Below are 68,251 nucleotides of genomic sequence, written 5' to 3'. Positions count from 1 at the left end.
ACAAAACAAAATTTATGACCTTTGCCCCTAAGCTTTCCACTCAGCCAGATGAATCATTTCAAATAAAAGCTCACAAATGTTTAACACGCTCACTGCGAAACCATTTTTCGTAGACTTTCAGCCAGTGCGTATGAGGTCTTTTCGAGTCAATATTGAACTTCTTTACAGTGCGTATGAGACCTTTTCTGCCTCACAAAATATTGTTTCTAAAAATACTTTAAATACAGGGTGGAAACGATAAGTGATCTCACTCCATTATTTCTAAACTATACAAGATATCGAAAAACTGGTTACTGGTTCTGAAAGTGCTTCATAAACTCTTTNATTATACAGGGTGTTTCTCCGGGTAGGGATGGTCGAGTGAGATTGGTCGAGGTTAAAACTAAAGCAGGTATCTTTAAAAGATCTGCCGCGCGCGTCGCACGTATTCCTATTGTTGATGAGTGCTGAGCCAGCACTGGGGTGGGGCGTGTTGACGACGCGCACTTTATAACGTTAATTTTAAAATAACTGGTATTTCGATATGCATATCGTTATTTCGTTATTTTGTATCGGTATGGTTTGAATATTTTTATTGTACCAAATGTGGGTATCCGCGAGCGATGTTGCTCCGTACGCGTTGAAATTTGAAAATCAGTCTGCTACCATCCGAGCGCGACATCGCACGCGACTACTATAGTTTTTTATCCGTGTCCGTGTAACTTTTCGAATCGCAATAAATTACGTTGTTCCATCTTCGGGCGTTTTCCTTCGAACTACTACACCACATCTTACAACCTGTGAGCACTCGGATAGCCAAACGTATTAATTACCAGGCTTGCCACATGGAACTAGCAAAAATAGATTTTTCAGATATAATCAATAGCGATGATGCTGAAAATGCTGCGGATATTTTAGTTAAAAAAGTCTCATCGCTAATCATCTCGAACACTATAACCGCACATGTACCGAGTAGTAAGCGCATTATGAAGCCCTGGATAACACCTGGTTTGCTTCGTTGTATACGGCATAGAGACAAACTATACCGCAGGGCAAAAAGGCAGCCGGATAATGATGTCGTGAAAGTCTCATATAAACGTTACAAAACTTTTTGTAACAAATTACTGAAAAAAGTTAAGACTGACTATGAGCGTTCGGAATTTCAAAAACACAAAAATAAGCCTAAAGAAGTATGGAATCTTATTAAGAACCTTTCTAACTTAAAAAAGAGGACTCCTTCGTCAGATGAGCTTCTTTCTACATGTAATGATCCACAAGCATCAGTTAATTACATTAATAAATTCTTTGCTAGCGTAGGGTCAAAATTAGCAACTTATTGTGAGTTCTCCAAATACATCTATTGTTTATTCCCCCAAGGAACCAGATGTTTTGTTGAAGGACTCCATGGCACTTCTTGGCACAGATGAAACAGAATTAGAAGAAATCATCTTGAGTCTGAAGCGGGATTGTGCTACGGGCTGGGATTCCATTCCTACTTCTTTTATCATTGATGCAAGACACGTCCTAATTCCAGTCTTGAAAAAAGTTTTTAACCTTTGTCTCTCATCTGGCATTTTCCCATCCGCCTTTAAGAGGGCATTAGTTCACCCAATTTATAAGAGTGGGGACAGATGCAGTGCCACTAATTACCGTCCTATTTCTGTATTGTCTATATTCTCCAAAATTTTAGAAAAAATCTTAAACAGAAGACTTATTGATTACTTAGATTCTAAAAGTTTACTTGCTCCAAATCAATTCGGGTTCAGAAATGGTAAGTCCACTGAGGACGCTGTTCTAGAAGTAATAGATACTGTTGTTAGCAATATTAACCATAAACAAACATCACTATGCATTTTTATTGACCTTACCAAGGCATTTGACACTGTATCTGTTCCTATTCTAATCACAAAACTCTACGACATTGGTATCCGCGGTATCGTGCTTGATATATTTAGGAGTTACCTGAGTGGACGAAGTCAGTGCATCAAAATAGGCAACAACACAAGTTGTGATGAGCCTATTAATTACGGTGTCCCTCAAGGAAGCGTCCTGGGCCCCACACTATTCCTCATATACCTAAATGACCTATGCCAATTACAGCTTCCTAATAGTAAAATTGTTGCTTATGCTGATGATACAGCAATTATTACCCATGGATCGAACTGGGAAAGTGCTCGCTCAAATGCTGAGACTGCTTTAAAATCAGTGATGAGTTGGTTGACTGGCAATCTACTTACCCTAAATTTAACCAAAACAAAATTTATGACCTTTGCCCCTAAGCTTTCCACTCAGCCAGATGAATCATTTCAAATAAAAGCTCACAAATGTTTAACTAACCCTGAATTTGACCCATGTCATTGTGAGACGATATCACGTACTCATAGCATAAAGTACCTTGGAGTGTTACTTGATAGCGTCTTATCATGGAACGAACACCTTAGGGTCGTTACTGCGCGGGTTAGAAAACTTATTTTCGTTTTTAGTAGATTGAGGGCTAGTGCTGATCCACTTACTCTAAGAACTGCTTATTTTGCCCTTGCACAGTCCATTATTAACTACTGCATCACAGTATGGGGTTCCACCGGTAAAACTAAGTTATTACCACTTGAGAGGGCCCAACGTGCCGTCCTGAAGGTTATGGCTTCTAAACCAATCAGATACCCTACTAAGATGATTTACGAATTCTGGGAAGTTCTATCAGTGCGAAAACTGTTCATTCTCAATGCTACTCTACGCAAACATAGGACTGTCAATTATAACCCTAATATAGTAATAAACAAAAGGAGGAAAGATAGGGTGTGTCAGACGGTTCATTGTAGATTGGAACTTGTAAAGCACCAGTACAATTATATAGCTCCACTCCTTTATAATAAAATAAATAAAGAATTAAATATTTATTCCTTAAATAGTTATCACTGTAAGAAAAAAATAACAGAGTGGCTTCTCAAGCTTGAATACGATATGGTTGAGTCTTTGATTAAATAATACTAAAAAAAAAATATATACATCAGCCTGATTCCTTCCTTACATTGAACATAAACACACACACACACACACACACACACACACACACACACACACACACACACACACACATGTTGGTTTTCTTTTGTTATTGTAAGTTCATCTCATATTCAATTCATGTAGGTATTCAGTTAAAGCTAAATAAGTATTAAGTTATTTATTAGTAACCTAAATTGTTTATTTATAGCGTCTGTATTAGAGGAAGGCGCTAATGACTGCGACACAGTCTTTGACTACTGCAGTCATTAACGTTTCATTTTGTCTATGCACAATTGTAATTGGCTACAAATAAAGTTTTTATTATTTATTTATTATTTATTTATTATTTACTCAGATCTTGCGTATCGGCTTTAAGACTATATAATTCATACATTTTATTTCTACTCTTGTGAATGCCAAATGCCTTGTGAATAATTTAATTCAGTTTCCATTTTGCCGAATAGGCGTGATTGACAATATGCGTGACAGTTGTGGTGACAGTGACAACCTTCACGCGCAGTGATCGCCATCGCGGTCGCGGCAGTGTGAAACAACTTTTGCACGCGCAGTGGTCGCCATCGCCATCGCCATCGCTGCACGCGTTGGTTTGTCCGAACCTTAATTAGTAACATACATAGGTATTTAAGAGTTTAGTATTTGCAAGTAAACATGGCATACAAAAGCCAGAATAATTCAATAATGTTTCAACATGTTTATTTAGTCGAAGACTTGGGCATGATATTATGTTTTATTCAAAGTTGGAAGACAAATCATAGACTAAGTAATGAATGACTACTAATATCACAAAGGTAACTAAGTTTTCTCGGTTACTTCTTCTCAACATCAGCTCATATAATAAAAAGGTTGTAGGCACGCTAAATCAGGAACGTGTTAGTAAATGTCCTTATAAGGGCTTACATACAAGGTCTAGCATTTGACTCAGTCGGTACCTGAGGTATGGCCGCGGCACGGCAGGGGTGACATTGACATAATATGACGTGACAAAGTATACAAATCCGAAGCATATTTGAAGTCTCGCTGACGTTTGAGGTATTATGTATATACTAACTGTGTTGTCTTATCTGTGCCGTTGTGTTTGTCTGTTTTAGGTGTGTACGCTAGACTGTACCTAATAGCACTCAACCCCAAGGTTTATAACTTCATATACCGTGTAATGGCTATGCTCACGTGACATTGGCAAACGTGGAAACACAGGGGACACAGTGGGAGTCTTTAAGGCCACCTTCTATCAACGGGAGCGCGTAGTAAGTAACTTGCTTCTGAATGTATTGTAACTTCCTACTTTTTTATATTTTTAAACCGGCATACAGTGGTGACTGAGTTTGTTGCGGCGCTTCTTCTCAGCACTTGCCAAATGTTTGTCTCGAAGCGCTGGTAGGGCAAAAAAATAATGAGACATGACGTATAGGCTCCTTAAGAGCATTTGACGATTTGCAAGTACTAATTTAATTAGTCTAAACAAATAAAGATAATTTTGATTTGATTGATTGATTCCCAATAGCCCTAGAGGAGAAGAAGAAGTCTCGGTGACGTTTGAGGTCCCAAAAACACCCTCTCGTGCTGCTCCCATAACCTCAGGCACTCACTAAGTAAGCGTTAGATCTATAAATAAGTAATTGGTAATTGAGTATCGTCTGGCATATGTCGCGGGGCATTCATCTCTCGTGAATACGGTGCCTAAGTGACCACGACGCTCCTCAGCCATTCTTGCCAACCGCTGCCAACAATTAAGCATATACTTTGTCACATCCGGCTCAAAGTCACATTCCGCTGCGTTGCCAAGTGCCAGTGCAATAAAGTCATTTCCAATTCTTTGCTTGCAAGAAATTATACTCGTATTGCTCCTTGAGTTACTTTAAATTAGTTAGTCATTTTGATAGTGATATGCATTCCTACGATCCCTTTTTCTACAGGGTGTTAGGTAAATGGGTATATGAGCCGACACTCTCAGAATACAGAACAAACCAGAAGGAGTGTTCGATAACATTTCTACGCGGCAACTTGTGTCCAAAATACTTCCCCTCCCGCGCCCCTCTACCCCCTTTAGTGTTACTAGCGCCGTGTGACACCGTGTGTTAAACAAGTAAAAAATAAGTAAGTGAAATAAGTACACACGGCCACAGTGTTAACTATCCATTTCCGTTTTTGCTCTCGCTCTTATCAAATGGTGATTCTTTGCGATAGAACGAGACGACATGACTGGCCATAGGCATAAATAGTACCTACCTACCTATGAATTTAATTTTTACTCCGAAGTAACTAAGTGTAGATGATTATTTATTTCTATTAAATAGTGTAATATACTATATGTAGGTATAATATGTTATTTAAAAGTCAATTACAAAAGTCGAATATAAATTTTAGAATGCCAAGTAAAACAAAAAAGAAACTTAAGGTTCTTTATTATGTAAACATATCGACAACAAAACATTTGTTTACGGCGCAGTAGTGCTTTTAGTTTAACTTTTCTTGGAGTCAAAAACAGAATCCAAATCAAAAACATCACCAATACTTGAATTTGATTGCGAGGCAACTCTGGCTGTGTATCCTGAAAACAGAGCAATAAATAACCTCACTTTTTGAATGTCTCCGTTTGACAGATCAATGCGTTGCGTTCCATTCTTTTAGTATAGAAGAAGTGTATAATGAAATTAAATATTCAACACTAAATTTTTATAAAACTTAATATTTAGGCTCTTTAATTTAAATTCTAGCTGTTTCTAGTATTTTCCTCAATGTTTATATTAAAATAACATTGTAATGTATCTTGATCGATCATGGGTTCGGAACGTTCTAGAAATTTGACATATTCTGAGCGAAACGAAACGCGCGGGAGACGGTCCGAATACTGTGAGTGACGTTTCTTCTGTTTCTAAAAGTTAAATAAATTAATTAAATTTAAATCGGAGGAGCAGTTTTGTGAGTTCTCATATCAAAATTATTCAATAAGAGGCTGGTTGACTCAAATAGAACTTATTAGAAATAGAAATAAAAAATAAAAATGAAGAAACATTTTTATTGTTTGTTATTGTTGGGTTTGATTCGGACCACAAGTCACAGGTGATGACCGGCGCTTTTTGGAGTGTCCTTTCCTTTTGCTTGGTTGTCCGTGCTCGCGAGTGGAAGTTCCGTTGTGCGTGGTGTCCTAGTGTCCCGATTCCAAGAGGTCTGAACCGTGCCGATTCCCAAATAAACGGGCAGGGCACGCATCGTCATCCTCAGCGAAAATAAGGGAATTCAGAAATAAATCCGAAAGCCCCGTAATTTTGCGGACCCACTGCCACGTGCTACGCTTAGACCCACACTTAATCGAGGTAAGCAGGTGCTATCCCAAGGATCACCTAGGATTTCTCCTTGTTATTTTCTTGTTTGCATTAGCGGCATTGTTAACCAATGCGCGTGGTTGTTATTCACAGATTTTGGTTGGGCAGTGCTCGGTGGCGAGCTCTGCGCTGTGTCCTGCTTTAGCGGCTGTCGCCGGATTTTTTCCTCCGTTGAAGGTATGTTGTAATTTCTTTCTCGACCTCATTCACCTCTCCGCTGAGTTAGGATGAATTAATAGAAACGTCCACCACGGTCCTGGGCTACCCTACTTCATAGGTTGGTTCCATTTTCTATTGAGCTTGTCAATTATTTTAGTTTACTTTGAAAAAGTAGATTACCCACGTAATGATTACATTTTACCAAAATGATAATTCCTAAATAAATTTACCATTGTGATGTATTATCGATGGATTTTGTTGTGTTAACTATTTTTAGTTCGCTTTGTGAAGGTAGATGATGTAATAATTACGATGATTACATTTTACCAAAATGTTACTTTCTAAATAGATTTACCATGGTAATGAATTACCGTTGGATTTTGCTGTGTTCACATTTGCTCCATCCTTGAGAGCGATGGATTGTTTTTTTGTGTGTCGTAGTAATTTAACTAAGCGAACACAAGTAAATTAATTTCTTTGTATTAATATGCCTATTACTACCTGTTTAAGCTGTAGGGTATTAATGCACCAGTGGTGCACTTACTGTAACGATATTTTTATAATATATTTTTTTTGTACACTAGGAGGTGTTTGGCACCGGCTGTCCCGCAGTGCCAGACGCTTGCTGCGCCCGACAGGTGCGGAGGGGGTTGAGCCGAGTGGTGGTGACTAGCGCGCTAATCCCGTATTATTAAGTATTTTTAATCCATACCAACCAAACGGCCCAACGACCCATCCCTTTTTTTTTCTTTTTTAAAATTTTTGTGTCTCACCCACAATAAATTGTTGTCAATTTAAATATCTATTTTTTTATTTTGCTCCGGCAAAAATTTCTTATTTACAACTAGCCCATGTTAACATGGTCATATAAATGGTATGGTGAAGTCAGAAAATTGATATCTTCATTTTAATTATTTTAATTTTCATACAAATCGGATATTATAAAATTTATTTTGTATGAAAATTAAAAATAATAAAATGATGATATCAAATTTCTGACTTCATCATACCATTTATATGACCATGTTAACATGGGCTAGTGTCGGCTCATATACCCATTTACCTAACACCCTGTATATGCTTCAAAAGTTTTCCAGGCTTAGGTAAGTACGTCCAGCAGTGGAACTGCTACAGGCAATGAGGAAGTATACTCTAATTCTTAGACAATAATGATGTTTTGAGAGAACATGGCAGGTATTTCATATTGGTTACGCGGGATGCAGTCTAGGGACACAACATGCCTAGGAAATGCCGTTTCACCTCGCCTTCAAGATCAGGAAAGACACCAGCAGCAATGTTATTGATATGTCAAAATCAAATGAATGTTTATCCATTTGCACGTCCAGAAATATCAGCACAAAGTATAGAAAAGCCCTGTATTTCTTAATGAATGGTAATCAACCGTCGTTGCTGGCGTTCGACGCTCGAGCCCCCTCAAACCACTCGATTGCCGCGGCCCTGGCAACTACTCCGTCAAAGGTCGAGTGGTTACTGCAAGTATGAAAGGAGACGAGTCAAGCGAAGTGATCGCACAACTTGTACAGATCTTGCAATGCATTAGATTTTTTCACAAAGGAGGTTTATACATGCTGTTAAGTTTCAACATATTTTATGGAAATCATACACATTATTCAGCTCTCCCCGACGCCAGCACATTTCACAAATACAAAAGCTATAAATTTTCAACAAAAACTCCCTCAAAAATCCGATCCCGACCGTCGACTCATTTTTAAACACGTTTCATATTCGCAGTGAAGGGTATCATTCGCAAAAACAATATATCAAGCGAACTTCAGCACCAGATGCGAGCGCTCCCACCGGTGTACCTTAACATCTGATGAACAGACGAACAAACGGAAGTGTCGCCAATTGAAATTCAACTGTAATTTGTTCGCTTAAGTTTGAATTTCGTGAAGCGACCGAGACAAAAGTTGTCAACTAAACAATATGGGGTGGCACCCTTCTAAAAGAAATCGTAATGGCTCTGATTATCGGCCGCTCCTAAATAATAAATGTTGGACAATGTGTGAACTGCCATTTGTACGCGGCCTTTGCCTGTCGACGCTTTTATTTACGAAGAGCTTTATCTTATAGTTTTTATTGTGCGCTTTTACGAGTACCTACTTGAATTCTATAATGTAAATAAATGCAGCAGGCTGAATTTATTTAAACAATATCGTTTAGATTATTTTAGCTATTAAGTTAATTTTATTGATATTTTATAATACCGTAGTTAAAAAAAATTGGTTGTCACAAATATCACTAAATACGACAAATTCGGCACACATGGTGACTATTTGTAAAATTTATTTCAGAAAGTACTTTACAACCTGACATTAGATACAAAAATATAGTATAGATAGACCCGAAAAAACTTAAGGACTTTGGAGAAAAAGCTATGGAAAGTAATTTTCTAAAGTAGAGTTTTTATATTCATGAATGTTATGAAAAAATATTTATTTTGTTTCAAGAACCGTCTCATGCAGGCTAGTACTTGCTACTAGTTCAGGTAACATTTCTGCTGCCCTCTACATTAGGACACCATAAGAGACAAAAGAAGTAGGTGTGTTAAATGTCCCGAAAATGTATTCCGTGTGCAATTTATGTACGGGCCATGTAAATAATGCACCGGGACGGCCAGCGCGGCGCACCTACATAATAATAATTTTCGCACCAAAAACGTTTCGTTTCGCTCTACGGCGGAATAAGTTTAGCGTGCAAGGAATAGCGCCATGTTTAATGTATGCGTGTAAACTTGTTTCTACCCACACAAAGCTTGGTTTGTTTTCTCCATTTATTAAGTTTATGATCAACTTTATTCGCTGTAAATCTAATACTGATCTTAACTTGCTAATGATTTTATGTAGTGATTTTTAGGAAACTTTTCAATTATGACTGAAAATGGCGTTCCGAACTCAATCTGCATTATTTCTCTTACTATTCCTATACACCACACATTAAACGTAATATGTACGATTGAAGAATTATAATCATACTATTCAAAAGTTCTATTCATTAAATAGAAGAAAACGTAGGTACCTAGCTTTAAATAGAGCTTGAGCTAGGACTTAACAAAATAGTTTGCCCAAATTAATCAAGGCTTAGCTGTTCATTAAAGGCAGCTGCAGCGACCGCGATCAAAGCCCTGCCGCCGACACGCCGGCTGATGGCCCTTTGATGTGCCGCTCACACCTTTGTTTCAGCCGCGGGTACTCGTACTTTTCCCTAAAAAGTTGCAGGAGACGAGATGTTGTGTAGGCACCTGTTTTTAAATTTTTTTGAGAACAAAAAATGAACTGAAACGAAAAAAAAAGGATTTTTCTTTTGTTTTATACAGGATTATTTGTAAACACTACAGGGAGTTAATTTCATTCTAATAGTTAATTCTGTCTAAAATTTGCCTTTGATTACATTTAAAGGTAGGTTTTTCATTGCAATCAAGTCAATGACTTAAATCATCCTCAAGCAAGGTATTTGACATAAGATTAACATAAATCTCGTCGTCTCAATCCATAAAGAATATTTTAAAATACCGTCATGCCTAAAACATCGTTTGCAACTTAAAATCCATTTGGAAAACAAATAGCCGTAAAAAATATCAAACGGAGCATTTGCAAACCGTTCGGAAACATCGCGTAAGCAAGACAAACGATTGAACGGGGTCAGGGTACACGCTCGCGTTGCTGTCTACGGCTTAGATGCTCTTAAATGTAATATTAGGTTCTACGAAATAAATATATTGGAATAGGTCTATTTCTTGTGCTATAGTTGCCTCACGCTGTGAGGTTTCAGTATTCATACTATTATAAAGTAGCATTATAATTATTAAGCTCGTAGTGGCTTCTGTCTTTGGTTGGTGGCATACCTACATTTAGGATTTCTACTGCCACAAAGCTTGCACTAGCCAAAAAACTTAAAAATTAACCAAAAGGAACAATGATTAAACTTTCAGTTTTACGATCGATACAACGCGATTTCATTCTCGGACTTATTTTTAGTAATTTTATTTTGCTTCTTTAGAAAAAGTAATTTGTTTTGAGAGGCAACCTAAAATGTAACTAGATTGCCACTGTAAAAAGCGTTATATCTTCCAACCGTAACGAGAAGAGAAATCGTAGCAAAACCGGCGACCGGCGCCGGCGGCTGATAGTGACGCCCGCCGGCACAAACAGCGCCGGTTTTTGTCGCCTCGTGTCAGCCTTTGTGGCAATGGCCGAATACCCAATATTGGGTACATTCACAATTGAATGCAAGTTTAGTTTTTATCTAGTCAAAATGGTAAGTTAAATATGAGTAAGTTATGTGAAATGTATTAGATAAAGTATGAAGTACCTATTCGTGATACCTTAATAATTCTGTTAATATTAAAAAATCTAGCAATAAATATACGAGTACATGTAGGAAGTGGGAGTTCTACAGTAAATAACACTGGAGTAAATGTGATAACTGGATATATTTCTCTTCAATAGAATAGTATTACACGTCTTTTACTATAATAATTACACATTTCGTTCGTCTTCCGTCTTACGTCTTTCGTCTTACGACGTCCACCACACACTCTCTGCCTAACAACAGACTCCTCATTTAAACTACTATTCTCACTCTCAATTCTCGTTCCTCATTCATCCCTTCCATTCCCTCCATAGACCAATCATTCCTCATCATTCAGCGTTCAAATCATAAACTATCTTTCATACGTCATCCTACTATTCCGTTACACACAAAACTCGTTAAGCCTACATACATAGGTAATGTTTTACGTAAGTACTTCATCTAAAACACTGGTCAGTAGGACGTAGGTATCTTTCTACGAAAATAGACCCGAAAATTAATAATATAGCAGTGTGGCTATCGCATATCAACACAGTAATTGTACCTAACTCTAGGCTGTGTTTTCATTAGTATCCAGCACGCCTCTACTTGAAGGATTTCTTTTCAATTAATCATCGCTCGAGAACCAGGCCCATTTTGTTGCCACTTCGGCCTCGTTTTCCATTTTCCTATCTCACCTTGTTTTTCGTTACCTTGTAAACCTAAAGCTTCAAAGCTGTTATTTATTTAATTTGTTACTAACTCAGTTTGCGTAAATTTACGCCCGCATTCACAAACATTACTGAGGTCTCAGAGTGTGCGTGGACGCCAATCACAGAGCTCTATTCAACGCTGTGCGTTCGACTTCCTGCTTCACTTAAGCAAGCATCTTTTGTGAATACAGACGTTAGTTTTAGTATGCATGTTTGTATACTGTTACTTATTATGTAAGGAGGATTCCACACATCGGTCTGACGCGCTCATTCCTTTCGTTCGTCCATTAATCTTGCGAGATGCGCTCGCACTCACACTCTCGTAATTAATTATCCTTCGATCTAACACCGCTCATGCATTTTTTATTTTAGTTTCCGTTACTGATTGAAGAGCTTGCTACAGCAAGTTTACCTACTTCAAAAATGACGTGAGACCTCGCTGCCGTCGATAGTGTCACACACAAACAAACGATGCTTAAGTGAAGCAGCAACGCTATGCGAAGTCGAACGCTCAGCGATGATAGAGCTTTGTGATTGGTTCGTGTGTGTCACTCCGCCACTCAAGTACGTCCACTGTGCGTCCACGCGCACTGTGAGATCTCATAGTAATGTTTTTGAATACGGGTGATAGTTTTGTATGCAAGCTGCAAGCAAGCGTTTAGTGTACACCAAGGGTTTAGAGACGAATACGAGTATACAGGGTGGAATTTTGTAATGCCACCTGGAGGGAAAGTACTCTTAATACAGTAGATAGAAAATTTTACTCAAAGGAAACATTCGTTTATTTCTGAAAAGAAATAGAACTGCATTCAAAGATTTTCAAAAATTTGCTTGCCATACCCAGGAATCGAACCAACTAAAATCTGTTAAAAATTACAGCCTGTATTTTTATTGCATCGATCGTTAGGGTGAGGTTTAAGGATGAAATCTCTCTAACAAACTTGATTATTCAAGTGAAAGGAAAACCATGAAATCTTACATTATTTTAACTATTTACAGAAAATTGTATGGCATGGTAGAGAATTTTCGAAAAATTTTCGGAAATCTTTGAATGCAGTTCTATTTCTTTTAAAAAATAAAGGAATGTTTTCTTTGAGTAGAATTTTCTATCTGCATTATTAAGAGTACTTTTCCTCCAGGTCACATTACAAAATTCCACTCTGTATAAAGCAATAACACCGTGGATATTATGCCTCATTCGTAGTTATTACTAGTAGGAAGTTAAGTATGGTTTATTATTTCATCGCAAATGTTGAAACTTCATTAACTTTTAAAGGCTGTTTTCCCCAAGCGCAGTCTGCGAACCGTCAGCCATTTATAACTCCCGCTAAACAATCATCGACTTTCAATGGGAAAAATAAACCAGTCGCCCATGAGACTCCGATGTCAACACTTGTTTTCGACGCTTAATTAACTCCGAACACTACATTCCTCTCCATTAGACAGCGGGATGAGGTGTGTGGGGGAAAAGGACAGGCTTACACGAAAACAACAAGCGCGAGAGAAAGGGAAGAGTTGATATTTATCGTGGGTCAAACGTTCAGCAGACAATATTGTCTTATTCGCATTCCCCTTGCGCCCCGATTGGTCACAGAGTAATGGTTATCCGTATGACCACTCCGTCGAAACCAATTTATTGGATTTAGAAAGGAAGTTAAATGAACTATCACCACCCCAAAAAGTATAATTATAATATTCAGGATACTACTACTACAGTAGTAGTAAGAGTAATAGGTTTATACCTCAAAGCTTAAGTTTTTTAACTTTGAGCATTTGCAGTTGCTAGCTCATCAGAATATACTGTCATGCCATAATTTTTAAATCCAGAAACATAATTTTCCAAATAAACCTATCACCTTAGGTTTATAAATATGTCAAATATGTAGTTCAACTAAAACAAAAAAAAAAACAGTGAACTACAACCCAGTCTACTGCCTAAATTACTCTACGTCGTCCTTCCGTATACTGTACCAAAGCACCGCTTATTGATCTTATAGATTTGTAGAGAGTCCCTATTTACCTATTTGCTGGTGTGAGATAAAAATTTATTCAGCCCCTAAGTAGATTTATATTATTTATCGGCCGACAGTCGATTGGCTCGCATGAATATGTACGCGCGCCGTAATTCGGAGTTTCCCCGTATTCGGGGTGTTAGGTTGTTCGCGGATGAGCGAGTTGACGCGAACTTCGATTACTAGTAATCGAATGGAAATAGCGATGTGTTGTTTGATTGGGTGGGGCCTGATAGTGCTGATAGTGTTAACAAAACAAGTCCTTTGAGATATTTATTGATAGTGTTTTATTTGTTAAACTTTTTGTTACAAAAAGTGTTTTTAAACTAACAACAAAACTAAAAGAGAATTTATATACGAGTGAGTATGTTGTTGTTGTATCGATACGTTTACTGTGAAAACTTCCTAAAAAGTCGTGAAATTCGCATATATGTAGGTGTTACCCTTATTTTCGGAAAAATACACAGTTTGAATTACATAAAAACTTTTCGATTCGATTTCAAGACCTTGCAAACAGGATTTTGTGCCGCACTTCGTTATTGAATGGCTGTTAAGGAAAATGCTAGTAAGATGAGTTTGCAAAAGGATTGGAGGGCGCCTTCAGGGCTGCGAATAAACGTAAGTATACAATCTAAGCACAGAAATGTGTTTACCGGGAGTGATTTGGTGAAGAGTGGCAACACTTTTTAGGGATGTCTATTAAAAGGAGATGTACCTACTTCCTCATTAAATCGGCTGCGATTCCCCATGATGTTCTATTGCAGTATTTGCAGTGCATATGGGATAAGTTGGTCAAAACTTTAACGACATACCCAAACCTACTTGAACTCTATGAACCTTTCTTATTCTAACTAGTAATGGGAAATCAAATTACATTTTAAAATAATATAACTATCACAGTCAACTTTACCACGTTCTATACACATAACACAAAAAACCTCGGACAACTTTGTGTAATTTAATCGTATTTAACAACACCATGTTGGGCGCCAACTAAGTGAATTGGCGCCCAACGTGTAGCATCCCTATCCTGAACGATTTATTCATTACCGCATCGCTCACTCATTTCTGCCGGGAACCTAATCGGGTAAGGATTGGTAGATAAACTTTGAGCACGCACATTACACATTTATATTCATAAAAACTCGGAATATTTTGCTAGCAGCTAGTAGGTGTAGCTAAAATATTTAGCAAGTAAATATAGATACATTTTATATTGTAGTTGTACTAACATTCAAATCTAGCTGTTGTTTTATCCAAGACAGCAAACTAAAAGACGGCCATTTAAATCTCTTTTATTCCTAAAAAATCTCCTATTTTGATTCCGATAGGAATCTTATCCAAAGTCTTTACCACTATTTCACATGACGTCGCCACCATCTTATAAATCGTGGTAAGCGTCGCCGCGGGGCGATCGCTCGCGTATAAATAAGGGTCGTATCTTGATCGTCCCGTCCGCGCCTCGTGACGCGTATCGCACAACACCGTGATCGAACCGTTCTTAGGGTATTTTTCATGGGTAGTGGCGGTAGTGATGGGAAGTGCCTTGTGTTGGCATAGTTTGGGAATATAATATGATGAATCGGTGAACAAGTTAATGTCGCGTAATGACAAAAAGTCTCTCAAGCCCTGAATTAGATTATCCCAATCAAACGGAGGTTGCAATTATACAATATGAGCAATTGCATAATAGGTAAAGAAAGCTTAAATTAACTAATGATAGCAAAATTGCATAATCAAACGTAGTCTTTGAAAATAAGTTCCATAAAGATAATATCAAAACACCTAGTAGAACGTGTGTATTTTTGAGTGCTCAGTTTCCCACAATATTTTCACATCACTAGCGCTAGCCCACAAGTAGTTCCTCCCTCCCACTGATTGCTGTTCAGGGAGCCGCCAATGACTTGCAACTCCTGAAACTAGGCCGGGATATCTTGGCTGCGGCCGATATGAAAAACTGGTCAAATCGGCTCGCGCAGACGAGGAAAATATTGATTTTGTGGGAAAACAAACAAGCACGCTTTAGTTTTGAAAATGTTTGCCTAGGTAGTTAATTCGCATTTTAGCTTTTCTCTCATGACAATTAATGCGATTTGTAATATAAATAAAGATAAATTTATCAGCAGGCCCAGTAGGTTTCGTTTCAGCCAAATGACGTCCACTGCTGGACAAAGGCCTCCTCCAAGGTTTTCCACAATGCACGGTCCTGCGCTGCCCGCATCCAGGCTCTTCCCGAGACCTTTACCAGATCGTCGGTCCACCTAGTAGGAGGCCTGCCCACGCTACGTCTTCCAGCCCGTGGTCGCCACTCGAGAACTTTTCTGCCCCAACGGCCGGGTATTTCGCCGAAACAGTAAATTTTCTGTGTCCAGGCAGGCGAACACATGTTTTTTTATATCTATCTGTATAAAACTATTTTTATGGGAAAGTTCATCAAAAGTTTTATTTGTTTTTGCTATTACAATAGCAGAAACTACAAATAATACCGTGGAAAAACTTAATCAAAAGTCGTTTTTCTAATTTCCTTGTCATGTCCATTACTGTTGTTTGCCAAAATGAAGGCTCATTATAACAAATTGAAGCGTAATTTAATTCTAATAGCACTCTCTTTACATTTGAGAAANCTTAGAATGGAACGCACTGCACCACTACACTCGGCCATTTCGTCCCAAGAGGCCATTGAGGCAGGACAGCACGTCGTTGATCAGTTTCGCGACAAATCGCATAAATAGGTCCCTCCTTGGGTTTTTGTTTACTAAAAAGTCAATTTCTTTGGACGGTTTTTTGCAACTAAACAATGGATTAATTTTATTGTTTATTTACACAAATGTAGTGTCTGTAGGGGTAAACCCATGATTTAAATAGTAAATGTATAGGGTAAATAGGTTTTTGTCTGTGGTGTCTTTTAGGCATAAATCTAATTTCTTTGGTCCTAATTTCCTTGTTTTCCGTGGCATAAAATGACCTAGGAAATTATAAAAGACCATTAATAATTCGGCGTAAAGTCAAATTTTGAGTATTTCTTTATTGGAATAAGTTTAAAATTTACATTTTAAGAAATAGGTATCAGAATAGATATAGAAAAACTTGTTTTTAACTTTTAACTCAATCTACTGCATTTATCTCCCTTAGTTGTGTAAAAAGGTCGTAATGATATAATATTCATTGGCATGTTTGCTTGCGAAAGTACACAAAAATAGGTCGAACAAAAAAAAAGCAAACCACAGAAGAAAACTTAGAGAAAAAAATATTTATAATAATTTCCTTGGCTACCAAAAATTTATGACCTCTTAACTTTGTTTCTAAAACGAATTATGACACCCCTTCTAGATATATTAGCTTAGTTTTTACTACTTAATGCAATGGGAAACTAAAAATAGTTAAAAACAAAAATAAAATTAGTGCCAAGGAAATTAGGCAAAATTGACCATTTTTGGCGAAATACCCGGCCATCGTCTCTACGAGCTACGAGGTTTATTGAATGATTTTTTAAAAATTTTAATTGCTTCAAGTCTCTCTCGCTCTCATATTCCATAATATTATAACGTCTGAAAGGCAAGGCTATAAAGCTGTCTGTGATTTAAAGTTTACAGCTATTTCCGCAGCTCAAGCTTCAAATTAATGCTTAGTTATACTTCTGATCCTTACAATATTGCCTCAAAAGACGAAGAAGACAGTAACTTACACTCTTATAAACACGATATCTACGAGCACTGTTATAAAATCAGATACCTTACGTCATCGTTTTTAGAGTTTAAAATTTTTCATCTCGAGAGACAACCTTCAGTATTATTTTTCGTACAAAATCCTTGAACATCAAAGATAAATCATGAGATTGATGGCGTTTAAACGAGACAAAGATAGCTGAAGGCAGATGCGGGCTTGGCCGTTACGGCGGCGGCGGCTATCGGGCCCAACAAGCTACACGGAACGTTCTTGATAATTTTGAAGATGTTACGGCGACATTATCACGCGCCTACGTGTACGTGGGTTTTTGTCTCAATGTGCACGTATTTTGTGTACCATTCTCGTGGAAAATAATTTAAACAGATTTGTAGACAATTTAACAAAGCTTTTGACTCAGTTGATGCGGATTTGCGGGTTTAATTTTCAGGTCACTATGCAAGTCGAGTATTGTTCATTTCCTATTTCTAATGATATTAATACTCGTATTTTGATGCAATGAATGTTCAACGACAAAAGTTTGACGATCGTGAAATATAATTGTATTCCTGGAACTATGTTTAATTAGTTGCCGTAATAAATGTAATGAATAATGCTAGCATCGTAATACTGATATTGTAGTAAGCGGACAGAGAGCGCTAGCTGCAGTCGTGGATTCAAGTCCTCTGGGGATAATTTTCAGTGTGTTAGCACGAGAATCTTTTTTTTTAAGATTATTAGCAATTCCTTTTGCATAAATTACTAATAGTTCCGTTAGCCCCTCGTGATAAGCTAAATAAGCTTGTGTGACGAGTGGGCTCATCACAATAGTCGAGCGGCGGTGGGGATTCGAACCCGCGTTCCTCGGATCTCGAGTCGGCCACTCCGACCCCTTCACCGTTCAGCTAACGTGGCTATAACCTAATATTACATATATTATCTATACCAAAAGTCATGGAATTTTATGTTCCGTGTATGAATTTAAATGCTTAAGTATGTTTTTACCCATCTGTAATCTAGTATCTATTATAGCACAAGCACTTAGGTGCTAAGTAATTCAGATGACAGTTAAACCATTTAATTATTTATAGGCACACTTAGTAAGAATTTAATATTTTCGATATCCACCTACAGTTATTCTTGCTTGACCTTAGTCATAAAAAGCCAAGGTCAGCTGTAACTTGACCCTAGGTGGGGTTTAAGAGGCAGCAATAAAACGTACATTTGAGGCAAATCTTTTATTGCTGCTCTAACTACATCTCAAGCACATAACGCAAATATTACAAGATGTTAGATAGTATTGAATAAAAATGACGTTTTACATAATATCAATGAGTGTGTGCAATATTTTAAGCTATGTGGTTCTGGCAGAATAGTAAAAAACCTCTCACTTTTCCCCTGGATGTCGTGAAAAGTGATTAAAGAACAAATATACGAACGTCAGGCCTCCCCAACCTGTCTGACCAGCATGGAGAATGTAAACCAAATCCTTCATTAGCCTTAGAATAATTAGATAGGGTCATGCTCCTGACTCCTGTAGACTTTTGAAATTTTCATAGGCATAAAACACTGGACGAAAACGTTATTTTCAGCTGACATTTTAACTTTTGACCAAAGTAAAATCACTGAAAAGACAACGTCTGGGAAATTACAAGCACCGTTGGTCCGTGAACGTTAGTTGACGGCGTGACATTCGTGGACTAACTTCTTAATCCGCGTGGGCAGTTCAAGATTGACGTTACTGATCTCCTAAAGTTTAGGTGCCATGACCCTTACGTTTTTTAACAATAAGGGCTTTTGTAACTGTAAACGTTAACTTTTCGCTAATACCTACTTTAAATATTTGGACTTCGCCCATGCATTTGTAAAATTGTGATGAGATTTATGTCAAGTATACAATTATGGAATGGTCAATGTTCATGCTCAATGCAATCACGATGATTTTTGTGAACTTTATTATAATGAACTGTATTCAGACGACTTTAGATAGCACCGTATATCTCAGTATTCGATTCTATTGAACAGTCAATCTTCCTGATCCAAGTTTACCTTTCATTCTCGGCATAAATCTTCCCGTGTAAATCCATTCCCACTCAAAAGGCCCGAGTCCCAGCATTCGTTAGCGAAAGGGTCACTGCGACGTATATGGCCCGTCGGCTCATTCTCTCTAATACGGTTAACGCAATTTTACGCTACACAAGAGAAATGTTTATTTAAATCGCCCCCGAGATTGTTCGGACTGTGTAAATGCCATTCTGTTAGAGTAATGGCTCAATATTTTATTTGCTTTCATTGAGACGTGATTGCTTGTATTTATTGCAATAGAGACTCATTTGAATGTTGCAAACCACTTTTAAAGCATTTAATTTATGCACTTCATTGCCAATTTTTTAAATATAAAACAAGCATAATAAGGATTTTTCTTGTTTCTAAACATTCGTTCCACGTGTGTTGAAACTTTTACAGCATGAATAAAATTTTTCATACGTAAATTCACACTAAAGTATAACACAATATGATGGTTTAGACTGCATTGGAAAAACGACGATATGTCCCTGCCAAAGTAATTAAAAGCTCTTACTTTTAAGCTGATTTTAAGCTTATTTATTTTAAGCTTTAATATTTTATGAAGTCCAATAAAACTCATATAACGATGAGTTTGCAAAGCTGCTGCTGTAAGCTCGGCATAAAGCACAAATTTTAAAATACTGAAACGCATTTTTTAATAATTTTCAACGAACTGTTAATCGATATAAAACTGATATCGTATTTTATTTTGTTCATTATTTTCAACAAAACGATGAAACAATTTTCGAATTTAATAATGAAACTGCACACAAATTGTCAATTAAAACATATACCTAGGTTCTAGTAAATACGCAGGTCATGTCCGTCTGCTGCCCCCTTCTGTATAAAAATACCTACGTGAGTATAATTTATGGAACACGTCAAAATTATATTGTTTTAGCTACGCAACCGCATCAGTAAAATCAACATTTAATTAAACCGTGCTGGTTACCGTGAGCACATACATACTCGTTGTGGAGCTTTCACCGTGGGAAAGTTACACATCCCACAAGTGGGACAAACGATATTTGTGAAAACCTATTCATGTTTATGTGAAGCAAATTTTCACTTTTATTTTCATTTGTTCAAAAGTGATAAGTTTAATCAACTGCTAACTAAAATAAACGATAAACTTGCTTGCTTGTAATTCGCTTTATATTATTCTCTTTTTTCTTCATCACAGTCTCATTTGAATGATGTAGATGAGATTTAGGAGTACGATTGCATTGCGTTATTTATTTGATAGCTACTTCATTTTTTTCTCCGTGTTTCAACAACCTAAATTATAAAATAAGTATCTTTATATCTATTTGCTTTAACCGTTTTGTCCTTTAGAAGTTTTTGAGCTACATTCATAACTCAATACTCAGTAGGGTTGAGGCTCTCGGGATGATGAATCGTCGCTCGAACGCTATCTCGATCGAGATCCCCACAGGAATTTATTATTCGTTAAATTGAAGAGCCGAATCGTGAACGAGATAAAAATATCTTTAAGAGAGAATTATTTAATGTTTTTCAGCGTTTTTCTTTTTATACATATTCAAATCTTCAAATCACTGCAAGCGTAGCAATAGATCGGATTTTTGTTGATAATTTTAGGCAAGAATATTATCCTGCGTAAAGTCATCTTGCTCTAAATTAATCCATTGAGACGATTATTTCTTGATGAACCTACTGTCTTACAGATGTTCGACGTAGGTAATAAATAATGTTTACAATTTTTAAACCTCTTATTGTCATCACTGAAGTGAAGTCTCTAACGTCCGTATTCACAAACATCACTATGAGGTCTCACAGGGCGCGTGAACGCACAGGGTGACACACAAATCAATCACGGAGCTATATTTTTTTTTTTTTTTTATCCACAACGAGGAAGCTCTTGGCCTGTATCTCACCTGATGGTAAGTGACGATCAGGCCGAAGGTGGAAGCGAGCTTCACCCGGAATCCTCAACCACGGAGGAACTGGCTATCTTACCTCTAACTGCCGGAACACCATAATGCTGTTAACATTGTTGTTATGGCGACAGACTTAGGTAAGATGGTGGTAGCTAGCCAGGCGGACTTAGAACAAGCCCTACCACCAACCAAACCGAACAGAAAAATCTGCCCCCACTGGGAATCAACTGGGAATTCAACGATGTGCGTTTGATTTTCTGTTTCACTTAAGCAAGCATCGTTAAGTTTGTGAATATGGGCGTAAGTATTGCCAAGTTACAAGATACAATCTAATATATTCTAAAAAACTCTAAAAAAATTACAATAGCTTCGTTTGAAAAGTAATAATAAACAAATAACCTTTCAGGGACCGTTTTAAAAAGAGGCAATAATTGAAACGGGTCACGAGGGTGAGATTCGGAACGGTTATAACAAATCAAGCCTTATTATGAGCAATAAACTTGTGTGCGTTGAATAATATTTTTTCATTCCTCAATTTAACCAATGTACGTGCGTTTCTTTCCCTTCCTTTTGGTAACTCGTCAATTAGTGTCCTAAAGTATCTATATGTAGTTTTCCTAAATCTATACCTAATATAAAAATTAATCGCAAAATGTTTAGGTAAGAGTATAACTCAACAACGCCTGGGCCAATTTAACCAATTCTTTTTTCTAAATGTTTGTTGAAGTCTAAGGATGGTTTTTACGGCGAGAAAAGTTCCAATAATTTCCGGGAAAACCCCAAAATGCAGCCTTTTTTGTCATCAAACTCCTCCAGTAGTTTTTTTATTTGTAACGGAGAGGAGGAATTTGGAGACAGTGGACTTCATTTGGCTAACACGAATGAACGACAACGATTCTGCAACGATAAGTAGGTACAGGTTACTAATTTTGATACCTACCTCTGTAAAATCATACGTGGGGGGCTGTCCCTACATTACAAATTAATTTCAGAAGCATACTTTATTCCACCATAATACACCAACAAATTAATAGCCGGAGCTAAATTAAATTTGTATTAGCAGCATTTGGCCGACTTCTGCATAATATGTGTACACGTAGGCATACGTGTAACGTGTAACGTGCCGGTTGTGGGCCGGATTGGATTGAATCACCACTGCGCCGGCTTCTCGCGGCTACCGCTAGTGTTGTGCGTCGCGTTGCATAATGCCATATCGATATGTTAATAACGAACTAGAAATACCTATGCACAATTTTTAGTTAAAAATGTGATTATTTGGTGACTTTGTGCTAATTTTAACCAGTAACAGAGATTAATTGAGCGAAAGCGATAAGTGAGCGAAATCGAGAGCTCGTTTGTCAAGTCTGTTAAAAACAAAAAAAAAATGTTTGATTAATATTTTTTTCTCTTAGAAACTGTTTACTTTAGAGAAAAACAGCAGCTGTTTGTTTACCATCGGGTTACTCAAATAGTCTACAACAGAGAGGAAAAACTAAAGCTGAAAATACCTTTATTATCAAGAAGTACTAAATTAATTTCTTACGAACCGTAATAATGCTTGAAGTTCCACGTCGGACTAAATGGAAGCCACTACTTCGAGATATTTCCTTTCTCAGAACAAGACCAATTTGATTTTAGGAGCTTGAAATTACATTACAAAAGCGAGGTCTATAATCAAACCCAATCGATTTTGCTCTAACCATCAAACGGAAATTTGTTTTTGAACTTGTAATAAATTTAATCAAAGCGAAGAAGGAAGTGTGAGGGTATCGAATTACTCGAGAAAACTTCTCTTAAGTAAAGAGGTCCGTGAAAAAATCAACAAGTCTTTTCCGATTTGAGTTTGTTTCGAGAGCTGATAAGCTTAAGAGTTTAATTGTTATTAGTTTTATTTTGAATAAGGTTTATTTTGAACATTTAAAATTAGAAAAAATAAACACCCCTTTATTTTGAAGGTGATCGGTGGTAATAAATAATAAATATAAATAAATAAATAATAATAAAATCTTTATTTCATTACCAGCGGAATTGCTTATAATTAATAGTGATCGATGCCTCCTTTTAAGCTTAAATAATTTACTTAATAATAAAACTAATAATGCAATATTTGCTGTGGCCTGTCATCGGAACTAACCTAATAGTTTACTTTAATTATTTCAAAATTTATGTCAATTAAATGAGTGAATTCTAACGTAAACAATCATAAATTCAATTCAATTTCTTCCCAGAACTTTTCAGTATGGTTGAAACTATGGACCTATGAAAGAATCTTACTGCTTTATAACAGTTCGTTTATAAAAATAAAAAACTTGTTATTTTCGATAAAATCAAACGCCAAGCCTAGTGTCCAGCTATTTGCCCGCACATTTCCCCTATATCATGCATTAGGAAGGTTTCATCAGTCTTTTAACGTACATCCAATACCAATACGAGTTCTTTTATCCCTTTTACTTCGCCACTGTGTGAAAGAGAAAGTTTCGTTAGCCAGCTACAGAGGGACATATAATTCAATTTAGCTCTGTCTTTGAGGGAGAAGTATGAAATGTTATTGGATGCATTTTAAGTTCCGTACAGGATTGAGGACAAAACAAATAAAACACGATACTAATAAAATTAACATCAAAGAGAAGACTGTAGAAATATTTCTAAAGTGTAACATGTAAAGGCTGTTATGCTCAACCTCTCTACATTAGATGTTATACTTCCTCTCTTCAAGTTGCAATATCCTATATAATTTTGCGACAATCTATAGAGAATTGGGTAACTATATGGCTTTATTCTCTACGAGTAGAAGCGTTTGAATTCAAGGATTTGAAATATCATTTTTAAGTAGACAGAAAATTTACACGATTATGATTTGACGAAATCGGAATACGTATCTAAGTAGTTGAATGATTCGGAAGTTGAATCTCAGACATAATGGTTTCAAAGCTTAATTAAGGAACCCTAAAAATCCAATCTGTACAAAATGAACCCGTAGAAATGAGGCAAACGGATTTTTATAACAAATCTTTCGTATTAATTACGTTAATCCTGTATCAGCTTATCTAGATGACGTATGGGCTCCAGATCTCATTAGCTGCACAATAGCCAAATAATCTGTTGAGCTTGTTAAATTTCGTCGAAATCCGTGGCTTATCGAACAAACAACACTATCCAGATTTCGTACTAAACCGAAATAACGTTACAGTTATAAGATAGACTCACAAGCTCCTACAAAAACCTAAAGCACGTATTACGCTTACATTGAACTAGCTCAAGATTTCTTGGAAATAAATAATTAGTTTCTTAGATCCTTTTGTGTGTTCAAATAACGACAATATCCCACATTACGCTCAGAAACTGGTTTACTAAATTCAAGCCAGGCTCGCGGATTCAATTATTGAGATTACCCAAATCTGTAATAAGTATTTGCCTCGATTCGATCCAATTTGGATACGATTATAAGAAAAATCGCTGGAGCTTACTCACATCTCTTTATAATACTGACTTTCTGATGCGAAAAAAATGCTAAAACAGTTTTCAAATCTTATTTTGCTCCGTAAAGAGCTTTGATATCATTTTATTAACAAAAAATATACATTTAGGCGGTCAAAAAACTAAATTATGTCGCCCTATTATGTTTTTCCTGTCTTTTCTGTAGGGAAAATATTACTTTTTTCGGTTAGGGAAAGGTACCTATTATCGCTTCTTCATTGCTTTTTTAATACCATTAAAAGTACGTATTTTTATGATTGACTAGCGGCCGCCCGCGACTTCGTACGCGTGGATCCCATTTTACCCCCTTCATCTATCTTACGCGGTTTAGATTTTTTCATACAAATGTTTTTTCCCGCTAACTCCCGTTCCCGTTGGAATTTCGCAATATCCTGTTGTAACTAAGCTTTAAGTTTACTAAGAGACCTTCATGCCAAATTTCAAGCGTCTAACTTAAGCGGTTTAGATTTTTCATACAAAAGGATTTTCCCGCTAACTCCCGTTCCCGTGAGAATTTTGCAATATCCAGTTATAACTAAGCTTTAAATTTACTAAGGTACCTGCATGCCAAATTTCAAACGTCTATGTTACGTGGCTTAGATTTTTTCATACAAATGTTTTTTCTCTCTAATTCCCGTTCCCGTAGGAATTTTGCAATATCCTGTTACAACTAAGCTTTAAGTTTACTAAGGTACCTGCTTGCCAAATTTCAAGCGTCTAACTTAAGTGGTTTAGATTTTTCATACAAAAGGATTTTCCCGCTAATGCCCGTTCCCGTGGGAATTCCTAAGTATCCTATAACCTGCCCAGGAGTATGAAGAATAATTGTACCAAGTTTCGTTAAAATCCGTCGAGCAGTTTTTGTTTCTATAAGGAACATACAGACAGACAGACAGACAGACAGACAGACAGACAGACAGACAAAAATTTTACTGATTGCATTTTTGGAATCAGTATCGATCACTAATCACCCCCTGATAGTTATTTTGAAAATATATTTCATGTACAGAATTGACCTCTCTACAGATTTATTATAAGTATAGATTTCAACTTGAACCTTGACATCTCCACAGCATTTGTGACATGAAGTTCTAGGTTATAGGTTGTCTTTTTCTTTCTATGATACGCAACCCTAAACAACATACTAGACCACTTTCCCTTTCTTTCAAGTGAAAGCAAATCCAGGAGTAAATCAACATATGCCAATAAAACTGTGCGGGAAGTGTGGCAATCAATTTTGAAGGGCCGACGCGATGGCTCCGCGGGGACGCCGCCGCTTATCTTGCGCAAGACAAGGAATTTACAAGTTACCTACGTTATCTACGTATATGCGTGCGTAAATACTGAATAAAAAGTGTTTAATATTTTGTACCTGGTAAAAGCTTTTTCTCTAAATTGGAACATACGATCCAAAATAAAAACAATGAAAGAATAAAGTGACAACAACAAAAAGTCCAAATTCAAGTGTTTATTATTTGTAATACATGTATACGAAAACACCAAAAGTATAGTTACAAATTGCAATATTTAAATGCTTATTACAACATATTTGTATTGAACAAAGTTTCAGGTTGACTTTTTAACTTCTCTTTACAGTTACAACGTGCAGAATTCCGTACATTCTGATCGCATCATTCAATTAATTTAATTTCACCCTTGTACAGGCAAATAGTCACTTTGCGGTTTAATTAAATGGCTTGTTTATAATTCAATCCATCCAACAAGTTACGAGAGTGTACAAATCAGCTTATTATGAAAAGTACATTTTATGACTGACTTTCAAAGTGAAACTGTCGCAATGAGTTCCCAAGATGAGTTTGGATTTTAAGCTTACAGCATCTTCAGTATGACAGAACTTTGCGAACTTTAAGCTCAAAGCCATCAATAGTTATTTGAATTTCAAAAGCGTGTTAAGGTCTCGTTCCCAACAACCGTTTCAATCACGTTCTTAAGAACTATTAGGTCATTAACTTTAATTGTTTAAGTTCTTTGTAATTTGTTAATCGATGTTAGTTAACGAGGTCTTAGTCCGACCTTTTGACTTTACGCTGAGTTATAAATTAGTTTCAGAGTTGGCAGGTGTGTATTTTATTCTGCAAATAGCTTAGCATATATTTATAGCTTTTTAATAACGGTGTTTGTTACAGTGTTTTGTAACTATGTGATTAGTTACAGCGTCGGTTAAAGGGACTATTCCTACCTCTCATTCCCACCACTGTAACTGCTATGTAGCCCGGATCTACAGCCTGATCGCCGTTGATTACTTTACTTTTATAAGACAAGTACGGTATCCGGGATTATTTAAATCTCTCTAACCCACCTCTGCAACGTGGGTAGACCAATAAAACCCGACCAGTACCAGATAAATTACTTCCGGGAAAAAGTTTAACTGTCATTGGACCCGCAACGAATTAAATGAGAACAGCCGAGGGTCAAATTCCCTTCAGTGTAAAGCGGATAAAAGTGACAAGAAAAGGTTTAGAAAAATAATATTTTTCATGATCCTACTAATATTATAAATGCGAAAGTTTGGATGTCCGGATGGATGTTTGTTACTCTTAAACGCAAAAACTATTGAACGGATTTTGATGAAACTTTACAATATTATTCTTTATAACGCAGAATAACATAATATAGGCTATAATTTATGACGATAAGAACATGTGACAAACTAAATTTCACGCGGGTGAAGCCGCGGGCAAAAGCTAATATGATAATGAATGCATTTGGGTACGCCTGGATTGACAATAACAACATGAGAAAAAAAAACAGAAGATTCAAAAAATATTTTGCAGAAGCAAATTAATGAACTTCCAGTGTCATGTTTCCGCTAGCTTAAAACTTTGGCCAGCAATTGAAACTTTATTCTTTTAAATAAAATGTTTCAGTAAAAGCCGCTCTGAGCAGGTAATGATTAAATTCAAAATTATGTAACACAGACCGGCAGCCTTCAGGAATTGTTAGCGGGGTATTTTCTTCAAGTTTGAGTAGTGATTTAAATTTTGTAACAACTAAGGGATTGTGTTTTCGCTAAATGAATGTACATTTTAGATCAGCGACAAAGTAAGTAAACGAGAAATTTTGACGACTAAAGTGACGTAAAATTGTTTTTGTTTAGTAATTTGCAAGTACCTAAAATATTCTGTCACAATGGTGACTTTAGCCGCGTACCGTAAAACGCAGCGTGGAACGTCCACCAACAAGGTGGACCGACGACATCATAAAGGTAGCAGGGAAGCGCTGGACGCAGGACGCTTCTAATCGATCAACATGGAAAGCATTGGGGGAGGCCTATGTTCAGCACTGGACGTCCTATGGCTGAAATGATGATGATGATGAATGGTGACTTTCATCATCATCATCATCATTTCAGCCACAAGATCACGTCCACTGCTGAACATAGGCCTCCGCAATGATTTCCACAAAGGCCGGTGGTTGGTAGCGGCCAACATCCAGCGCCTTCCTGCTATCTTTAATAGGTCGTCGGTTCACCTTATAGGTGGACGTCCTACTCGGTGGTGTGGTGACTTTACATTATAGTAAATAACTGTTATCACACCGACTTTATGTACTGAACCATATAGTCATGACGACTAACGGAGATGCAAGTCGTTGCAAGTATCTGGCAGTAAATATAAAACTTGTATCAAATTGCGAATATAAAGACACATCCAATGTTGCAGCGTATCGCAGCCAATATATTATACTCATATCATTTAACTCTATTCTGTTGCGGGCCAAATGGTGCAAACATTCTTTTGGAAATAAATTTTATGATGGTAAATCAATACGAAATAGTGATACAATCCTGACCACGTCGCTCAGGGGTCTACTACGCAGTACGATGACTGTCTTTATGGCTTTATTCGTCTTTCTTACTCATACCAAGATGCTGTAAGAGCGAAAGCAACAGATAGGTATAGTAGATAGTACAAAGATCGTGTTGCGGAGTGGGACCTCAGTCCACTGGCCCGCTTGGCCGCTCGCCAGCGCTGGAGGTGAGTTGGAACTCTGAAGGCCGAGGGCATCTAAGAGCATTCATAACGTATTATTCGTTCTAAGCCTTTGTTTAGAATTTGTCACTTCTACACGGTTAAGCATTGCCAGTCCATTCAAGTCATCTTCTTGATTTTTATAATCCCATTGTTAAACTTGGTAATATTTTGTGAATGCAGCAACCGTTGCCACCAGATATGGGTAGGTTCTGGGTAGGCCTTTTACCAGCGGCACAGTAAGTATAATAACTTTATCATGGAGGAAAAAAATGTGTAAGAACATCATAATAATTGAAGAAGTGTATGAAACCGATCATAATGTCTATTGGATAATAGTAATAAAACAAAACTTGCAATAGTCGTGTGGGTCTCTCCGTGGTAGCTTTGCTTTGTAAGTGGGACATGTACATGACACAGCTCTCATCCAAGAGTATGTCGTGGTTTTTGAGAATGATTTAAACAGTAGGGACAATAATTGTGCTTTATTTAGTTAACTGTATACCTAGATACTCGTATCTCAATCAAGTCGTTGCTAAAACGCGACGTCAAAATAATTCAGTTATTTGTCTAGCTAATTAATTTTAAGAATCTCTTTTAATGATTTAATTACACAATAATTTCATGAAGGCCTTAATGTTTTTAAAGGCAGATGCAATCGTAAAACAATAGGCATAAATCATGATACTCTCGTTTACGAAGCATCCAAGATTTTCCATAACTTTATCTCAAGGCTTACCTTCTTTAATTGCCTTCCCAAATTCCTTTATTATTTTTTCGGCATCCCTTCTGCGCTGTCTTTTAATTAAAAAATGTAAATGCAAGAGTCACGAACGTCGGCTAGTCAAAAAAGTTAATTGCTCAATAAAACCCCGCCGGTCACATTCCGTACTATATAGTACGAGTATAGTGGGTACTGTAATAAAAGCAGTTTCTCTTAACAAAATCGGCGCTAGACGCTAGTACGGTACACGGAATGAGATTAGCCGCGGCCCTCCCCGCGCCTCACCTCACCCGCTTATTGGACACGGAATTAAATCTGCGGCGAATATTCTTAGTAACGAAGCGCGCTGCTACGGTGCGCGGTGCTACGATAATTCACAACTGCTACGACGCTGCTCAGTGCTACGGAATGATCATTTTGTTTACTTATTCAAAGCGTGTGCGGACGACGGAACATCGAGCTTACACTGTGACTTTATTACTACTTATGTAATTAAGGACTTACCTACCAATGGACCGACGATCATGTGACGGTCGCGGGAGGTGCCTGGATGCGAGCGGCGCAGAACCGGTCTTTGTGGAAATCTTTGGGAGAGGCCTTTGACCAACACTGGACGTCTTTTGGCTGAAACGAACAAACGAACTACCATCAATATTTATTTTTTTTAAACTAGAGCATCGGTCCGCCAATATCAATTAACTCGATTAATCTTTTTTAGAAACATATTGTAACAAAATAAATGTAAACTATGAGCAGTTTAACGAGTGAAGTTAATAAACACCAACTAGCGTTAGCTGTAACATACAAGCGGGCTTTGTACAATTACGATATTGAACTGTTAGGATTTCGAACAAAGGATGGTGAAAATTGAAAATTGTTGGTAGAATTTCCCAAAATATATTAACATTATATGGACATTCAGTGTTTGAAACTACACCGCAGCTGTCTCGTTCAAGCGGCTTAGGTCAAAATAGTCTGCAAATACATAAATAGTATACTTCATCTATACAGATGCAGAATGAATCATCATCATTTCAGCCACAGGACGTCCACTGCTGAACATAGGCCTCCCCCAATGACTTCCACATCGCACGGTTGGTAGCGGCCTGCATCCAGCGCCTTCCCGCTACCTTTATCAGGTCATCGGTCCACCTTGTGGGTGGACATCCCACGCTGCGTTTTCCGGTACGTGGCCTCCATTCCAGAACCTTGCTGCCCCATCGGCCGTCAGTTCTGCGTACTATGTGCCCAGCCCACTGCCACTTCAGCTTGCTGATCCGTCGGGCTATGTCAGCGACTTTAGTTCGTTTACGGATCTCCTCATTTCTGATTCGATCTCGTAAAGAAACACCGAGCATAGCCCTCTCCATAGCACGCTGTGCAACTTTGCAGAATGAATTATTAATATGAAAGGGTAAGATCCTGGTTAAAGTATATTTTTAGTGGAAAGGAAGAAGCAGCTCTAACAACCATCTCATAAAGTACCGATATCCTGGTATTCCAATAAAAGCATAAAAATGAGCTAGTTTTATATCATTTCTAACCTGACAGTGGTTTATAAGGCGAGGCCTGAATATAAAGTTGTTTGGTTTTTAAAGGAGTCTTTGAATAAAAAATGTTGAGAAACTCTGGTTTAGAGCTTTAGGGTACTAGCCGCAGAATATTAGCCGCACTATAATAAATAATTAATAAATCGCAAAGTAATTAGCTAACAAAACGATATCTACCACTAACCCTAAGCTCAAAGCCTTTATAATAATAATCCCGTGCTTCAGAATATTAAGCAGTACCAGGTATTAGCTCATTTTAGCTCAGGGCGTTGTATCAGCCGATGAATTACAGCATAGATAATTAGAAGCTGCGAGCTTTAGACGGAATTAAGCTCTTATTAACTAGCTAGTTTGTTACAGGTATTTGCTATCAATGTTTTTCAGCTTTTGCGTAGAATTTAAAGTTAAATATAAAAATATTTACTCAATCAATCATGACCTTTTCCACCATTTGCTGGCAATAGAAAATCAGAAACTTGTACGTTAGATAAACTATAACTTTTAGTTTAACAGGTCTCGGATAAAGACTGGTAGATAAGTCGTTATTACAAAAAAAAAACATACGGGTCGAATTGAGAACCTCCTCCTTTTTTTGAAGTCGGTTGAAAAGTAACTTTTTTTTTCAGGTCCATAATATATCATTATGTATTTGACACAAAATTAAAAACTGGAACCAGACAGTCGTAAAGCGTTCTGTGTTCCAGTTATACAATTTCCAAAGGGCGTATTTAGGCTTCAACAATAATATTTAATTTGCTGACCGAGTTGAGACTTTGAGAGTCCAATGGTTGAAGGTGTAATTAATTAATGTTTTATTTAAGCCTCTCTTCTCTTTGCTAATAATCGATCACACATTTTTAACATGGCACTTTATTTACAGGAATAAGAAAGAAAAGTGATTTTCACGATGTTAGTTTTCCAAAAAGTCTAATTGACAAACCTTTTAAAGCTGGAGTGTAATCCACAATAGCTTTACTTTATTAACCTACCACAACATCGATTATTTGCTGGTTCTTAATATTTCATTCACAGAACCCAGAAATCATAATATAACTTTTCATATTAATTTGACTTAAAATAAATACACCAAAAGTTGATAAATTAAAAGGATTAATTATATTTCTGTATGCGTTGCATTTCTACATAATATTTTACGAGTATGACTATTATACTTTAATTGTGTAACGTGATCACTTAAAATGATAATAATTTAATCCATTTTAACAATGAAATGTCGACGAGAAATATATTAACTTAATATTTAATATGACTGAGGTCTTTTTTGATTCGTAGTTAACATTCAATAAAAAAAATTAAGTGTTTTAAATATCCGTGAAATAACGTGTTTTTCTAAACAATGGTTAGCTTTTTAAATTTATGAAAATTAACGGATAAAATAACAAACTGGCCCTAATGCAATCGTCTAAGTATACCCAACCGAAAAGTCTTCTTTCAGTTCAACTCAAAGCTAAAAAGGTACCGACCCTAGCTTTTGACAAATTACGGAATCATTCGGTCTTGTAATTTATCTATTTTAAATCTTCTATAAGTGACATCAAACGGGCAGGACTCCACACAGTCGCGCGACAAATCCGGCGATTAGTCGGCAGTGGAGCCGTGGCATTTTATAACAGCTCAAATAGAAAAGTATTGACTTTGTAAAATTGATATCGCCTGCTGTTTTCACTGGTCACAGCGAAAAATTAATGAAAATTTATGTTGAATGTGCATTATGTGCAATCACTAAAATAATCCTTTTTATTTGAAATGCAAAGCATGTTAGTTGCTTTACTAATATTGAGACTCAGGAGGATTTGATGAGTGCTACTGACAACGCCACTCTTGTGGCGGAGTTTTGGGCTGACACTGTGTAGGTTTGTTGTCGACACGAAAAGAAGAAGAATACCTAATTTGGGATTGTGTAAATAAAGACGTTCATAGACGTTCTATTTTATGTTTGCGTTTTTTTTTACAGAATTATAACATGAATAGCACTACAAATATTAAATTAATATCAGTCATGACATTCTAATTTCAGTTGCATTTTTTACCTACCTGTGCTAAAACGGGCAACCATTATAACAATGAGTTGTCTGTTCTTCTACAGCTACTGATTAGTTCTAAATATACGTAAAATAAAATTAACCCATTTAGACCNGGCAAAAATTATGGAACTTGATAGGTTTTAGACCATGCCACGCACCAAAACGTCCGGAAGTTGTAATAGTATTATAGAATAAACGTTAAAAGACTTATTTATTTAATTTTTCAATGCTTAAGTGTCCATTAGAATGAAAGGGTGCTTAATGTATTAAAAAAAATAGAAAATAATTATGATGGGTTAATGTTTTTGGGCGGTTTTTTAGGCGGTTTCTGACAATGTCCTTTATAATTTATGCGGTTGGAAGCTTGGAAGCATATTTCTTTGTGTTTTCTTAGCTTTTGTATTTTTAAATATTTTTTGCATTATTTGTGTAATTTCTTAATGTTATAAATGTTTCTGTCTTTCTTTCTAAAGCTAATTTTTTTTTCTTCCAGGAAATCCCAGAGAATGGAGCAGACGTGGCTCACTTGAACGCGGTTCATTCCCCATCAGTGGTCACTGGGCTGGCGGAGAAATATCCCTTCCTTCTTAATATTATTGGTAAGCAATAAAGTAAGCGCTACTTAGTTAGGTTTTAAACCTTTGTTTGTCATCTGTCATTCATCCACTTTGCAATGGAGGGAAGTCGAACCTTAATTTCGAACTCTTCCTATGTTCTTCTGATTAATTTCGTTGCGGATACAATGACAGTATCTTTCCCCCGGAACAAACTTGACCTTTACTGGTTGTGTTATTGGCGGTCAAGCTGTAGATCCTGGCTACACAGGAGTTGCAGTGGTGGGAACGAGAGGTGGGAATAGTTCCGTTTAGGCAAAGTCATTTACGACATATTTAATTCCAAATCGTAAATAGATAGGTACTTATAAAAAACGCGGAACGAATCGATTTCGGTATTAGTTAAAACTGTCACAAATGTCACTTTACGTTTGTTTGCATTACTGTGACAACAGATGGCGTTGTACGCTTTTGACACGCGGTATCATAATCTGCTCTTTTCATACTTTTACATACTTACTACTACAGATATAGCGCATACTGAGTCAGTGCCTGAAATATGGGAGCGGCATATTTGATTTTATGTCAACATGTCTCTTTTCTTATGTCAAATGACCTCCCGGCCCTCATAAAGCATAGGTACTTATGGAAATCATTGGGGGAGGCCTATGTTCAGCAGTGGACGTCCTGTGACCGAAATGATGATGATGATGTCTCTTTTTCAGGAAGCCACGTCTGGTCGGCCACCTGGAATAAGGGAGAAGGCCACATCGCCGACCTGACCCTCACCCATGACTATAAAATTATGAAGTGCAACCTCTTTCATATAGATGTCACTGTACAACAGGTGAGTGAAATCTACCGTTTTTACTCGACAAATGGCAACACACAAGCCGTGTAAGCCAACAAAAGGAAAAAAAACTATATTTGTTTTTTTTTGGCGGGAAAGTGAAGTGTCACTTTTTTGACAGTTTATTTTATTTTAAAGCAATCGCCCAGCAAGCGAAAGGCCGTGGGTTCAAGTACCATCTAGTATGGCAATCGATTTTTTCAAATTAAATTCTAGTAAATTAATTATTACTTAGTTTTTTTTTACTTATACAAAATTGTGCCTAGTGCAGGTATTATTTATTAATGCATGTTTAACCAATAAAGTTTTAGTGAAAGTACATGAGTGTAGGCAAAGAAAACAGTTTCTTTGGTTTAGTTTAGTAACCATTTACTATTTCAAGATAGGTACCTACAAGTTCTTAAAAACCCGTCATTTTAGTCCTGAAAACGAGTTAATTTTGATTTTCATTAGCTGGAAACCCATTGGCCATTGCCAAAGCGCCTTTTGACATTATATCATTTGTTTATTGTGTCTAAGTACGTGGTTTCCACTCTATTTTGTTTGAAATTGCAATTCCCTTTCAGATAGGCCCAGGCTTCGTCCGCCTGTTCCTCAAGACTCCCCTCGGGCCTTTACTGGTCTCCCAGTCGGTGACGCCACTTGGCCCTCTCCTCCAGAAGGTGATTCATAGAGTCTTCTCACCTGCGTACAACGCACCGTGGGCCGCGCTCGTGGTGTATAATGAAGCGTACATGGTAAGTTAGATTGACTATGGTTTGACCGTTGTATGTTTTTATTATGTTTAACACGAATAATTTCAATATTGAGCTTTCGGTGAGGTAAAATGTGCGTTTAATGAAACTATACCCAAATGAGTAACCAAGGACTAAAATCGATAGGTACTTTGGCCATACATGTGGACCTTTCCTTAAAAAACTGACGACAAAAAGTGCAGTACCTCAAGCATAAACGACTTTCGTCTTCGAATCGTTTGCGTTTTCGACAAAATTCGATACTAAACCTTCGAATTAAACGATAACGTGACAATTTTGATTCTCAAAATAAGTTTCGTGCAACCATTTCTCATTTTACGATCACTTTACGACACATTCACAAGGGCGCTGTTGTAGTTTTCGTACTAAATCTTTTGATGGCGGTTCGAATACGCAAACGAATCGAACTCGAAAGTTTTTCATGCTAGCCGTACAGAAGTAGGTAATGTAGAAAAATAAGCGTTAAGTAGGTGTTTATTAAATTGGGACAGTAAAATTTGTATTTACCTCTTAAGTTGGTAAAATTAAATGCTGCCCACACGTAGGTATTTGACGGCAAAGTTTTTGCCTGGAATTCGTTGCCAGCTGCTGTCTTTCCCGAAGACTATTAATCCGGGCCTTTTCTAGGCGAGAGTGAATATGCCTATTCACTCTCGCCTAGAAAAGGCCCTTACAGGGCAGATACTTATTTACCATCCTAGACTGCATCCCATTTAACATCAGGTGCGATTGTGGTCAAATACCTGCCTTGTTATGCATTAAAAAAAATCTTAACGGTTTTGTATGGTTAAGATTAACTCATACAACTTTTTTCAGTTCGAAAGAGACGTGGCGATTTGGAACAACAAAATCTTCGTGGGGGCTCCGGCGTACGTCAAAGCTGACAAGACCATCAGAGCCTTCAGGTCCTGGTTCTCCCAGTTCTACAGCGAGAACAGCAAGAGCTTCAAGGACGCGATACAGAACCCTCTGGAGTGGTGATAAGGTTCAGACTTGAATAATGAATGAAATTCTTATTGGTTTATCCATTTGCATAGGTAAAATTTTTAGTCATAATTTATCTTGGCATAATGACACGCATTGAGTGTAAAAAATAAAAAGGCGGCTTTAACCTATTTTAACACTATAGTGCAAGTTACCTTGCTGCCCGATCGGCCGTCACTTCTGCGTACTATGTGTCCTGCCCATTGCCACTTCAGCTTGCTAATCCGTTGGACAAAGACGGAAGTTTTATGATTTTATACTATTTTATGATCTCCAATTGTTATTGTTTTGTCTAAATTTTGTTCATAATAAATCAAACTAATCATATAAAGCAATATTTGGCGTAGAAACAGTGTTTTCTAATACATGACATGCTTCCGAACCTCGATGTTGCCTAGAAGCAACAGTGACAAACATCTAACAAAATAGGTTTAACTTTTTGTCAATACAAACGAGTGTCAATACCCAATAAATCAATCATGTATTACATGAATATGTTATAGAGATGGTATGGTAATTACTTTGGATGCAATTATGGACCCTGTCGGGCACAGCATTTTAGGAGAGAGGAAGAATTTGTTGTCTGTCTCTGTGTTGTCTGTCTTCACGCTTATAGATATCGCTGAACTGATTTAAATGATAAACACGTTTTTCTTGCGTTGAAGTCAACAACTATAGCATATAACGGTAACATACCAGTTTCAGAAACTAAAGAGAAAATAAAAAGCCAACCTTGGCTCGGCATATTGATCATGAAGTATGATGACATAAGGTAAGTGCCCCCTACTTCGGTATATTAAGGCTCTTACGACTTTAACATTTTATTTAAAAATAACCAAGCATGATATCAGTATGAAAGCTTTTGTATGCTAAACTTTGGTCTTTTGACAGTAACTTAATACATAAATTATAGTTATATAGTTTGAACTTTTTTTAATATTAATTATTCTGCGGACCTCTTGTTTGGATCCTGTTTCGTGATAAAATTTTGCTCGGATTCTAAGTTCGTGAACTCATGTCCCCTATTTCGGGATACGGTTTTATGCATCGAGTTAGGATATTTTAATAATGATTAAGGGTTTAATAAATTTAAAAACGATAATGTATTTTAGAATAAATGAATATTTATAATTTTCAAATTAGTTTGAGATGCGACTCTTAACGCTAAAAATTAAATAACTATGTAAAAAGAGCTGTTTCATCTTAACTGACAGTCAAATATTTGCAACAATATTTCTGTTAGATGTAGGGTAGGTATACTTAACATTGATGAAACAAACGCTGGCCGTAGCAGCGTATTACACTTGAAAATTTCGACGGGTTCATCCAGTGTCTAAGTAGCTCAGTTGGAAGAGCGTTCGCCCGGCAAGCGGAAGGTAGTGAGTTCAATTCCCGCCTTAGGCAGTTCGATTTTTTCAAGTTATTTATAATTTTCAAATTAGTTTGAGATGCGACTCTTAACGCTAAAAATTAAATAACTATAGAATAAATGAATTGTGTAAAATTGACGATATTACGTACCTGAAATATTTATGAGAAATATTGTGAGTCTAGCTAGGTACGTACCTACGTATAAAATTTGGATTCGTTAATTCTAACAATATGTGAAAATATTAGAAATGTGGGGTGACTTACCACCTTCCCCCCCATAAAAATTTGATTTGTTATTTCTGACGATAAGTGTATAAAAATAGTTATACAAGTCATAAGAAATGTGGGGGGGGGGGCTAACCCCCCCTTCCTCCTAATCCCACCCCTGGAGCTGCTTCAAGTGAGGGTAGCCCCCCCACCCCTGAAAATAACCCCAGATACGCCAATGACTCATAATAAAAAGTAAGTAATTAATTAATTTCTCAAGTAGGTAAGTATTAAAAACTAAAAAATATGTCGATGTCTTTGATGGTATGTGTCATAAAACTACCTAACACTATACATTTATATATCACGAACTTGGAAAAAAGTAACAATAATACGGTTTCTTGTTTCGTGATACTGATTATTCCAAATTCCCCAAGTAAAATTCATGGATTATTGTCAAATTGTGTCAATTAACTATTATCTATCTCATATACAATACAAATAAACAAATATAAATAAAACATATCAAGATAAAACCAAAATTACGTTGGTAGTACTTATGCTAATTTCTCTTAAAATAGGTCATTTATGTGAACTTCAAACTCGTGTCATGTAGATTCTAGTGAACGAAACATATACCGAATTTAGGTCATGAGAAACTTAAATAATTGTATTATTTGTTTCTCTGTGATACTAACCACATTTGGTTCTTTTTTCCTACCTTCTCCTAAGTTAGTGAGGATAGCTGAAGAAGACCTGGCTTCTTCTGATTTGTTACGTTTAGTGCTATGCATAATCGTATTTAGCAACACGATGATGGAAATTTAGCAAATCCATCGAAGAAAACTCTGAGGGTTATTATTTACATTGACACTATCTTTATCGCCTAAATCCTCGTCAATCTGATCATCATTAGCGGTCATCTGATAAGACAGCAGTAGAAAAATACCAAGACTGCTTTATGTTTGCTGAAATTATCAAAGTTTTCATGAGTTGTGGCAATATAGTGAAGCATCAATAGCCTAAAACAAATAAAAATAATAAATATTAATTATATTTTTTCGCATGACTTGCTCATGCATAGACCTACTGTACCTTATACGGTACACCTATTTTAGACTGGAATAAACCGTATAAAAATAATCTGAATAATATTTTTTTTTGTAGTCATGATATCTATTGTACTCTATTTTTAAAATAAAATTGATAAATAACATAATTTACCATGAGTAATAAGAAATTATACCTTCTTAAATACATTGTAAATATTTTTTTGGTTTTCTGTCGAGGAATTTCATAAATATTTCCGAAACCACTAGTTAAAACAGTTTTTAAAATATTTTTATGTAAAATGATCACTTTAAGCTTACCGTCACAATCGTTTTTACAAATTAACAACAGTTTGGTACTTCGAAATATTTTCAAAAAGATACCGTACCACATAGGGTACGGTAGGGCTAAATGGGTTAAGACTGTCCTTTGATCCGCTCATTAGTTACAGCCTCTTTACAATATTCCGGAATTAACCGAAGTATAAACCGCGGCTACAAGATGACGGAGTGTGTGGAATCGGACCGAGGTGCGCTTTATTTTTAGACACCCTTTGTGTGGGACGAGTGCATGGGAGAGGGAGCACCACTTTAAAAAACTTAAAATAAACATTTAAATACAAAGTTAATTTACTGATGTTATAGTATTAAATTAAAATATTTTAATTTAAGTTAAAATCTATGTAGAAAGAATAATAATAAAACATAATAGGGTTCTTGTATTTTAGTGGATCAACTTACCATCTTGGGTCATAATAATACGTCCATTAGGACACTGTTGATGCTCTATCATATTGATTTCCAAAGTGACAAGTTTCTGAAATCATCAACAGCCGATTTTGGGAATACCATCAATTTTAGTTCAAACTACAGACTCTATCGACACTGCAAAATTGATGTTAACAATTTAGAGGGATACTCGCATAACATAATGCGTATGCGAAGATTTTATAAATTTAAGTACAATAGATATAACAAAAATAGCCGCGGGTGATTCAATAATAGCTGACTTTACTGCAAACATTATAATTATTTATTATACAGAGGTTAATATTTTCTCAAATTACAGTGTCAATATTTTAAACTTTCGCGTTTTTCAACTAAAATAGTAAGTAAGTGTAACTCATTATAAACGTCGCGTTAAGACCTGTGTCTTACTATTTTAGTTGTTCAGTTAATAATTCTGTAGCTGAAAAACTTTAGCGTCAAGCAAGGTGTTCTCGCACATTTTACAATTCCTCGTCGATTCAAAAAAGAATTTCAAGTTTATTCTTCAAAATTTGGTTCTATTGCGCATAAACTCCGCCGTATAAACCTGTCAGCACTTGGATATATACATCGTTAGAATACATTCAGGGACACTCGGATGTCTTTATTTGAAATTTTATTTTCTACCTTTGTTTCCTTTAGAATGTTTAAAAATAAAATCACAAAGAAAAATTAGATTACATCTTGTAGGTTACTCGTTATGCCTATACGTATCCTGTTAAGGACTATTTTGGAGACATCTTATTTAGGAAGATTGTTATTATTAGATAGGGAAATAAAAAGAGCACTTTTAAAAACCTCTTAAAAATTATCATTTGCAAAACTATGAAAATCTAACTAAATTGTTCGAGCGGTTTGATCTACATACACTCGCGAGCAAAAGTATGGAATCACTTACATGAAGTTGTTTCCACGCGATCTTGTGTACTAACGATTTTGCTAGTAACAAAAAAAGTGACACCATTTTAAAGATTAAACTTTTAACTTTAAATTGATATTACTTATATCTTAGACAAGTGTCCACTTGCTAACAGCTATCCTACGAACATTTCTGAGCTCTTACTGGACGTCGATACCAGTCAAATGACGATTTCATAGAGAGGTTGACATGAAAAAACAGTCATCTCTCTGCGATGTGCACCGGCGCTGTTCAGAACTTGGTCTCGGGATAAAGCCACCAGTCTCCTGAAAGCGTCTTAAAACTTTCGAAACCCAGGACTGGCTTATGTGGAGCTGACGTGCGACAGCCCGCTGGCTGAGCCCTTCTTGCAATAGTGCAACGATTTATGCTGCGTCTAAAGGTGTAGAATCCCAGGTAAAATGTCAAAAGAAGCGGAGATGTGTATGGATCAACGTGTGAAAGAAGAAATCCGAAAACACGTGCTTTTATAGGGGGTAAATAGGCCGCAACACGCGACGTATCAAACAGTTGATACATGTCTTTTTCCTTACTTCTTCACATCAGCCGGGATATCTTTTTAAATATTGGTGTGATTTAAATTAATTTCGTATCAATTTAAAGTTAAAACTTTAATCTTTAAAATGGTGCTACTTTTTTTGTTACTAACTTGTTAGTACACAAGATCGTGTGGAAACAACTTCATGTAAGTGATTCCATACTTTTGCTCGCGAGTGTATATTGTCAAATAAATAATTTTATTTAAGATCTATGATAACTATTAGCCTATTCTAAGTCAGTTATAGTTATTAAATAAATTGAGTTTTAAAGTGTTTAGGAAGAGACGGGCCAGCTTTCAAGGGTCTTTATCATCTAAACTCACAAACACATTAAATCTTCATCTCAAACAATGTCCAACCCCGGTCTCATATCATAGAAGGACGGGTCAGTTCGGATTTTACGACTTTCAGATTCTGTTCAAACTACTTTTCCAATGTACTATCTATCAGTAGGTTCAATAGAATTGTAGTTAATCGACATCGAGTTACTTCAAAATCTGATTATGCGATGTTACAAGTTTAAATTAAAAAGTTGAGTGTTACATGCTTTATGCATTAAGAGAGTATAATATTTGGCTATTACGATATTTTGAGAATTTGATATGAACAAAGACAGTGGGTTGCAAACTACTTCATGGTTTTTAAAGAAAGCATGGAGGACGATATGTAATGTATAAAAGAGCAAAGTTTTATTATTTAGTGGCAACAAAAATTATAAGTTTAAGAAGGGTCATTCTTCTTACTGAAGTTCCATATTGAGGAAAGTGTGAAGTTTTGAGGCACTCGTCAAAGATCAAGCATGAAATAGTTTAAGAAATCATGGGACTTCTGAACATATTTCCCCTGCGCTATCGCTTCCGACAAACTATCAATCTACAAAATCAATTTGGGACGCCAACTGGATTCCTCCGCCGAGAACTATAGACGAGGGTATTATCTGGAGCAAATACTTGAGATTTTAATTACTGGAGACGTTTTGTGAATTAATGATCGGGAAAATTGGGCCAAGAACCTACCTGTTATTTAACCGTGGCATTCTCGTTGATTAAGTAAAAGATTGCTTGTTACGATTGTCATTATTATAAATATTTCATTCGTGTCCTGTATAAGGATTGATTAATGTTGCTTTTACTTTTAGAGCTATCTGATTGATCAAGTGTATAAGTTTCTGACAAAATTTTCTAATTATCTATAAAATTTTAGCTCTAAATTACAAAAGATATAAAACGTTATAAAATTGATATAATGTTTATGAGATTCGTGTGCTATTTTAACATAAACCTTCGTAAACCACAAGCGTTCAATTCTTGGTTTATACGTAACAAAAGTTTCCAAAATTCTTTTATAACTTGAATTCATCCCATTACCAAAAGTGGGATTATTTTCAGGAAAGTTGAGAAGCGGAAATCGCCCAAATCGCTCAGCTCACAACATTCTATCAAGAGCGAACTGAGGAATTCGGGGCGATGTTATATTCGTCGAAAAGTTGCAAGTTTTGATATAGGTGACTTAGCAACTTTGCCAGGGGAAGATCCAAAGTACTGTAATTTCGCTGCTAATGGAAATAATTTCTAAGAATTATAAACAATGAAACAATGATTTTTGCTGAAGTTTGAGTAGAAAATTATTTTCTAGAGTGGATCAACCTCTGAAGTCATAAAATTACCAAAAGTGGAAAAGATCGAATGATTTCAAATAAATATCCAAGGATCTGCCATTAGGCCCATTATCCCTTTCACCCGACATTTCTCTCCCTCCCAATTATTAAATCTGTCTCTAACGACGGGCAAGAGGCAAATTAAATGAAATACCGAAAGGCCAAGTAAACATTTGGGAAGAATTATAGTAGGTATCGTTGACCATCAGCCACCTTTGTATGGGTCGGCCGAACCCGCTCCGAGAGGTGCGGTCTAACAGATCGCCGGGGCTCGATATCATTAAAAATGTATTTCTAACAATGGTACGTTTTATTTATGGACGACGAGGCTTTGGAAAAACGGATGAATATCGTTAGATTATTGAAAATAAGCGTTTATTATAATTTTTTCACAATTCTATAACACAAAAAATGTTAATAATATTCATAAAAACAAACTTCCTTGAACTATCCCAACAAAAGGGAGGGAAGAAAAATACGAAATAACAAAATATATTTCGAATTGTATAGGGTCGTTGCGACCTCATACGCCTGAGATGTGATTCCTATCTACCTGTTCTCCCCCGGGTTAAAACTGTCCGGGCCACACACGCTTAACTTCCCCGCAGTGCCGCTATATCACGTGGAGGGTGCATACATTACTCGGAGAGTTTTAATTTTTTCAGACATCCCTCTGGCAGTTTTGTTAAAAATTATGTCGGTTTTGAGTGGACGATGTGGGTTGAGAACAATGATTTGTTTTAACGTGAGAAAAATATTGTTACACTTATTTTTTTTTTCGCCTAGTGGTATGTTAAAATATTTTTTAAACTGACTTAGCTGTCATAATAAGTAATAATGATCCCAAATAACATTTTTTCTAACAAATCTTCTTCCTTTTATAACTAAAGCTCATGAAATAACGCACCTTGGAACTTGATTCACTTAAGTTCGGTATATAACATTGTTATTTCCACTTCCTAGTCCTACTTTACCGGTCTCGTGATTAAGATCGTCAAATTCTGCTTCAAAATTACTAAATTAGCGTCCGATTCCCCATAATTTCTCGTTTTATGTTGAAACTTTTAAACAATTCAGGCCATTGTGGAGTTCGGAGGAAGGTCAACAAAACAAAATGGCTTTTGTCGTCACAATCGGGCGCAATGTCAATGTTTTAACGGTAAAAATGAATTTTTAAGGCAATTATTACTGTGGGCTTCAAACCGACTATTACACCGTAATGAACCAGTAACTTTGATTAATCAGAGCTTAATAAAGACTTATTATTTTGGTTCACGTTATGGAATAAAGGTAGACTGAAAATGCAAAATACAAGCAAAAACTAGATTCGATAAAAGTGTTCATTATTTCAAAACTTATTATAAAAACGCATAAATAAACTCTTTTCATAGATGTTTACTATTTTTTTCTTAGTTTTTGCATGATTTTCGGAAATTTGGTTTTTTACTTTTGGAATGTTAAAGACTGTTGCATATACCTACTTGGTATTAAGTTTGCCACTCATTGAACTGTTCAACTTCGCCATTTATTTGTGTCAAAAGAGGTACCACAAAAACTCAATTTATAGAAAAACCACATTTGAATGTAGCTCAAAACAACTCAGTGCATATCTTTGCTCTCATAATCTCATCGTATGTCAGCTTGGAAAATTGAAGACACAGGACTATTCCCACCTCTCGTTCCCACCACTGCAACTCCTGTGTAGCCAGGTTCTACAGCTTGACCGCCATAAAAACCCAACCAATGAAGGTCAAGTTTGTCCCAAACTTGAACACACAGCGAAATAAATAAATATGTGATGAAGTTAATATACTAAATATTAAATTATTTCCCAGATTTGTTGGTCGGTGTGACAAAGGGACTCCTTCAAAAATATCGATAAAAAGACTAGTGTGGCAGTGTCACGCGAATGCGCAATCAGCGTTATTCGCTCTTTTAACCTTTAACTGGTGACCTGAAGTCAACAGTGCGTATTTGGTGAGGTGACGTTTAAGAGACGTCAAAGAAAAACTAATGTACAAAAAAATTGGCTAACGTAAAATAAGTTTGAGGCCAAGAATTTGGTAACTTATATAGTTGTCCAAATAATATAAAAACATGGTTTAAAAAAACATTAGTTTTTGGTACAAAATCAGTGTTTATTTGAGCAATGTACTTTTCATTAAAAAAAAAGTTAGACACCTAAAATGGGCATACTAGCCCCCAGAAATACACTTTGGGACCTGCCTAATCATCATTTTTTGATAGTTTAGATACTAATCAACAAAACTCAGCAGGTAAAGCTATCCTAAGATAAGAAATTAAAAAAACTACAATCATCAAACATCACTTACCAGAAACGTTCACGTCTACAGACATCACAATTTTGCTTGCAGCAATTTAGGCACATAGGTTTATCATAATAAGTTCTAGTGAACCTAGTACATTTTATTTCATGGCTAAGACAAATGGCACATGTTCTTTTAACCCCAGGATGGTTTTGGGACGAGGCAGAAGTCGGCCTAGGTGGTAATTCATCAACACCAACTGAACGCAGCTCGCGGGGTAGGGTAGTCATTATAAGCCACGAGTTTCAATTGAGGCATAACTAAAGAGCTATCCAATGATAATAAGAAGCTGCCCCTAGTTACCTTGTTAGTATTGTCGCAATCACTGTTTAAGACGTAAGAATTTATTCCTGAAAAATATCGACTGAGCTAAGCTATAAAATATGATTATACATAGGCCAATAAGGATGTTGAATAGTTGAAACACTTTGTTCCATCTCATCTATCAACCCCTCCTATTTCGTCAGGAACTCAGGACACTGTTATTCAATGGTGGAGGTGTTGATTTCATCTCCAGATTGCTCAGATTTGGTAACATGCAGACTTTCTAAAACGAAGTCAGGATCGCCTATATCGTCGTCAAAACTACTACACTCGTCGTCGTTCTCTGTTAGAAGCTCTTGTATTATACCTCGCTGACTAAGAACCCTTCTTCTTTTGGCAGACCTCTTTTGTTTATCGTGAGACCTTCTTTAAAAGATAATAACAATACATAACCACCGCTGTGACGTCCCTCAAACACTATGAAGTTATGTAAACTAACTGTGAGGTGACGAACAACAGACACATAGGTAAAATACACATTAGCACTGACCTGACGTCTGTGAGACGGCGAAAGCTCCACACAGGCAACACAGGAGACCCGGAGCTCGTGCGCCCCCTACTGAGCGAAAGTGTATGGCAAACGCGGAAGGTACCAAAACGCACGGGGAGAAGCGACAAAAAGGCGGGGAGATAAATCAAAAAAACGAAACGCGGTGTCTGAGAGACGGGCAGGTCACCAGTTAAAGGTTAATTTGGTTCGATGTGGCGGCAGAACGTTCCAGAAGGTTTATGTAATGAATACAGAACGCCACTTAACATTTTGTTTAATTGCTTTATGGAATGTGTGCCTGCAGTCAAGGTTTGTTTAGTCAACAATCCTTCAGTCAAGCAAGACCTCTGAAGAAAAATTTGAGGATTTATTTGGGCAGTCCGGAGTGCAGAGGAGAGTTCTTTCTTAAGCTCTACACGGATTAGTTACTATTATATTTTGGGTAGTTTTCTTCTAAATCCACCGATGGTTTCAGTCTGTAAGATCTAAAAATAACCTCAATAAGGATTTATGACAGAGACTTTTAAATATACAAACTAATAAACTTGAAAAGGGAAATACTTCAAGCATTCGTCCTTACCCCATTCATTACTGTGATATCAGTTACTTATCATCATCTTAACCACGCCGCTACATTTCTCCGTTAATCCACGGAAATTAGAGGCGGTATAATGGTTAACTGGCATCTGCCAAATAAGATAAGGGCACAAAGGCGCTGGCAGCGCACCTGGTGCCACTGCAGATAGCGGATCTTGGCGGAACTAGTCTCGAGCACAACTTCTGAGTGCTGTAATACGGACTTTACAGGAGCCATTTCATTATTTCCATTCTAAAAAGAAGAACTTATTCTGAAATAAGGTTACAGTTCACCTTATTTTACAAAAATTAGTAGGTATTAATTAGGACTCTAAGTTCCGATGTTCTGGCTTTAATTTCTAAGTAGTAGGTACACTTTGTTGTAATGAAAAATTACAATCCTAACTTTGACCGTATTATTGAAGACCTTTTCTTATTAATGTACGCTGGAAGAAACAAGTGCTAATATGGAATTGCATACCACTATCGTCCACTCTTTTTTCCTGCTAGTTCCTATTAAAATGTCTCCACTGGTAGGCAAGTTAAAAACTCAGTCGCTGTCTAAAGGAAAAAGAAACATACAGGCTAAGTACCTTACTTTGTTTTAAACGAATTCTAACGATCTTTTAAACGAATTATGGGAATCCTGAACAGGGTATTCCTGGAAGCGGAGATCAAAGTCGTGTACTTGCTGTGATGTTCGGAAGTCACCGGAGAGTTTCTGGAACCATGTCTAGGAACATCACAATAGTCTATTATTATATTAAACGTAATTTGATAAGTTGTAAGTATAGTCTTTTATATAAATTCTAATTTTATGGGTCAAGTTTAGCATTGTTTCTTCAAATAATGTTTACTTATGGAGTTTGTGATGTTTAGTAATTATCATTGGAAAGAGTTTGGGCCCTTTCTAATGAGACACTTTGAGCCAGAAGTTAGTCGTTCGTTTGAAGGATCGCAAATTGAAGATAGGAAATGAATGTTTGTAAATGGTACACGCCGCTACCAACCGGGCAACATAGAAAACATTGAGGGAGGCCTATGTTCAGCAGTGAACTGGACTTCCTGTGGCTGAGATGATGATGAAATAGTACATTATTATTTTCGTAGCACAAATGAGCTAACTAGAGCCTAACATTAATATCATGTGTTGTAAAAATAAATAATACTAAATTCTGTCCTTTCTTTGACTATGCTGCGGTGGCAAGTATACGGGTCATTATAGTACTCAAGTAAAATGTAAACACCAAATTAATTTTCAGGTAATATTGGGTTAAACGGGCACCGCGACGTGGTAACAAAGGCACTCAGTAGGGCCACTTCTCACTATGTAAATAGAAGCAAATACCTAAATCTATTATTTTTTATTACTTTCCCCGTTTAGAAAAAAGTTACATTAATTTAAACCTCAGATCATAGAAAGAGAATAGATATGAAGTCGCGCGTAACTACAACGAGAACCTGTGTCCCCACATTTCCCCCACCACAGCTCCCACACACACATTCAACTGTGTAAAAACAAAGCGACTGAGAGTCTACGACAACATGTGCAACCGGCTTAAAAGTGCTGTGATTGGCCAGAAGGCGTGCCTTATGGCCAATCAATGGCCGCGTGACGTGACGCACACTTTGAAAAACGCAATTAGAGAGAAGAAAGATAAAATGGAGTCGATTAAGATATCGATACTTTAAATACTGGGGGCAAGGCTCGAAATTGGTTTAAAAAATGCTTGTATGAAAACCTTTTTATTATTATACGTTATTATTATGTTCTTTAACCCGGCGTCAATGACGCTGGGTCATATTGACCCGAGGCATTTTCAAACGTTCATATTTTTTTTTTGCGTCCATTTTGTGGTTCGAGCGTTCGTATAGCTGGAGATACAACCTCCCTAAGTCCATTTCGTTAGTTAGCTCAGTGTGACTCCGCTTGCGTAGCGAGATACACAGGCCTCAAATTAAAACGGGTCATTTTGACCCGGCGTCATCGGTGGCGCGGTGATTTTGTAGCTTACTTTTATTCACTTTTTTGTGTTTAGTGCTAGTTTATGGTGTTCTTTTTTAAGTTTTAGTTAAGATGTCTTTGTTAAATGACCTAGCAAGAATGTAGCGTTGCTAGAAGAGTCGGATTCCGAGAGTGAAGAATTTCAGGCTGTAATAGCCAGAACTTAGAAATGGCAACGAATGTGAAAAATACGCAAGTTATGTGGATTCAGTCTTCGAATAATCTCGACCTTGCATTAGTACGACGCCGGAAAGTGCGTCATGACACATTTACATGCCTAGACCATTTGATTACATACTGCACCAGTTGCAACAGTTCCATGGCTTTGAATGATGAAGCAGAAGACTGATCTCATTGTATCTGCATGTACAAGAAGTTGATTTTATCTCTTTTTCACTATATAACATTGTTGATTCCTAATAATACTAAAAATCTTTACCAAAAACAAAAAATATAGACTCATTGTGTTTCTATACATGATTTTTTCATGTTTTGTTTAAAAAATAATAAAAAATTGATTTATTAATGCATTCGTTTTATTTTTGTTTAATTAGCTCAGTAAATAACCCTATATTTATAGACAGTAATTAAAATTAAGATTACTTGCTCAATTTCCTGAAAAATCATCGATGAAATATGGGTCAATATGACCCGGGGTCATCGTCTTTGCAATTATTTTCACGTCATTGGCGCCGGGTTAACGATTTTTGCATACCGATATTCAGTTCCATTTTGTATGGACGAAAAACTCAGAATCAATTATTGGGACTAAATGAAGTTACCTTATATTAATTTACCCCAACCAAAGCTCAATGTCGTTATCGATGGAGTATAGAAGTTATGGACTGACAAAGTTTGTATGAAAAGTCATGGGTTAAGTAGGTACTTGCGATTTTTACCAGTATTTACAATATTGGTAATATATTATTATTTACTTTAATAATAATAACAGGATCACTGTAATTATTATTAACTACTATTATTATTTATTATTAATTACTATTAACTTTTTAATTAATATGGCGAAATTAGTACCGCCTATGTTTATCAAAAATAATGCCTATATTAGGCTTTCAACTAGCTCTTATAGTAATTACATAGTTGACAGTTACTAATCCCTTCTACTATTGTTATTGTTTTTGTAAAAACTTAAAAATCGCAAGCAACTCATGATTTTTTCATTCAAAATTAGAAAATAGAAAATAATAATTTACTTCTATTTATCGATAATAGGAAACCGTATTAGAACACGAGCCCTGCACTATGTTACGACCGGCACATGCGGCCGTACTGTGTATTTTCACGCGTCAGTGGATATCGGAAGAAATAAAATACATTGCGCAGTAGTTACGCATGACATAAAGTGGTTGCTAACTAAATCTTCAATGTACAACGTGTTTGAATTTTTATCACCACTAATTTCGATATCGCAGTAAATGTCACGGCACTGAATTCGTTCGTAAAAATGTTTAGTTTTTTTTATTTATAAGCAAAATACCAATGGATNCAATGTACAACGTGTTTGAATTTTTATCACCACTAATTTCGATATCGCAGTAAATGTCACGGCACTGAATTCGTTCGTAAAAATGTTTAGTTTTTTTTATTTATAAGCAAAATACCAATGGATTTGCAATACTTACATGTGGTAAATGACTTCATTGTTCCTGTAGTTCTTCGTTTCACTTATGTTATTGCACGTTACGACGCATTATCCAACAATATCGGAGAACATTTCCTCAGTACGACTGAATCGCGACTAACCGGGCGTCGCGGGCGATGTTCGTTTCTGGGCATATCGCGGAGGACACGCGCCACGCCCCCGTTTCACATCTATTCCCTTCTATGATCTGAGATTTAAACACACTCTTTGTCTATGTCATTGACGGACTAAAAGTTTTTTTTAGGAAACTAGCTTATTGTCTTAAATCTTGAAGTATCTAAATGAATGTATCATACTTGTATGTTTGTCAACTAAACAATCTACCAAGTTATGCTTAAGCACTATGACCTTAAGTTTGCAATATAGGCTATTTTCTCAATAAAAGTATGTAGTCTGAGGTATGTTTTTTTTTATCCACAACGAGGAAGCTCTTGGCCTGTATCTCACCTGATGGTAAGTAACGATCAAGCCGAAGGTGGAAGCGAGCTTCACCCGGAATCCTCAACTACGGAGGAACTGGCTATCTTAACTCTAACTGCCGGAACACAATAATGCTGTTAACATTGTTGTTATGGCGACAGACTTAGGTAAGATGGTGGTAGCTAGCCAGGCGGACTTAGAACAAGCCCTACCACCAACCAAACCGAACAGAAAAATCTGCCCCCACTGGGAATCGAACCTGGGACCTATGCGTCTGAAGCAGGTGGTGTTACCACTAGACCACAGAGGCGGTTTTTAAATGTTGCCAGAACTTCGTGGACCTTCTTTCTTTCTTCACCTGTTGTACCAATTCGTGTGGTCTGTCGCCGGCACGCGATGTTTCAATTATAACCGCACCATTTTTCAAGTGCTATCATTGTAGTGATTAATGAACTCGATGTCGAACTAACTGAATACAACTCGAATCCTTTATCGGATATGTTCGGCTTCATGAATTCATTAATAATATATTTTACTAATGACATTATATGTGCTATATAATATATATGTGACTTTAACTGAATGTTTCTACAGGTGAGGATTTGACTATTTCACGATTTCACTCTAATTAGAGTAGGTATTGGAACTGTTAATACCTAATTGTGAAAAATCTAAAACGTTAAAATAATAGTATCGTTATAGCCAATGTGCTGTTTTCATAGTGACATTGACGTAATGTCACTGTCACACGAGCAAACTTTAGAATAGAGGGACGCGCGCGATACCGGCCTCTAACAATCTCTATCTATCTATCTATGTCAGCCTTTGGGTTCGCCTTCGAACATAGGCCTCCTCTTCAACCCTCCACCGTTTTCTGTCCCTGGCCACACGCATCCAGTTCACTCCAGCCTGCTGCCGGATATCGTCTGTCCATCGTTTAGGCGGTCTTCCCCTGCCGTGGGTGTTGTTGCGGGGTCTCTACTCCAGGGTCTTTCTGGCCCAGCGATCCTGGTTCATCCGTGCAATGTGTCCCGCCCATCTCCATTTACGGCTCTCTATCTCTTCCACCACGTCGCTGATCCTCGTCTTTTCTCTGATCCACTCGTTCGTTTTGTGATCTTGTAACAATAGGTACTCATAAAAAACTAATTATTTTATTTATGCAAGAAGGCTTTTAAAAAGCACTTTTACACGTCACACACAGTATTAACCTTACCACTGCTTCAGGGCAATAAATGGGCCAGTGCTGAGAAGAAACAGCGCTAGAATCTCAGTCACTATTATTACTATTTTTTGTTGGTTTTGTGTGTAAAGTAACACTTTGTTTCTAAACAATAATAGAAAAAAACTAGGCGTTACCTATTAGTGTGTTTGATTGTAGCATCAGATTTAGGGATAGTGAAAAATGGGCCTAAGATTTCAAAATAAGTTACTTACCAAATACATGAAAAAGCTGTTTGTACAAAGTTATAATTATTTGTACAAACCCGTGGCGGAGTTAGTACTATATAATTTAAAGTTGTTTGTAAAACTGTTTAAACTGTTGAAATAATATTATTTACTACACTCAAGCAATTTAAAATATAATGTACATAATAGAAATACATCTGAATGTTGAATTTACAAGTGCACCCCACAGAGAAAACTATCGGATTTGAGATTGAGTTGAGTTTAGAGTTAATATTTTATTTTCCATTTTCTGTTTGACATCTTCGAAGCATATTATTTAACAATTTTAGAGAATTCCAATTGGAATCTGTGGAAAGAGAACAAATTCCAACATACCCATCAAATCACGCCTGACTCAAATTATACGAAATTACGAAATAGCTGTTTATTATTAACACCGGAATAAGGCGCCTTAAATTTGTTATTTAATTAAATTACGTTCAAATTGTTTTCGCTGCTAATGATTTATGTTGCTACAAATTTCCTTGAATTTCGTCGGAAATCCGTTTGATAATAAGTTCTGGTAACGTTGTACTATTTGAAGCCTAAGGATCTAGGTTACAGAAAATAGCTATAATAATATAGTGAAAATGGTTTTATGGAGCGTCGCTTTGGATCTCCATCGTCGACAATTAGGCCTTCGCCACACTTGACGGATATGCCGTCGCTATTCTGCCAATACAAGAAAATTGCTATTAATGACTAAAACGGGCTCTCTTTACGGATGATCGGTCGTTCGGATTATTATGCAATAACTCTGAATATCCGCGACGGAATTTTCGTCAAGTGTGGCAAAGGCCTTAATGTCATTGTTGTTCCAGCTACTACAAGATGTCAAGGGTTAAATCCTTTATGAAGAAAATGTAAAAAACTTTGTATGTGATTCATAGTTGAAGTAGTAGCTCTACCCGCAACTTTGAACGTGGAAACCGTTTTCCACATTACGACCTCTTTGCCAGGGTTATGACCCAGCTGTTTCAAGCCACAAGATTATGAAGGATTATAAATTGTGTATGTATAGAATATTTGCTCATAGTTAGTATTTGGTAAGTTGTAGAATAGCTACTTTTGTTATTATGGCTAGGATGATGAATTGGAAGTAAGTAGTTTTATAGTGATTGATGATCATGAGTGTAAAAAACACAAAGGATCTTTGTGGTAATTGGAACCAGGCGAAAAAGTTCAACTGTAAGTTTCCTGTGTATTTCCCGCCTAAAGGGGTCAACCGCCCGTTTTCCCCGTAAATGCTCTTTTATTTGTTTTGAACTAGCTGTCCTAGTCAGCTACTTTATGTTTGATAAAATCAATCGTTTTTGTTTCGATTTTAAAATTATTACGAAAACACTTTAACTAAATATTTTTTGGACTTTTGTTTTATCTTGTGATCGCTTAATATCACATAAACTCGATAGCAAAATAAATCCCCGAGGACGTCACAAATATCCTCCAGGTTGCGTCTCCCTCTTATGAATACGAACAAACAATAAATATAACACATTTGACAGCTCGGAATAAATCGTCCTCGATGTATCTGCGTCGGAGTGTAGGCTGGCCATGCGTTATGCATTTTAAGGACCTGTTTACAATGTAATATGTATATAAATATGACGAAATTGTAAGACTATACGTTTAAATGTCATCAGGTCTGTGTGTATTTGGAAAACAATTTAGCAGTCTTCTAAACTTTCTATCCATATCCTATTTTCACATCTTTTTGCTTCTGTATTCAACAAATTCTGCAACAAGCTCTGTTTACTGTGAGACTTGACAATTTAATGATTAATGATGACTAAGCAATGGATATGCCATGGCCACCCTACTGCAGATATACAAGGACAGTCCAACTGCCAGCAAAGTTTACAAATGAGGCAGCCAAATAAGTTATACTTCCGCTATAATTGTTTACGATACTTGAAGCCGTTTGCAGCATTCATACAGAGGATTATAAATAAAATCTAGCTGTTTGGTGTCGCTGTAGTTTGTTGACAAATTCTCCGGAATCGAATCGAAAGCTTCCGGGTCGAGAGCTTCCAACTTTAAAGTCTAGACTGTGATCAAATAGACGTTTTTTGTAGCTATAGGTAGAGTCTAAAATTTAAGCTAAGTTTAAGGTATTATAGAATTTAGCTTTATTTGTGAATTTTAGTTAATCAATATTTATGATTCACTGAGGTCTACTTGTACTAATATTATAAAGAGGAAATGTTGTTTCTTTGTATTGAATAGGCTCCAAAAGTACCTACTAGAAGGATTTGAAAAATAATTTCGTTCATGACAATTCTACATTATTCCTGAATGCCTGGTTATGTAATATTTATGGATAAAGACATTCTACTAGAGACCGAAATAAACGCGAGCGAAGACGTGGGAAAAAGCTAACCTAACTTAAAATCTACAGTTGTGGCCGTGATGTCCTTACAATAAAGTAACATCAAACTGTGCTAAAAAAGTTTTTATTTTGGTATTTGGTGATAATTTCAGCTCTGCTTACAATGAATAAACAATTTAAGTCGTACCTTCGGCCGCAAAATATCAAACAACGTTGTATTTTCCGTAGAACTCGTCAGTAATGCAATTAGTATTGCTCGCTTGTCCGTCTCTGTGCTGAAGTTCCCTCGTGGGCATCCGCTAAGTAGGTTAGGGCTAACGAGCTTATTTCACTGTGAATACGCATTAAAATAACAAATTACGAGCTTTCCCTTTTAAATAAATAAATAATAAATAAATATCCTTGGACATTTTTACACTACGCCGCTAGCCCCAAACTAAGCAAAGCTTGTACTATGGGTACTAGACAACGGATATAAACATACTTAAATACTTTTTTTTTTTTTGTAAATACATACATATTATACATAGAAAACACCCAGTCCAATACAAACAAATATGTTCATGCACACAAATGTTTGTATTGTGCGGGAATCGAACCCGCAACCTCCGGAATAGTAGTCCAATTCGAACCACTACACCAAACGGCCGACTTTTTGGATGCGATATTCAATTATTGTTAGTAAATAGGTAATAAAATAGGGATCTTTATTCGCGTGGAATTGGATTGCCTTAATAAGTCTACTCGTACATCATCATACACCTACAGCCTACAATTAACATTTAGATAAGGACTTCAAATAGTTTCAGAATCACAAATACATTGGCATGAGAAACGTAAAACTGTGCTAAGATGTTTTTGTATTATTTACATACGTTTGTATATTTACTCAAGTAAAAAAAATGTATTCTATTAAAACATTGCTGAGTGAGGTTTAATCTTTACATAAGTAAGGTATAAAGGCTTTATTTTCGTAAGAACATGTAGGTGTCTACATAGTTCGCTTAAAATGAGATAAATGTAACCTTATTCATTGATTTAATATTTTGGCGCAGCACAGAAGTCTAGTACCTAACTTTCTGGGGCAAGGTTCATAACAGAATTAGCAGTTTCATATTTCAAATGTTTGCTCCATAAATGCCCACTAACGCTGTGTAATTAAAAGAAAAAACATTCCCCATAATGGCACCAGTCACTTCGCGAACAACAAACTAATTCGCAAACAAACCATCCTGCCAACGGACACGTACCAATTTAGAGCGGATCTTTATAAAGGAGAATTTTTAAACGCCTTTTTCTAAATCCACTTGCTCCTGCGACGTTGATTAATGGATGCCCAAACCGGTCTTCGACAACTTTCTTTGTTTGCCAAAGACACCGATACCTCGCTACAATCGATACTACACAGCCTAACAATACTTCCTAGTGAAGCACTCAGTACGCAACAAAGACTTCCAGGATGTTTAACAAGAAATGTAGTCTGCGTCCACTTTTGTTGGTTTTCACAAACTCTCGATGTAGTTAGGTGCAAATGTTTTTGCTCACTGACGAAGATTCGCAAAACAGTTTTAATGGAGATGCCGTGAAAATAGAATGGTGTGAAGCGTTCGCCATTTGTTTTTATGCTGCCGTTTGTAACACAAATGCTTTTAACTGGATTATGAACTGTTGCTTCTTTACCGTTTTTTGCGAAAGATAAGCTTTATATTATGTTAAATATTAAAAAAAACCTTTTTTCAACCTTCTTTCTCCTTGAATAGAAAAAGGAGAAAAAAAATCAGTTTGTAATAATTTTTCATAGTATTGAATTTCGGGATACGTGGCTGTCATATTTAACTTTTACATAGTCTTAATACGCACAACCAAAGCGTGAGATTTCCTATCTAGTCCCATACAACCCAATAACCCTCAAAGTCAAAGTGAATCGGTATCTTCTGGGTAAGCTCGTAGCCGTAGATGGTATCTGTACCCTTCAGGTGAGATTACTATCAATAGCAAAGAGCTTATTCTGTTTTTAATACCTAGTTTTTTGAAGTTGGTACTTTCGAGATTTCTCTTCATTCACAAAGTCATGATATTTTTTCAAATCCAACAACTGCTCTATTAAAACAACTAATCCAATTGTTTGTTCAATTTACTCGTGGTATTTGATCAATGTTAGTTTAGTTCTATGTAAATATTTACTGTTTGTTAGTTTATCAAATATTAGTTTACACTAACACTATTAATTCCATTGTAGATGAAAAGTGTTTCCGCCAACCGGAATAAGGGCCCTTGCCCACGGCGACTTTTTCATGATCGACAGCATCGCTACTAATGCACGTTAGTCGCATTTGCAATGCACTACAGAAGTGATGCCAACGCGCTACTAACGCGCTACAGCATCGCTACAAAAAGTCGCCGTGGGCGAGGTCCCTAAATAAAACTCTTTTTAGGGTTCCGTAGCCAAATGGCAAAAAACGGAACCCTTATCGATTCGTCATGTCTGTCTGTCCGTCTGTCCGTCCGTATGTCACAGCCATTTTTTTCCGAAACTCTATGAGCTATACTGTTGAAACTTGGTAGGTAGATGTATTCTGTGAACCGCTTTAAGATTTTGATGCAAAAATAAAGAAAAAATACAAATATTGGGGGCTACCTATACTTAAAACTGAAACTCAAAAAAATTTTTTTCATCAAACACATACGTGTGGGGTATCTATGGATAGATCTTCAAAAATGATTTCGAGGTTTCTAAAATATTTTTTTTCTAAACCGAATAGTTTGCGTGACAGACGCTTCCAAGGTGGAAATTATAAAAAAAAATAAAACCGACTCCAAAAAACCTACACTAAAAAGTAGAATAATAATTACTAATTACTTACTTATTTATTAGGACGAATTATAAATATTTATGTAGGTATACCATGATTGATACTTCTGGAGTCGGTGCCAAGATTATGAAACATGTAAAGTTTGCCTGCACCGACTCCAAAAGTATCAATCATGGTATACCTACATAAATATTAATAATTCGTCCTAATAAATAAGTAAGTAATTAGTAATTATTATTCTACTTTTTAGTGTAGGTTTTTTGGAGTCGGTTTTATTTTTTTTTATAAAATTTAACTTATTTCTTGCTTTTTAGTTAACTAATTATTACCTTGATGTTACCACTGAAGGTAGGCAGTACATTGAGACCATATTCTTAATGTATATTATAAAAAAGTTCATCCCCAATTTTCCACCCTTGGGGGTGAAATATTTTCTTCAAATTCGCATGAAACCACCCTTTTGATAATACCTATTCAACAAAAAAGTAATCGTTCTAATTGGTTTATAATCGGCGGAGATATTGCGTATAAAAATGTTCATCCCCAATTTTCCACCCTTGGGGGTTGTTTTTTTTATTATTAAATTTAAATGGGACCACCTTTGAGGTATTACCTATACGCTGAAAAAATATTATCGGTTCATAATTGGCGGAGTTATCGCGTAACAAACATAGAAAAAAAAAAAACATACGGGTCGAATTGAGAACCTCCTCCTTTTTTTGAAGTCGGTTGAAAAGTTGGTCCCTCCCCCTCTAACTTCTAAAATAAGAAAATGAAAAAATTTAAAAAAACATAATTATGATGTACATTACTATAAAAACTATCAACGAAAATTATTTCTAACGAGATCTAGTAAGTAGATTTTTTTAATACCTCGTAAATCGCTTATTGCCGCGTAATCTTTCATACAAATAACTTAAATTAAAAAAAATAATAATTTCATAAATCAATGGTACGGAACCCTTTGTGCGTGAGTCCGACACGCACTTGGCCGTTCTTTTTTGTTCAAAAAATATTTGATGTGTTTACCTTTGTCTTTGGATGTACAAAGCTCGTGGTATTATCAAACCTAATGGAACCCCGTAACTACCGTGATTACGGTAACGAGACCATGGCACCCCAGGGGCTTGGAGAGGAAAGTCCAGAGATAGGGTTGACCTGCCCTTGGGTTTTGTAAGTCTATCGATAAATATTTAATAAATACGAGTATCTTTTGAGATGTCAATATGTAAAAGTAGGTACTGCTTTAATATTACTCTAGATAATTATTATGACTCATATGAATAAGAGTTTTGAAATGAATGAAAAACCTTTCCAATTAATATCCATTTGGCATATTATGATCTTTATTTTGAGCAAAAGGGACGATAGGGAATTGTTGTTCTTCTCAGCACTGGCCCATTTATTGTCCCGAAGCAGTGGTAGGGTTAATATTGGGACGTGTAAAAGCGCTTTTTTAAAGCCTGTTTGCAAAAATAAATGAATTTTATGAATTTTAATTTTTATATTTTTAAAAAATAGGTACCTATAACGTTCATAGTTTCATATGATTACAAAATAGGTTTAGTGTTTAAAAAAAATACTTGACTAAAAACTTATTTTCTAATTCATCGATATAAAGACATCCTTAGTTAAAAAAGGGAGAGGCCGGGCTGATGAGGGCCCGTATTACTAAATGACGCGCTAATCACTTACTCAGATGTTGCGTAACTCGTGTCCCGTATTATTTCCTAAAATAAAACTTAGGTCAGAAAGAATTATTGTGTGATTAACAGTTTTCAGAGCCTCTTCACTAAAAAAAATTTTTGGTTACTGCTTACACAACAAAAGTGACCACCGAACATTTTGGTTATGAGGAACAAAATGTTGTGTAAATTAAACAAATAATTCTGTAGTGAGCTGGACTTAGTTTGGTTATAGTTAACACTTAGTTCGGTGGTCACTTTTGTTGTGTAAGCAGTAACCAAACATTTTTTTTCAGTATAATATGTTAACAACAAAGTACTTACTTAAAACCCGCAATATAATGTTGAAATGACTGAAATTATATGAAATATCTTCCAATACTCCACTGTTTTTGACTCTATCGTTTAATACGTATTTTACACTGTATTGGATAAACAAATTACCGGGTTGTCTTTAATTACACTTCAATAAATTCTCGAGCTAACGGTATCCTATCAGGTGAAAAATTAAACAAATTAATGTTCCTTTAATAATTAGGTACTTGGGTGAATATTGGAAATTTAACTTAATGAATATCTACAAATAAAAGTTACGAGGACTTATAATTACAAAATGGAGTGTCCAGATTCGGATTTCAGTACGGTACACAGTTATACTGGTAGTATTGTAGGTTGAATATGACGTAATACTCAAATGGAAATTAACAGATTTAATGATTACATACCTACCTAATACAGTATAGGTTAAAAGTTTTTGACTAATGACGAATTTGACTAGTTGACTCGATAGTACTCGAATCTAGCGTTTATTCATTGAAACATAGTTAAGTATAGTTTGAGATTTTACTATCGATAATACTAAAACCTTGAATTATGATGTGTAAAAAGGTATAAATGCTTTTCTTATGCCTTGGGTAAGTATACTCGTTTTAGAGTGCAGTTTCTTTTTAAAGTACAAGTTTTAATTCATACTGTCCCACTAAGCCTTCATGGCACTATTGCATTATCTTTACCCAAGCTGAAATTGTTTAATCTCCGCGACATGAAAAGTGGTTGCAATTTATCTTAGTAAAGAAAGAGTCGTTGCGTTTCAACTTTTTCATAGCGTCAACGGCTAAGTTTGAAAATCTCCTGGCTAAGTATTTTTAAGATTCACATCTGCTTGAATTACACTCGGCCACAAAAACTCTTGTTAAGTGTTCCGAGGAAATACTTAATGGATGCTGTGGTTCGTAGAATGTGGAGAATGAAATTTAATATCATATTCTAGGTTCACAAAAACACTAAGGCTGAGTTGCACCACCTAACTTTGACCGTAACTTTAACGATAACCGGTGTTTTTTGTATGGAGTTGACAGATTTTTGAAGTTTGTCAAAGTTAGAGTAAGATAGTGCAACCCAGCCTAAGAATGTCAATTTAAACTGAGGCAAGGAACATAAATGAGAAGAGTAACGAACTAGAGTAAGAATTTACTGAGGGTTTTAAATAGCTAACTCAATTAAAATTCATTAAAAATAAATTTTATAAAATCCGATTTGTATGAAAATTAAAATAATTAAAATGAAGATATCAATTTTCTGACTTCACCATACCATTTATATGCCCATGTCGGCTCATATACCCTTTTACCTAACACCCTGTTTAAGACTTCTCAGAATGTTTTCTAATAAGTAAAATAAGTTACAAGTTGTTTCAATCCTTCATAATAATAATATATAGGGAGGATGTCTAACACCCTGCGTCAATTGAAATACTTTTCATGAAAATAAAAGACTAGAACCAGGTATAGTGGTATAAAAAAAAATTACCAGTAGATTGATCCTTGTTATTCAGTGTGTAAGAAGAATGAAATAAAATAGTTTCCTCACAAAAAACACGAGTTATTGCTTGTTGATAAGCTGCAGATTAAGATGATTCGCTCACCGCAAACTAAGCGGCACTCCGTAACGCACGCAGCAATGAAGACGTATGTACTCCCCGAGAGCGCTGTAATATCCTCGAGAACACGAGATTCCCTCATATCGCCCTCATCTCACGCCAAACTCAACCTTATCAGTTCCCCCTCACAGAACACTTTCGTTTAGACACCACTAACCACCTCAGAGGCTGTGATTTTTTCAGATTATCTTTTAAAATCTGAAGAGAGGCCCAATAAGTCTACGCCAGAGTTTTTAAACATTTTATAAGGTTCAGTGGTTATTAGTAGCCCTTGTAATTTCGTTCTGTCTTGCCGTCTTCGCGATTTTCCTGGTTTTCTTATCGAGAAATTTGGGGGAAATTTTCCTTAAAAAATTTGGATTAACATAAATTTCAAATGCAGCATGAATGAATCATGAATGTAAAAAGATGATCCCAGAAATAAAATACTGAATGTATTTGAAGAGCGTTTTTTTATATTGATACATTTTTGTGAATAAAAATAAATAATGTTTAGTTAGTACAAAAATACGTGTATGTATAATATTGTAACCTTATCAGATTATTATCGTTGAAGTTATAATCATGAAAGACGCACAAACTTAAATCACTGTGTGTATCTTTGAGATTAACGGTCTTATTCATAATAAAATNGCTGGAAGACGTAGCGTGGGCAGGCCTCCTACTAGGTGGACCGACGATCTGGTAAAGGTCGCGGGAAGAGCCTGGATGCGGGCAGCGCAGGACCGTTCATTGTGGAAAACCTTGGGGGAGGCCTTTGTCCAGCAGTGGACGTCATTTGGCTGAAACGAGATGGATGCATCTGGATGGATTGTAGTGTAGAGCTCATAAAAAAATATTGGTTTTTTTATTGGAAAAAAGAATAGTGCAGTCCCATCCTTACACACACTCCCCATTGTGTGTTCGGAAGTGGGGCTATTTGCCGGATGACTTTACAGATTGCTGATCGCCGCGTGTTGCTTGCGGAAAGCTAATTCAGATTGGATCCGTTCGATTGATTCCAAAACCTATTTTCAAATGCCTTTGTAACCTACATAAAATATAATTTCCGACTCTATTATAAGTCAGCGGTGTGTATTTAATTTAATCTCAAATTGTGTTAGCACGTTGCAGACTCTTGCAAAAACTATCCTGCATTTGTAAAAGCCGACATTATCTTTTTTTTTCTTGTGGATTTTTTCCACAATGAGGAAGTTCTTAATCTGCATCTCACCAGCCTGATGGAAAGTGAAAACTTGCATCAAGCCATTCGTTACCTAATAAAACGATTAACTTCATTTTAAGAGTAAACTGATATACCTGTTCCATTTAATACAGCCGTGCTCATTTGCAAAAAGGCCAAAGTTAACAAAAACACCCAATTTCAATTCATTGTTCCGCCCCCGACGCGCTCCTAACCACAGATTCTCATTTCACACCGGTGTGATTTTTGGCGGCAGTTTCACTTCAAAGGGCATAAAATAGTTTGCTTTAATTACATTGACGGTGCCGCCACCTATCCGATCATTAACTTTATTAATTACGAGCAAGTTCAACGCTTTGATGGGCTGAATTTGGAAGTTTGGATTGGGGTAAATTTGGAGTGGCGAAATAGATAGAGTTGGGGAAACTGATGTCAATTCAAAACTCACTGGAAAACTTTTATAGTTTTTATTATTACTGCATTTTTACTACAGAAACGAATTGATTAATTAATGTGATTTTCTCTACTACTTATTTACTAATGTGTCTTGCATGAAATGCATTCCAAATTAGTGTTGAGCTCTAGGGATAGGTGCTCTGTGGTCAACTTACACGCGGTTCTGATCGTGATGAAAAGTTTTTTTTGAAACATAATTTCTGTAAATAAAAATACTGTTACCCTAAATTCTGATCAAGAAGGTACAGAGAAACATTACATCGACAAGTTACCAAAGACAATTTACCCACCTACAGCTGTTAAAATCGTACTTTTTTCCGAGTGTCCTTTCCTTTCTTGGGTTTCCTAGTCCTGTTGACTTTAACGAGCTGGTTCCTCCTGGCGCGCCACCGCTGGAGACAGTGCCAGGCCAGCTGACCCAGCTCGAGCAGGCTTAGCACGCTGCAGCCTAGGAAAACGTTCACTATGCCTCCCATTTGCGCTGGAATATCGAAAATCTACATATTTCTATATTGACACACCGGCAATGAATACTATGATAATAATTTAGGGCCTTCGCCCACGGCGACTTTTTGTAGCGATGCAATCGCGTTGCTGTAGCGCGTTAGTAGCGCGTTGCCATCACTTCTGTAGTGCGTTGCAAATGCGACTAACGCGCCTTAGTAGTGATGCTGTCGCGCGTTTACAAAAAGTCGTCGTGGGCGAAGGCCTTTAGTTTTTAATTCATATTTTTTTAAAGTGTCTGTGGTAATATAATTTTAACTGAGAATGATTTTTAGGCTAATAGTGTGCTTAACTAACTTAGCATAACAAATAAAGCCCAATACTTACAAAATAAATCAACTTTGGAGAAATATGACTCGCGCAGATTCAGGTATAATTCCCTTCTGTCTACAAATACCTTTATTACACTCACTTTCCCAAAGTCCAATCCATCACTGTGAAAATAATTACCTTTTTATATAAATAAATAAAAATTTGCAGTCACCTTCAAAATTAGACCCTCACACATCATTTCGAGCGAATTTTTTTTTAATTTGGGTCTTCTTAGCTCTATCCTTAGTGGATAATTTTATTAATTATGCTCTTCAACGATACTAAAAAAACTACGCTTACTAAAAGGAATCGATCGGCTTCAACTCAGGTGACATCATGAAGTCCACTATGGAGATTTCAGCGGTGTCCACGTCGCAAGTCGCAGGGCAGCCGCATTTACCAGCGTTTACAGACCCTAGAAGTATTATCGTCACATAATTGTTGGCATTGCTGTTGAATCCTAGACTAAACAAAATTATTAATTTATTTTTCGCTTGTTGAATAATAAATAAGCCTGGGAACAGCTATTTAATTGAATTATATCTAAAGAATTCCTTGAGGAAATCTTAAAGAATTTCGCTACTATTTACAGGCCTTTGTGTTCGACGTTCAGTAATGAGTTTATGATTTCACTAGCGAATCTACCATACTAATATAAGTTTTTGTCATGTCTTAAACATTCTGAGAAATTCAGCTTTGAGTCAGCCCAATTAAATACCTGAAACCATAAACTGATTTTACGTGACGTCTCTAACTTTCGCGGATTGTGTATCAGAGAGGTTTTTATCATCGTTTATGTTCATTTATTGAGAGAAATCCCAGAACTCTACCTAGATCTTTTACACATAAACTCGTTTTTTAGGCTTTATAAAGTACACTTACACGTCCTAGTATCAATCCTACCACTGCTTCGGTTTCGCTTACGTTGATTGCCTCATATTCCTTACCTGCAATGATCCTCGCGCACTCCATATTCTTGGCTTTGCAGAAGGGCACGTTGCGGCGCGAGGGGTGGGTGAACAGGATGCAGTTGCAGTGCCACATCGCCTCTCTTAGGCCACATTCCAGTAAGCAGTATGATTTACGTAAAGACATAAAAATTTAATTATTTTTTAGAAATTAAGTGATTATAAGGTAAATGATAAAGCGTCCCTGTTGCATCCTTTTGAGAAACTCGAACTTGCATGCACGAATTTTCGTAATAAATTAGGAAAATTTACGTCGGTTTCTTCTCGAAAGGATGTGTGATGCCAACAATACGGAAGACCAGCGTTTTGGACATGCTTCTTTCAAGCGTTGGTGTTTGAGTCTCTTGAGGCTCTTACTTTAATTAATGAAGAGGTTCATGAAAGAGATTTTTAAAAATTACATATGATAAATACATTTCTGGAAATACTTATGATAAACGGGGAAGTATTCCAATGCTGTGGTGCTCATGACACAGTGTCGCAATCCCGGGTTCAATTCTCTGGCGTTCTCCGACACATGGAACGAAATGGAGTCGTATCCCAACCAGACCTCCTTGCCGGGGGACAGCGGAGTTCCGTTGGTCGTGGAGTCCACGTACCGTTGAGGGTTTGTTACTGATACCTACAATTATGTCATGATCTTCATCTATGTTACACACAGCCATGGCCCACATAGGAGCAGTAGTCGAGAATATTGTAAGGGCACATATTATGCTACTTTTAGCATCGGCGATTGGCGATTTTGCGAGCGCTTAATCAGTGGCGACACTCTACCTTTGATCGTAGTATCAAAAATCGCGCGTTTTAGCGACTCTATCGATGCAGCATCGCGATTTCGCGACTTCATGCGTTCGGTTTCGGTATAGGAATCGCGCGTTTTACTGACTTCTCCGATACTGGATCTGTAACACTTGACTGGCGGAGAGCAGACGTAGATGCGTTTTACGGACGTAGATTCGTGCGTTGTGGAATGTGTAGCCACTGCATTCAGTCTATAGGGTGAATTGAACTAATTATTATAAAATTTTACTTGTTATAATTATAATTTAATGCACCTACCCATTTATAAGTAAGGTCCATGTTAGAAACTTTAGAACTTTGGTTCACTACAAAAACAAGCCCACTCTTGTAGCCGACATCCACCGTGCTCAAGTTGTACACTGGCTTTGAAATCATATTAGCGCCATTTTCAAGGTCCCTAAAATACAAAGAACATACAAACATTTGCAATAGTTCTCAGGATAAATAAAATATTTTTTACCTTTTGATAGATCGTCCATTAAATACGCAGCAGTAACCGATGTCGGTCAGTTCCATGTGAAATAAAGACGAGCAATTCTTCATCACACCTTTCCAGCGGCACCTGAATTAGTAAATAACATCAGTTTCGTTTAATTTGATAATTAAAAACCTGGCTACCTAAAGATGGTTGAGTCGAAATGGTATTCTTGGAAGAATCAGAAAGGAAATAAAAAGAGTTTTACTCGCAGGAAGAAACAAAATCTCGTGATTTTAAACTACGTAATATGTTACTATGTTAAGTATGTGTACCTACACATAAATTTAATATCGTTTACCGTAAAATAGCCTCTTCACACGAAGTAGTCAAAGATTCCGTGACTTCTCTTAATGATATATCGTTGTAGTCCAGTAATCTTTCCAAATTCTCCAAATCTTCTAGATTAAACTTCACGTCTGTGTTGTAAAAGGTGATTAGTTGTTTTATTACACTCCTTACGTAGGTCCTATTTATATTGTTAGGATAGTTCCTGCAAAATTATACGATGTGTTTGTTTATCGGTTACAAACCAGCTATGATTTTATTTAAGATCAGGGAAAACGAGTGTTTTGTAAAATATTAACTAAGGCTGAGCACCATCTTACTTTAAATTTGACAAACGTCAAAAATCTGTCAAGCTTCATACAAAAAGCACCCGTTAATGTTATTGTTACGGTTTAAATAAAGTGTTGCCTCAGCCTGTTTTTTCTTTGAAATACTCGTATTTTCTTTTTGTATTGATACGTCAACAGATTTTGAACAATCTTAATTATACTTACACTCTGTTGAGGAATGCTTCAATTTTGTGATCCTGGTAATTGAGTTCAGGGCAGAGTATGACGGTGGGGAAGGTCATGTTGGTGCGGTACATTTCCTTGCGCGCGATGTATGTCGGGTTGCTCAGGAAACGCATGATTTGCAGCATCAGCACCGACACGGCTGTAGCCATGACGAGCAGAAGGGCTATTGCCCAGTAGAATCTAAAACGAAATTTTGATTATTTGGTTCTCATCATCATCACCAGGCCCAATATGCAATGCTAGTGCATCTAGGTGCTAGTTATATTCATCTTCTATCCAGATACTTGATATTTCTTTTCCGATCCGTGCCAGTGACTCGTTGTGGCTCTATCTTAATATTTGCTTATCTGGGTTACATTATATTAATAATATTTTTAGGTAAAAGGCACTACATAGATTTTACATAAATNACACAAAGATTAATCTCTCCGTATAAAAAGTTGCTCTTAAGTAAAATAATCTTATTGGGTTTAAATCAAGAAAACTTTTGTTAAAGAATATGAACTTAAAATTCTCATCCGCGAGCTTGTTGATGCCGTGTATTTGAGCCTCCTTCACCAACGTGGTGATTATTCCTGGTTTCTTTTTTCTGGGCATTTTCAACCCCTCGTCTACCCTGTCCAGTAAGCAGGAGCCCAATGATAAAAATGAGAAAGCTTCTAGCGTGCACTAAAACATTAATCAAGTTGACAGTAAGTAGAGATTTGATCGCCGCCGGTTTAGTGTTAATAAAACGTATCTCGCTTCGTTAATATTTGATCGAAATGCTATATCTTTACGAGCTCAGGTCAAAAGTCGCCAACCATTTTGTAATTAAAGTTGATTTATTTTGTATGAACTCGTATATCACTATTTTACTACACGCTGTAAAATTGGAATTGTACTGACCTACTTAAGTAGGTTTTTTTTATTAACCTAGGGTTTAATTTAAAAGTCAATAACTTTTTTATTTTATATTTTATACCTTCAATAAAAAATCAATAACCTACAGTTTCACGTGTTCTCTCAAATTTCATCGTAAATTCAAGTTCAGAGAATTTCATAATACAGGGTGTTTGGCCGAAGGTTAGATAAACTTCGTGGGTGTATAGGTAAGGTCATTTTAACAATACAAGTTTCATAACTTTTGTATTATTGTTCTATTTTCTTCCCTAAACTTTGAATTTTTGACGAATTTCAATATCTAATTACTACATGTGATATATCATTCGAAAGAAGAGAAGCAAGAGATGTTTTTAAGACATTGGCAATCCACTATCACCTTTAATTTTTTTTTTAAAATCAAATTCCAAGTTGATTTTTTTTATCGTCGTTTGTACTTTTGTTAAACTTTGGCGGCTCGTAACTAGCTATGCAATTATTATCTGGATCTGAACTTTATTTTATTTGACTAAAGACATATTCGGTATTAATATCAAATAACAAAAGCGATTGAAAACACGCGAGAAAAAAAATTGAGGCAGTTTTTAGGTCAAATTTTGGAAAAAAATAAACAAAAACAAACATATCAATTAAAAAAATAGTAGCTCACTTAGGGTCAAATTGGCGAACTAGTATTCTTAAAATGACCTTACCTATACACCTACGAAGTTTGTCTAACCTTCCGCCAAACACCCCATATTATGGTATTAATCTTGTGCTTTACTTTCTTTTTGATTGATTTCTTCACTGACTGTGCTATTTGGTAGTCCTATCAATTTTCGTATTAGATAAAACGAGCTTTCACACACTGGAGTTTTAAATACTTTATAGTAACTGTTAAATATTGTTGGTAAGTCATCGCCCAACAGTCATACCTAATCTAAAACAATGAAATTAACATTTAACATCCTGGAATTTGGTTACCGAACAAATTACAACAGTGCATGGCTGTTAAACTTGTAATTTAACAGTCAGGTATTCATGTTTTCCACTAAAACTAATGCAGTGCATAACTTTGCGGTTTATTTAAATAGCATTTTATGAAGCGAGTTGAAATAAGCTGTTTAATTCAAGAATATAATTATTATAATATTTTGATGAAACGACAAGGACTAGGCTGTCCTATTAGTAGGGCCGCGGCGATTTAGTTATACAGGGTGGAAATGATAAGTGATCTCACTCGATTATTTCTAAACTATACCAGATATCGAAAAACTG

General features: G+C 36.3%; 2 protein-coding genes across 2 annotated transcripts; one reads left to right on the top strand and one right to left on the bottom strand.

The window, feature by feature from the left end:
- The first annotated feature begins 7,733 nt into the window (after positions 1-7,733).
- On the top strand, positions 7,734-36,329 carry LOC114360096 (cholesterol 7-desaturase-like). The gene is made up of 5 exons (XM_028314661.1): positions 7,734-7,982; positions 33,431-33,536; positions 34,217-34,338; positions 34,908-35,078; positions 35,913-36,329. The coding sequence occupies exons 1-5, from the start codon at positions 7,734-7,736 to the stop codon at positions 36,075-36,077; spliced, it is 813 nt and encodes a 270-aa protein (XP_028170462.1). The 3' UTR covers positions 36,078-36,329.
- Positions 36,330-63,364: 27,035 nt separating this feature from the next.
- LOC114360095 (sodium channel protein Nach) lies at positions 63,365-66,709 on the bottom strand. The gene is made up of 7 exons (XM_028314660.1): positions 66,618-66,709; positions 66,092-66,292; positions 65,611-65,802; positions 65,093-65,231; positions 64,462-64,655; positions 64,013-64,116; positions 63,365-63,480 (listed from the first exon to the last, which is right to left on the bottom strand). The coding sequence occupies exons 1-7, from the start codon at positions 66,707-66,709 to the stop codon at positions 63,365-63,367; spliced, it is 1,038 nt and encodes a 345-aa protein (XP_028170461.1).
- Between the last annotated feature and the right edge of the window lie 1,542 nt (positions 66,710-68,251).

Source organism: Ostrinia furnacalis, unplaced genomic scaffold, assembly GCF_004193835.3.
Source record: "Ostrinia furnacalis isolate ACB-3 unplaced genomic scaffold, ASM419383v2 OfSCF4889, whole genome shotgun sequence".
In the NCBI taxonomy this organism is placed as follows: Eukaryota; Metazoa; Arthropoda; class Insecta; order Lepidoptera; family Crambidae; genus Ostrinia; species Ostrinia furnacalis.
This window is presented reverse-complemented; position numbering and strand designations above follow the sequence as displayed.

Coding starts and splice junctions, on each gene's coding strand:
- LOC114360096 (XM_028314661.1), top strand. CDS start 7,734: ATGCCGTTTCACCTCGCCTTCAAGATCAGGAAAGACACCAGCAGCAAT. Junction 7,983..33,430: donor AGGTCGAGTGGTTACTGCAA/GTATGAAAGGAG, acceptor TTTTTCTTCCAG/GAAATCCCAGAGAATGGAGC. Junction 34,339..34,907: donor TAGATGTCACTGTACAACAG/GTGAGTGAAATC, acceptor ATTCCCTTTCAG/ATAGGCCCAGGCTTCGTCCG.
- LOC114360095 (XM_028314660.1), bottom strand. CDS start 66,709: ATGCCCAGAAAAAAGAAACCAGGAATAATCACCACGTTGGTGAAGGAG. Junction 65,232..65,610: donor TGTGAAGAGGCTATTTTACG/GTAAACGATATT, acceptor TTTGTATTTTAG/GGACCTTGAAAATGGCGCTA. Junction 64,656..65,092: donor TGGACCTTACTTATAAATGG/GTAGGTGCATTA, acceptor ACATAATTGTAG/GTATCAGTAACAAACCCTCA.